Here is a 72,089-nt window from a genome sequence, read left to right as displayed (position 1 = left end):
TTCTTTTTTACTTTCTTTCTTTTCTTTTTTTTCTCCCCCTTTTTTTAGTTCCCTCTCACTCTCGCAAACATGTTTCAAGGCGAGAGGGACGCGGCAGCAACAAAGTTTGGAAATTCATGTCAGTATAACTCATCCCCTGATGAAGGGAAGACCCCTCCCGAAACTGTTGGGAAATAAATATATTTATCCTTGTTGAAAACGCTCCCGTTGTGCCATATCCCATATATATATATATATATATATATATATATATATATATATATATATATATATATATATATATATATATATCGAAACAGCCGCGAGTGCATCATGAGTGTGGCATGTAGTCATGTTGTCACATGACACGCAAGTCGTGATTACATGTTTGCATGTGTCATTTACCTACGCTGTCCGTTCGCATCGCGTAATACAGAGTTTGTACATGTGAAGCTAGCGAAACGGGCGCGAGCGTATCATGAGCGCAGCATATGTAGTCATGTTGTTAGATGACACACATCATGCTTATCATGTTTGCACCTGTCACGTACCTTCGTCAACCATTCACGTACCGTAATACCGAATTTGGTATATGTGACGCTAGCGAAACGGCCACGAGCGCTTCAGGAGCGTGGCATGTAGTCATGTTGTTACATGACACGCATGTCACAATTTTCATGTTTTGGTCTGTCACTTATGTTCGCCATGCGATCACGCTATACCATACCAGTATTGCAACATGCAATGTGAACAAAACGACCGCAAGAGCTCCAGGACAATAAAATGTAAATCATGACATTCATGACATACATATCATGAATTTCGTGTTATGAATAGTCAAATATGTTCTTCATAATGTCATGTTATGCCATACCAACTTTGGTATCAATACCACAATCGAAACGGCCAGGAGAGCTGAAAGTCGTAAGCGGTTAGATAGATAGAAACGCTCAAAGTCGCCGAAGTTCGCTAAGAAATGCTTCGCATTTAAAAACAAGTTCCAGCCAATCAAGTCTGGAGTCCTCATGATCTTCAAACTGCCTGGTGACTGGATAGTTCTGGTGCATATGCTGCTGGCAATTTCTGACGTCCATGAGAGTAAACCATCTGCTCACATTATTCATGAACTCAACAGTTGGACCGACGCTGGCGAACTTTGCCTCGCACGTGTGCCCGCCATGATATTTCGTGAAGAACAAAGCCGCTGTCACGGCTGGTGAAAACAACTGTGGCAGGCTAGACTCCCTTTTTTTTCTATATTAGACGGATAGATGCAATTTCTTGTGATAAAACGGACCGGCTTGATAATCGAGCCCCCCTGAATCTTGTAGGGGCCTTTTATACAGGTTGAACAAATTTCGCCATTTCTTCCCAATTCTCGTGCCATAAATTGCGATCGGATGTTTTTGAGGATGTGACTCTGATCGAATGCCAGAAACAAACTGAAGCTTGGGTCGGTGGGATGAGGCACTCGGGTTTTCGGTTGCCCAACTGATAATATTTCCATTGCAGCGACGTTTATTTTGTGGTTGTCCGTCACAACCTGAACTATATCGGATTCCATTTCTTCAGTTCTCTTGATGACGTGCTTGGTCGGTTCCGCAAGTAGTTCACCAGTACATGGTCTGGTAAAGAAGTATCCCAATGGGATCCGAAACGTAACGTGAAGGTCACAGATCAAAAGCAGAAAAGCTAGTTCGCTTCTTTCCGAATCTGACAACACTTGGTTGAGAGCGCCTTTGTCTATGTCTCCCAAGCAGGCGTCTCTTTCTTTGTGGTACTCAAGCCTTTGCTTTATTCTCATGTCTTCTATGATGAGGCTGCAAAGTTTAGCTTGCTCCGTCCCGAGGCAGTTGATTTCAGTGTTGAGCCTCTGCTTGACTAGCTCACTGAAGCCTACTTCTGCGACAGTTGTTGCCATGTATCTTAGTAGCGTAGTTCTGCACGGGAGTGCGAAGAGCCTGGTCCTGATGTACTCGTATGACTTCGTTGAGAGGCTTCTCAGGATCACGCGCTATCGTATAGTGGTTTCATACCACTTAGGTTTTTTAACCTTGTAGTTTAGGACTTGGTCCATTATCACTCTGGCTTTAGTGCAGCCCTGATCATAGTATCTGGTTCCTTGAAGAAATTTGCTTACGTTGCCCTCTTACTTCAATCTATGCAGGTCTTTCTTGCAGGCACTGTTGCCTGCAGCCAGTCATTTCGTTGCTTCCACGCCCTTCCTTGGTCGCGCCATTTTTTCCGCTCCAAGAAGGCTGTTGCGGAGCTTCTGCTGTCGGCTTGAGCACCAAATATCCTGAAGGCACGCGCACCTGCACCCTCTTCCACTGGCTTCGCATCAGTTGGCTCAGGAAAGTTTGCGGAACGACCGTAGTCAATAGCTGCTGCTACAAAAGACAAGTCTTGGACGTCGCTTGGAGCAACACTTTCTGGTTGTTGCCAACTACTGGGCTCAGTGGCTTCGGCAAGCGTGTTTGCGCGAACTTTTGGCGCTGTTGCAGGGCGCAAATCGATTTCTTGACTTGGCAGACTTGCTAACATATTCGTTGAGGAATCGCGCTTTCTTTTCTGAGTGCTGCTGCAGCTTTTCACCTTTGGTGGCTCCTTCCTCATGTAGGATGGGCAATGCGGAAACACACTGGGCACCGCATCAGGCTTTAGCATGCGTCTTTTGGTATTTTCCCTAAAGTCAGTTTCCACAAAATGGAGGCTGCACACGGCCTCGTAATTCGAAGTGGAATTCGGCACGCAGTTCTTCCACGCGATAACTTGTAGCCATCGTTCACGTAGCTCAGTGTTCACTGGAATTTAGTGAAATGACACACCTGCTTCTTTCTTTTGTTGGCTAGAAGTGCAGAACGGAACGCCGCAGCAGTGCGTGGTGGCCGATGAAAAAGCAGGATGACATCGCCGCTGAAGCAAACAGACGGACCTACATCTGCCACTGCGACCAAACGACAGGTTAAACTTATCGTCTGCAAGGTGACTGGGACGCAAGTTATCACTCCGGTAAGAGGCATACTGACAGTTTATTTAACCTTTATTATTTATTATGCGTGAATACTACTTCTTTTATTGTGATAGCGATAACTACGATCAAGGTTCGCGTTTCTCTAAGCAGACGACAAAAGAAGCGCAGAAAACCGGCACGCGAGCGACGGCGAGCGTCGTCTGCTAGAGGGCAATAGCCCAGAGCCGCAGAGCGGCGTCAAGGGGCAAAATTGAGAGAGTAAAGAGAGAGGGTATGGTGGGCGCGGCGGCGCTCACACGGCAGGCACGAAAAAATATAGGAGGCGCTGATTAGACTAAACCACATGGAATGCGCACATAGAAGATATAGATGGGTATACCGATCCGACAGGCAAAATGATCAAGGATATGTGTGAAAGGCTTGATTTGATCATTCGCAATAGTACCGAGAAGTGTGAAGGGCAAATAACATGATGGTAGGAAGGCTGCAGTCGACGATAGATTATGCACTGAAGTCACATAGGATATATAATAAGCTCAGGGGAATGCACATAGATGAAGGTGGCTCCAGAAGTCTGGGTAGTGATCAGAAATGTATCAAGCTAAGTTTTGGAAGAGCAGTGAAAGTGGGAAGGAGACAAGATGAGCAACTACAGGAAAATTTTTATCAAGAAAGGCAAAATGACAGACAAATGACTAAACAAATTGAGAAAGTAATCACAGAGGATAATAAGACAGTGTGGACATATACGAATCTAATTGGAATCTTTGAGCTAGAGCTTGCTAAGACGCGTGACAAGTCACCCCAGAAAACAAGACACAAACCCCAAAGTTGGTGGGATGAGGAAGTTAAGAGAGCCATAGCAAAACGTCAGGAAGCCTCTAGGGAACACAGACATGCTAAGCAGCGGGGTGAACCGACAGATGATGTTGAAAGAAAATGGGAAACCTTTCTAAGCTGTAGAAGGGATGCATCCCTTCTGATCAATGAAAAGATTAAAAGAAAGGGAGCTCAGTGGCTGGCATAAGTACATAAAAAAGATAGAAAGGCAGCTGCGAAATTTTGGAACCATCTAAACTCCATAAGAAATGAGACGAGCCTAGAGCTGAGTTTTATAAAGGCAGTGAGCAAAATAATAATCGATGGTGAAGTTCCCGATGGATGGAAACTTAGCAGGATGAAAATGATCTATAATGGAAAGGGGGACAAAGCTGACATAAACAACTACCGTCCTATAACAGTGACATCAGTGGTCTACAGGCTGGCGATGCAGATTATAAAGGAAAGACTGCAGGCATGGATAGATGATGAGGGGGTGCTGGAGGAACTGCTGAATGGGTTTCGGAAACACAGGAGGTTGGAAGACAATCTGTTCTCACTGACGCAGTGCATCGAAATGGCAGAAAAAGAACACAGGCCCCTGTGGCTAACATTTTTAGATATCAAGGGAGCGTACGATAGCATGGTTCAAGAAGAATTGTGGGGAAAACTGGACACACTAGGCGTGAAACATTTAGTCACTAATCTTTTAAAGGGTATCTATAAAGGTAACAAGGTAGTTATAAAGTGGGAAAAACAGGTGTCCAAGCCTGCAGAGGTAAAACGGGGGCTTAGGCAGGGGTGCCCCCTGTCACCCTTATTATTCATGATGTACCTACAAGGATTAGAGGCAAAAATAGAGGGAAGTGGACTGGGATTTAACCTCTCTTTAGTCAAACAAGGAAAACTTATTGATCAAGCACTACCAGCTTTAATGTACGCAGATGATATAGTGCTAATGGCCGACAACAAGGAAGATTTGCAGAGATTGATGGACATCTGTGGTAATGAGGGAGATAGGTTAGATTTCAGATTCAGTAAGGAAAAATCAGCAGTCATGATTTTCAATGATAACGAAGGTAGTGAGCTTAGAATACAGGAGGTCACGCTAGAGATAAGAGATAAATACAAATATCTGGGCGTAAGGATAAGCAATGGGACCGAGTACCTGAGGGAACACGAAATATACGTGACGACTAAAGGTAACAGGAATGCAGCAGTGATGAAAAATAGGGCACTGTGGAATTACAATAGGTATGATGTTGTGAGAGGAATATGGAAGGGGTCATGGTTCCTGGGCTGACGTTCGGCAATGCGGTCTTGTGCATGAGATCAGAAGTTCAAGCAAGATTAGAAATTAAGCAACGTGGAATAGGTACGCTTGCTTTAGGAGCTCACGGGGATACACCAAATCAGGGAGTACAAGGTTATATGGGATGGACATCATTTGAGGGCAAGGAAGCTAGCAGCAAGATAAAATTTGAGAAGCGATTGAGAGAAATGGGGGAGGAGCGTTGGGCTAGGAAGGTTTTTCAGCTACTTCTACATGAGGAATGTCGATACAAAATGGAGGAAGCGAACCAGGAAGTTGACTGGTATATACTCAGATAACAGCAGGTGGCCAAACCAAAAAGAACTATCGGTTAAGAAGAAAGTGAAGGAAACGGAGACCGATATCAGGAGAATTGGCATGATTAAGAAGTCCACACTAGAGATCTATGGAACTTTTAAGCAGGAAATGGCCAAGGAAAGGATCTATGATAATACTCGGGGTAGTTCTCTACTGTTTGAGGCCAGGACGGGAGCACTGCGACCCAAGACATATCGGGCCAAATACGAAGGGGTAGACACAGTATGCAGTGCGTGTGGAGAGGAAGAAGAAACTGCCGAACACTTGATAATGTTCTGTAAAGGGCTTCACCCTATAGTTCAGGATGATGGCGCAGAGTATTTCAAAGCACTGGGGTTTAGGGACCGGGAGGGCAAAATAGACTTTACGCGGGTAGACTGAACTAGAGTGAGGTTATCTGATTGGTGGCTAAAGTCAAGGCACGAGTGAAAATTAAACTCTTCACTGCAAAGTACGAATCCTCAAACTCACTTTTTAAGGAAAAAAATATAGTTTTTGGTTCATTGAGTATTACGGCTTAGTGGCGCTAGCCACCGCCCGATCTAAAGGGCACAGCCATATCCATCCATCCATCCATCCATCCTAGGAGGGTAGGCCGAGCCCAGCGCGACCGGAAAATACCTGCGCGCAGGGTCCTGCGAATGAAGTCCTTTCTCTCTCTCTCTCTCAGGCGTGCCACGGGGTTCAGCCACAGCAGACGACTGAAGTAGCAGGCAATTTTTTTGGGGGGGGGGGGGGGGAGGGGACTGAAAAGCGACGGAACGATGTTGTGAATGTTTTACTGTTTTATTTGAGTTTCTCCGCGGCTGTGACACCAAGAAGGTAAAGTTTATGTTCAAGAAGTGAAGATTTTACGCTGGAGCACCGAAATCAAGTATTTGCGAATGTAGTGAACTAAATGTGATTTGATAGTGCAGTAATTTTTGCTACGACTGTGTCACCGTACGCTTACTTTTTACGTTGTAGAAAATTTGTGAGTTCAAGTTGTACTTCTTGCACATATTGTATTCAATTACACGCGATAAAAGTTTATGATTGCATATCTGTCACCGTTTAAAGCAATATTAGAGCTGTGTGAATAGCGAAATTTTAGGCGCGAAGCGAATTCGAATAATGAAGTTTGAGTGCGAATCAAATATTTTTCGAATGACGTTGGAATGTTTTTCCAATGTTTTTCGATTACTTCGAGGTGATATTATAGAGTAGCAAGAGATCCATGAGCACATTATTATGAGATAGAAACATGGGATGGTTTTGTTTGGTGGTCGGGTTGGTGAAGCGGTGGAGGGATGGTTTTACCTAATTGTTTCATCAATGATGAGGCAATGTGGAGGCCAAATTGTATTTGTTTACTTGGTTGGTTGCTACCAGTGTGGTGTCACAATACTATACACGTGAAAGCAAAAGATGTCATTGCCTCAGCCTCTCCACTATTTTGAAATCTATGGCAGCCCAATTGTTATGGTGTACAAGAGCACACATTTTTTTGGTGTAGAGTTTCTAATGTGCCTCGTAGATGTGAATATGAAACAAAATCTGAAACTGAAGGTGCTAAAGATGATTGGTGTCGGTATTTTAATTTCTGCCCAAATTTCGGGTCCACGACGGCAATAATTGAACCCCACCTCTGCTAAGTCTATCGTCTTTGTACTGATGAAAACCATTTTTTTCTTGAGTGAACGTAATACCGTATTTGCTCGTGTGTAAGGCGCAGAAAATATATATGCAGCAAAAAAAGCGCCAATTTTTGTTTGTAACGCTGGCATCATAGCAGTAGTTTTCAGCTGTGCAAAAAAGGTAAAGTCTTGGTTAGAAAATTATCCACGAATGTTTGTAGAGGGTGCGGGTGATGAACGGACGGACGGACGGATGGATGGATGGATGGATGGATGGATGGATGGATGGATGGATGGATGGATGGATGGATGGATGGATGGATGGATGGATGGACGGACGGACGGACGGACGGACGGACGGACGGACGGACGGACGGACGGACGGACGGACAGACAGACGGACGGGCGGATGGATGGACGGACGGATGGATGGATGGATGGATGGATGGATGGATGGATGGATGGATGGATGGATGGATGGATGGATGGATGGATGGATGGATGGATGGATGGATGGATGGATGAACTTTAATGTGGCCCATCGGGACGCGCTCTAACTCGTTGCAGGCCACTCATACGTAGGAACAGAAAGACTAAGGCTCTCCGTTGCGTCGTGGGCCCGTTGGACTGCCTATAACTGCTCTTCGAGTCCGGAGCCGTAAATAACGCAAAAAATAAATAAATATGCGCGTTAATTTGAAAGACAGCTTTGCCGTTATGCAATAGCGTGAAACGGCGAAGCATACCAAAAGTTTGAAGGGACCACTGTTATTCGGGCATTGACCGTGTGTGTTTTCTGGAAGTTAAAATACTTTGAATAGTAAAATTCCAGGGGCATAGAACACACTATTTGAAAATTATTTGAAGTGTTCATTATTCGCACACCCCTAATTATTATGTGTCTTGTCGAAGTAATATGTTTTGCTTTCTAAAAGGGTACGGTTGATATATTCACAATACGCTAACAGTTACAATAAAAATGTCGTTCTATACGATTTTAAAAAGTGAGAGAGTCAAAACATCATTGTTCCTTTTTTCTCTCTCTCTTCACAGGAAGATGGCCTACTGTTGTGTGCCCAACTGCAAGCTGAATGCGAAAAAAAAAGGCACCAGGTGTATCATATCATAAAATCCCTGTCGACTTTACAGTGTGAAAACCAAGGCTTAGAGCAATCGACAGACATGGAAGGACCACACATGTGAATTATGAGAAGGTCTGCAGCAAACATTTCAAAAACAATGATTTCACAGTTGGCTAAAGGCGCTGTTTGAACAAGGGCACAGTACCGACGATCTTTCCATAGAGATCGCGAGAAGTTCCGCGTGTGTAACAAGCAGAAAAGGCACTTGAGCACATGCGACAGTCACAAGAGCAACCTGAAAAGACGAAGCAACGAAAAACTCAGCTAGTGAGACAGAGACGCCCATGGAACATGAAACGACCACCGAGGAAGAGTCATCAAGACCATTCTTTACTGCGTCACCAGAGCAACTGTGTGTACCTCAGACGAGGACTGTCGATGATCACTCAGACAACGAGTCTCGTATGCCTGTCGAAGAGACGAAGCTCGACGAAGATGAGGCATGCAGTTTGCAAGCGAAGGAGTGCGATGGCTAAGGAAAGAAAAGGAAATGAAAAGAAAAATCGACAGACTCCAGAAAACAGTTGATAAGTATAGGGCAGAATTATATAAGATCAAAGAAGACTGCAACTTTGCGGATATGTCGTACATAAGGCAGCAAGCCAAGCAGAAAGACACAAGAGCAATATTTCTTTGGAGTCAGATAATTAATTCCAGACGCAAAAAACCCACCTGGTCGGAAGGCGTTGTGCGTCACTGCATCAAACTGAGGCACCTGCTCAACAAAGCTTATGAACACGCCAGAAAAGATGTACTGCTTAAGATGGCTGGGAGAACAACCCACCAAGATATCATCGGAGGACAGAGTGGAGATACAGGCTTTCATTACTTGATTAGGCTGCGCTCAAAAGCACACAGCGAAATTCCAACCTCGCCTGCGTCAAGGCGAGGTTGGAATGGCTTCCTCATCATGTATCCTCATGTTCTCATATCATCATGTACCCTCATCATGTTCCTCATCATAAAACCAAAGTTACAATGCCAAAAACGGCAAGATTGTTTCGTAGGCCATGTTGACACATGCGCGGAAGACCCGGTGAATGAGCCTGTGTTGGCAAATTCGCTGTTGTGCTTCGTCATAAATGGCCTGTCACATTGTAGAGAATTGCAATGTCGTATTTTTTTACACAGCGCCTCACTGGTACTCAACTGGCGCAGGTGACCCGAACAGTTATCAAGAACGTGGAGGAATCAAGATTGAAGGTCGACAGAGTCGTGGCCGAACCCACAAGACAAATGTTAGTGCCATGAAAAAACTGTGTGGAGGATTTCTAACCTATAGAATCGAGCGCCTGGTTGAGCTTTAGAGATTGTTATTTTTGAGTTTCGACTGCTGCCACGTGCTGAAAAACATGTGGTCTTAATTTTTAGAAATAGAAATTGGCCCAAACGAAGAAATATCTTCCCGTTATTTGAAAAAATATCTGCGACCTGCAGGAAAATCTCATTGTTAAACCTGTAAGAAAACTAACTAGGAAGCACGTCTATCCAAACATATTGAAAAAATGCCTGTAGGGCGTGCATTGAAAGTTTTATCTCCCAGTGTAACGGCGGCCTTAGAGTTTTTGGGAGAGCAAATAGGGCACAACTGCAACGCTGCCTTCGCGTCAGCAGGACCTGCGATCGTTTTCATGCGAAATATTTATCGCTGTTTTGTGCTGTATGACACGAGCAACAACACCTCACAGTACATTCATCAGAACAACCCTAGCTGATGCGAGGCACTACGAAGACCCCGAGGACAGCCACCTCGAATGGCTCGAATTACCTTTTCCTATGTGTATGAAAGAAAAAAATAACACGTAACCTTCCACGCAAAAATTTTTTCACTGCATAAACGTACGAAGCGCTTCTCCTAACAACGTACTCAACGGTAGGTAAATTTCATGCAGCATTTGCTTTCGGAAAATGAGTTTTGCTTTGTGCTCACCAGGAAGTTTATTAGTGACCCTATGGAATCTCTGTTCGGTGCGTTGAAAAGATCACTGGGATCAAATGACACCCTAGACGTGCGGTCTGCAATGCCAGGCCTCGAGAAGCTGCTGAAAACGGGAATAGCCGCCGTGCCTGAAGGCAGCAACGTCCTACACGAGCAAGAGTCCGGACCAAGCAATGCACTCTTTGCTGTAACCCGAACACCCAGGAATCCATCTGAGCTTCCACGAGGCGCCACAGACGTTCTCAAGCGTTTCAAAGTATAAACTGTGCCAGCCATCTTGCCAACCCTGCAAGTTACGGCTAGCGTATATATGGGCGGTTACATCACGCGTGTTGTAAAGGAACACATCGATTGTGATTACGGCTGTAAAGTTCCCAGTGGCCTGCCGCTGCAACAGTTCACCAGGCAAAAGGGACGAGGTAGACTTCTGTACCCATCCAACGAACTTCTCTACGTCCTTGAGACTCTAAGAATGCTTGCTTGCCGTGCACTGACGGAGAGGCCTAATCTCCAAAAGCCCCTGACATCCTTGCTAAACGTAGCTGTGCCATCGCTAGTAGATTCAGCCCTTCTAAATGTACAATGGGCGGCGACCAGCATCGCCAAGACTTGGCTGAACTTGTGTGCTCCTGTTTCATTAAGCCCATACTTGTTAACTACGCCTCACCTGCAACCGACAGAAGCGATGCGGGCAAAAACTTCACTTGAAAACCTTTGTGGAGGAAGTACCTGAGGTTGTAATATGCCAGCACATTACTGATGCAGAGGATTACACATAGCGACAGTTCCTGAGAAGTCAGCTGACACGATGAACACGTCAGCCTACAGTGCTTTCATCGGTAATAATAAAGTGCTTTCATCGGCAATAACATCCCAAAACCACGATATGAGAGACGCCGTAGTGGAAACTTCGACCCTTATATAACGTGCGCCTGATTACAACCACACGGGCCTCAACAACTTCGCCGCCATCGCAAATGCAGCCGCCGCGCCCGGGATTCGATCCCGCGACCTTCGGGTCATCAGTCGAGTGCCATAACCACTAGGCCACCGTGGCGGGGATGTTATTAGAGAGTTTTAGTACTGCGTACGCTGCGTACGTGGCGGCGTTGCGTACGTAAGGACGCCACGTTCTGCGTAGTGCGCATGCGCAGACCGCAACGCGCACGTATCGCATTACGTACGCAGCCGCTACGTACGCACGCATGAGATGCGTGCGTGCGTACGTATGAGTTATCGCGCCGCTCTCGAACAAGTTCGCGACAGCGCGAGACTTCGTTTTGCAAAATGGCGGCATCGAAGGCAACACGAGGTCCGTTCGATTCACCTGCACCGGTCGGAACCGGTTCACGGCTGTGCACGCGAAGTTCAGAAATTGTGCAGCGTGAGTTCAGCGGTGCAGGCAGAGCACGACACTTGAAACAAATGACGATGTGCCGACAAGGTGTTGGCCTTATTTCTTTTCGGTTAATTTACGCCGTTCATCAGACACTGATTTATGGCGAAACGCACATGCGGACAGTTTATGAGGCGCAAAGATCTTGAAAATACACAGCGCGTTTGTAGAGGCAGGTACGGCGCCTAAGCCACCTACGTCTAAGTGCTGCGTCGTCTGCTCAGCTGCACGCGCGGCTACACCAAGCCGGCACCGTCAGCGAAGGAGGTGCAGGAAAATCGTGAACCGGTGCTGCACCTCTTCTGCACCTTTCGAAACGAATGGCAGGGTTCAGCGGTCGTCAATGCTGCACCGCTGAAACGAATGGCAAGGTGCAGCACCTCGTGAACTGGTTCACGTGGTGCAGGCGAATCGAACGGACCTACGGAGTGGAAAAAAAGGTGGAAGGCATGCACCGACCGGCTCTGTGGCTTAAAATATGCCCATAATCTGGCTATAACACTTGGATTGGCTCACATTGGCTGTCAACAACAAGTGCTTTTATTTTGATCTACCAGATGGCGCAACACGCTTCACGCTCGTGACGTCCGCGGGTACTACGGCGTACTAAAAGCCGATTAGTGGCAAACGACGCCACGTAACGCAAGGCGCTTGCGTGATGCGTACGTAGCACCATTCCGCAGTACTAAAACTCTCTATTGGTGATTCCATATGCCATAGAGCCACATCCGAAACCAGTCAGCGACATAGGAAAATGCTTTTACTGCTTCGTGAGGCCGTGTAGGCTGATACAGCCATCTCCAACAGCTCGCCCGGCATTCAGCGTGCCGAGCGTACCTCGCTTTTGAATACCACAGTCCTGACTCTCGTCGACATTAGAGCGTCTTCGTAGTGAAACACAACTGGTGACTTTCTTGCGACGTTGCGTCCACCTTGCGTCTGTAGCGAAAAGCAAAACGAAAAAATTGGGGGACCCTTAAGCTTCGCCTCTGACTGATGAACGCGATAGCGATTTCTCGCCCCCAGTGCACCCCCTACGTGAGTTCAACAGAATCCGCGCGCTGCGATGTTCGCTGTAGTGGGACGAACGAGTTAAACCAGGAGAAATGATAGGAGCTCGGCTTGAAACCACCAACTCTGAACGTTTGTAATGGGTGGGTCTTGAAAACACCCCCTCGTTTCGCAATTCGCATCTTTCGACGCCTGACGCGATTTCACGCTTCCGTCACGCAATTTTAAATGCACTGAATCACCGTGACTTTGTGGTATGTCACCTCCTTCCCACCCAGACGGCCCGGGTTCGGATCTCACTCGGACCAATCTTTTATTATTTATTTTATTTGCAGTTTTCGCAATTTTTCGGTAACGGATAATTTTTCACTAGCATCCAACGACGCCGTCATTAACGCCAACGGCGAATTTTCTGCGCTACAAGCTCTCGATCGCTATCGCGTAAGTAATTCTACTACATTACAAAAATCAACTCTTTCGTTCCCACACTCAAGTACTCAGCCGCTGCTTTTTTTGTCGTCGCTGCCTCCGCACACCAGCACGCGACAACGGCAGGGCTTCCGCACAGCTCCTCTTGCAGTCTTGTTTAGACCAGTGGAGCCTCTTTTACTTTGTTCGAGATGGCTTTGTGAAAGATGGCGGTTGAAGTAGAATGGTGGTACCATTTACAGAGGATGAATATACACAAATTTAAGTTGCTCGACTTGCGTGCGACAGTAGTATGCCTTATGGACTTTTGACACAAATGAAACAACGCACTTGAGTCCTCTGAAAGTTGCCTTGTTCTTTGGAACTCGTGTTTAAAGACCAAGGCATGCCTTCGTATAGCCTCTCATTCTGCTTGCCAAGATGTCATTGCGTGCCTCATCAGACTGCTCGTCCACCCACAATCTTCTTGCACCCTGAAAGCATGCGCTTACCTGAGGCTGTGAAATAGGATGGCATCATTCCGAAAAAGTTTAGGTGACGCCAGCTTGACCACACGGTTTCATCCCGGTTTCGCGCTGTGACCACATCGTTTCACCATTCGGGTCACGACCAAACATCATCACCGCTGCCTTGATCAATGAAAGCTTGCACACCATGATTTTCTTAGTTGGAGAAAACGAAAAAGAAGAGGTCACAAGAAGAATTCAACCAGCTGTCTAGTCGACTCCCAAAATCAAGTTGTAGCTATTAGTGTCTACTTTCTTGTTGATTCTTTTTCCTCACTATCTAAATCTTTGGTTTCTTTTTTTAACATACTGTCTTCACTATACACCTCCCCCCCTTTTTTTTCGTTGTAAGCAACATTGCAGTTATCGTCCATATGAGGCTATATGTTCTTTTGGCCAATCCACCAGAGTGGGTATGAGTCATGGATTAGAGGCTACAAACAAACAAACAAACAAACAAACAAACAAACGAACAAACAAATTCCTGTCGGCAACAAAAATCCAACCTACACATAACGAGGGTCTCACCGAAATCCCAAAAAGAACAAGGTGTGTTGAGTAGGGCGCTGACAGGTCGTGGTGCGTTGAGGAAAACACTGGCGGTGTCGATGTAGCGAGGGCTCGGGGTGTGGTGCAGCATGCATGGTCATTCTGGCGCTCGCGTCTGCCCGACTGGCAGAGCTACAGACTGATTCGACAATCGACTGCTCGGACGGACATTGTCGACGTTTTCAGGTCCTCGAACTCGCCCATTGGCTTGAGTCCGAAACCCAATGGCAAGCGTGCAGGCTCTTCGCCTATCCATTTGTTTTGCTGCCCTAGATATATAATACGTACTTACTTTGGCGGATATGCCGAAAATTCCACGTCATCATCATCATCATATCATCAGCCTGACTACGTCCACTGCAGGACAAAGGCCTCTCCCATGTTCCGCCAGTTAACCCGGTCCTGTGCTTGCTGCTGCCAATTTATACCCGCAAACTTCTTAATCTAATCTGCCCACCTAACCTACTGTCTCCCCCTAACCCGCTTCCCTTCTCTGGGAATCCAGTCGCTTACCCTTAATGACCAGCGGTTATCCTGTCTACGCGCTTCATGCACAGCCCATGTCCATTTCCTCTTCTTTATTTCAACTATGATATCCTTAACCCCCGTTTGTCCCCTAATCCACTCTGCTCTCTCTTGTCTCTTAAAGTTACACCTACCATTTTTCTTTCCATTGCTTGCTGCGTCGTCCTCAATTTAAGCTGAACCCTCTTTGTAAGTCTCCAGGTTTCTGCTCCGTAGCTAAGTACCGGCAAGATACAGCTGTTATATACCTTCCTCTTGAGAGATAGTGGCAATCTACCTGTCATAATTTGAGAGTGCTTGCCGAATGTGCTCCACCCCATTCTTATTCTTCTGGTTACTTCAATCTCGTGGTTAGGCTCTGCGGTTATTACCTGCCCTAAGTAGACATAGTCTTTTACAACTTCAAGTGCACTATTACCTATCTCGAAGCGCTGCTCCTTTCCGAGGTTGTTGTACATTACTTTCGTTTCCTTCAGATTAATTTTAAGACCTACCTTTCTGCTCTCCTTGTCTAACTCCGTAATCATGAGTTGTAATTCGTCCCCCGAGTTACTCAGCAATGCAATGTCATCGGCGAAGCGCAGGTTACTAAGGTATTCTCCATTAACTCTTATCCCTAACTGTGCCCATTCTAGGCTTCTGAAAACTTCCTGTAAGCACGCGGTAAATAGCATTGGGGAGATTGTGTCCCACTGCCTTACACCCTTCTTGATTGGTATTCTTTTGCTTTCTTTATGAAGTACTATGGTAGCAGTTGATCCCCTGTAGATTTCTTCCAGAATGTTTATATATACTTCATCTACGCCCTGATTCCGCAGTGTCTGCATGACGGCTGATATTTCTACTGAATCAAATGCCTTCTCGTAATTTATGAAGGCTATGTATAGTGGTTGGTTATACTCTGAGCATTTCTCTATTACCTGATTGATAGTATGAATGTGGTCAATTGTTGAGTAGCATGTTCGAAATCTTGCTTGTTCCTTTGGTTGATTGAATTCTAATGTTTTCTTTACTCTGTTAGCAATTACCTTTGTAAATAGCTTGTGTACTACAGAGAGCAAGCTGATCGGCCTGTAATTCTTGAAGTCTTTGTCATCTCCTTTCTTATGTAGTAAGATGATGTTAGCGTTCTTCCAAGACTCTGGTACCCTTCCCGTCAGGAGACACCTCGTAAACAGGGTGGCTAGTTTTTCTAACACAATCTGTCCTCCATCTTTCAGCAGATCTGATGTTACCTGATCCTCACCAGCAGTTTTGCCTCTTTGCATGCTCTCCAAAGCTTTTCTGACTTTTTCCATCATTACTGGTGGGGTGTCATCTGGGTTACTGCTAGTTTGAAGATTGTTTATTGTCTCTTTTTCATTTTCACCAAATACATGCATGAATGTCTGGATCCTTAGCCTATTGGCTAGTAATGGATCTATTAAAAACATAATACAAATGAATCAGGGGCTATGTATGTGCAATCACATGTTTGGGGGAAATGTAGTATATACAGGTGTTCAAAAAATTGTCCATAAAAAGCATGTGTATGAATAGGAAAGATACATTCAAAATTAATTACAGTGCTAAAAAAACAAACAAAGTTCTTATAGTATTAAGGTCGTGGTTGTTTCGGCTACTGTACAGATCTCTGTAAAACTCCTCCGCCATTTTAACTATCCTATCCATATTGGTAGTTATTTTGCCTTCTTTGTCCCTTAGTGCGTTTATCCGACTTTTGCCTATCCCAAGTTTCCTCTTCACTGCTTTGGCGCTTCCTTCATTTTTCAGAGCGTGTTCAATTCTCTCCATGTTATACCTTCTTACATCAAATACTTTACGTCTATTAATCAACTTCGAAAGCTCTGCCAGTTCTATTTAGTCTGTTGTACTTGACACTTTCATGATTTGACACTTCCTAATTAGGTTCTCCGTTTCCTGGGAAAGCTTGCCAGTGTCCTGTCTAACTACCCTGCCTCCAACTTCTACTACACACTCCGTAATGATACTCGTCAGATTATCATTCATTGTATCTACGCTAAGGTTGGTTTCCTCACTAAGAGCCAAGTACCTGTTCTGCAGCGACACTCTGAATTCCTGTACTTTCCCTCTCAGTGCTAGCTCATTGATTGGCTTCTTGCGTGTCAGTTTCTGTCGTTTCTTCTTCAAGTCTAGGCGAATTCGAGACCGTACCATTCTATGGTCACTGCATCGTACCTTGCCAACCCCTTCCGTGTCCTGCACGATTCCTGGGTGTGCAGTCATTATAAAGTCTATTTCGTTCTTTTTTACGCCATTAGGACTCCTCCAAGTCCACTTGCGGTTTTCTTGTTTTCGGTAGAAGGTATTCAAAATCCGCAAATTATTGCGTTCTGTGAATTCTACTAGCAGCTCTCCTCTGGCGTTTCTAGTGCCGATGCCATAATCTCCTACTGCCTGGAGAATGCCAAGTAGAGACTGTTAAATGTTATTTTAGGTAAGCTACCCCGTAAAACGATTTCCTTTTACGGCGCTTCCTTTTCCTCCAACTCTAATGAACATTTTTTTATTTTGGTTTGAAAAGATCTTCGGGCACAGCATCAACATTTCATCAACGACACACATCAAAAGTCCGTGAGTTCGCATGCACACTCTTTACCTATCCCTTTGCTTTGCTTCCCTAGATACATAACACGTACCCATTTTGGGGGATCGGCCAAGAATGCAACGTTGAGACTGTTAAATGTTATGTTAGGTAAGCTATCCAGTAAAACGATTTCCTTTTACAGCGCTTCTTTTCTCTCTAACTCTAATGAACTTTTTTGGTTCGAAAAGATCTTCGGACAAGACATCAACATTTCATCAACGACACACATCATAAGTCGGTGAGTTCCTGTGAATATTTCATCCCAGGAACTGAAAAACTGAAACCACTGATGTTATTGCTATAACAAAGCATTATTTGTTCAAGTACCTATCGCAGTTTATTCCTTCATCTCTATGACGAGCGATGCATGGTGACTTGACTTTGTTATCACTAACAATAGCACGTCTTTAAAAGCTTCAAGAGTGACGTCGCAATCGCATGGTGCATCGTTGAATGCATATTAGCCTGTAGTATTTCAGGTGCAAATAATTGCCCGCAGCTTCCCTCGGGAGAACACTGAGGAGGATGCAGAGCATATAATTGGTTAACGGGGTGTTAAAGTGCGACTTACTTGGGTCGATGGCTAAATTGGTTAACGTGGTTGTGAAATGGTGTGTTAAATTGCGACTTACTTGGGTCGATGGCTAAATTGGTTAACGTGGTTGTAGGAGGGGGTGTTAAATGAGTGAACACGTACACACGTATGCGAAAGGGCGGCGCTGGTCGAAGGGACGTCGATCATTGTGTTTGTGGATTCGTTGGCATTCATTTCACGGCGACTTCGGACGTCGACGCGCCGTACAAACCAACGGACGAGCGGCAACTGAGCGAGCGAGCGCCGACCTTGAGTATATATACAGCGCGGCGGCGCATGCGCTGTCAGCTGTCGAATGTTCTCGAAGGAGAAGCGCGCGCGCGGCACAGGTGGCGACGGCGCGACGGCGCATGCGCTGTCAGCTGTCGAATGTTCTCGAAGGAGAAGCGCGCGCGGCACAGATGGTGGGCGACGGCGCATGCGCGCGCGTCAGCTGTCGAATGTTTGAGAAGCGGTGCGGACGGCGCACTACAAGGCGCGAGTATAAGATGCTTCCGCATCTAAAACCACGACATGATCGTAAGAGTCGCTGTAGCGGCAGCTCCGCATTTTCACACATGGTGTCAGAGACGTAGGCAGAAACTTCTTTCAGGAGCGGAGGGCGCACGTCCTTGACATGGGGTCTGGGCAGGTATATGTGGTCGAGTATGTGTGATTTTGTGCAATGTATTTCATGGTAGAAACACACATTGAGACGAGGAGGAAGGGTATGACACGTTCCCGGTCTGCCACCCCCATAGCATGACGTTAGTTAGAGCGTGATAACAAAATGACGACACAGAGACAAGAAGGACATGAAGGACCTTCTTGTCTCTGTGTCGTCCTTTTGTTCCCACGCTATAACTATCGTCATGCCCTCCCAACTAGCCCAAGCTGTTGCACCCCCGTAGCCCCTTGTAGTGGCGTAGCAATGCTACTTCATTGTGTCCTCCACAATGCAGCTGAACTACGTTGTAAATTTAATGCCTGAAATTGAGTTCGTGCTTCCTTCTTTTTAAATATTTTCTGTAGCGCAAATACGCGATCTTTAGAAATACACCGGCTTTTTTTCTTTTGATGATCACATAATGACCGTCGAAAAGCTATAAACATTTCATCCAGATATGAAATGTCACTATAACCGACACTTCGTCAGTGATTGTGAACCCACAAGAGACTGTGGGATCCCAACTCATACCACTGCTCATACTAACGCATACTCGCAAACATTTAAAAAGCACGCCTTAGATATGATGATGTTAGGTGGCTGTTCCCGTTGAATTGGGTGGTCACAGATAGTGAAATATAGAACCATAGTAAGTACCACCCCATACCAAAAGGCCCGGCACCTTTTTAAATTCCTGAATTAACAATACAGTAAATCATAATTACGTTTACGACTTTTTAAAACTTTTTACCTTATTTTTGTAGCACAGAAGAAATGTAAAAAAATTATTTAAGAACGACCCAACTTAAATGGCACTCCTACCGCAGCTCCGACGACGGCCGTTTTCTAATGGTGCATTCAGATGACGAACCGAATCCGGATGTTACGAAGCTCTACTACATAAACTTGCGTGTTCGGTGTACGTGACCCCTGCCCCCCCCCCCGGGTGGCAAGAGAAAAAAACACAATCACACACACCCACAAACTAGGAAATACTTGGTGACTGACCCCCGGGAAAGCCTTTAATTTATTAGCGCTTCAGAGGTTTCAACTCCTGCCTTATTAATTATAAAAGCAAGCTCGAAACATGCAAAACCACTTATCTGCGCAGTTGATCGGGAGCACTCAAACAACACGTCCATCCACTGTGCCAGTCCGAACTGAACTTCGCTCTCAGCGCCCTCTATTTTTTCCATGCGCCACGCGTCAGAAGTTGAGCGGCGGCCGCGCCACTCAACTAATGTACTAGAAGAGGCTTCTAGTACACTGTAACTCAACCTTTCTAGTCACGGATTAAGGAAAGGTAGGAGAGGCCCTGACGTCACTCGTTGTGAAGCTGCGATGAAGCCGGAAGTCGGCCATATTGACTGGGCAAATTATTATTGATGATTGATTATTATATGGGGTTTAACATCCCAAAACCAAACTGGGCAAATTCTCCTCTCTTGTTTACATCCGAATGTAAAGCAGAAGTATAGAAGGCACGAATCTCTCCCTGGCTCGGAGTGCACGTGAGCTGCGCAGCGCGCGTGTCGTGACAATCCGAAACTAATGGAACGGGGTTCAACACTCTGGGCCAGCGCGACACCTTCGCCGAAATCATTTCGTCCGAGTATGAACAGGGAGTAACAGCTCACCGACAACGAAGCAAGTACAAGAAAACGCGCGCTAGATGCACTGACAACGGCGAGTGTTTTCACGTCATCAATTCAGCAACTGCGCCTTCTACCGTTGCATTCCGCCACGTGGCCGACGCAGAATCCGGCCACTGTGTCTGTGTTCCGCGTGAAACTCACCGGCGTCAGCATTCTGCGACCGTGGTTACTTTGAGCACGGTGCAAGTGACACTTGAACGGGGTTGCTGTTACGTTGAAATTACATGCAATGCTGAGGGAGAGTATACGAAGTGGAACAGAAAAGGTGTTTTAATGCAAGTTGTTACTGTACACACACAACCCGAAACTACGTATGTATGTGCACATGGTCCTCATCGCGTCTTGCTGGGCTCAACAGCGTCGTCCGTTGTCACAAGCAGGAGCACTGCCCAACCATCACTGACCTGCAAGGGGTTCGTCATCGTTCCGCTTCGACATGGTGCCCAACGCAATTTCGCTGAACACTAATTAGTTCACCCGCGTCATCCGCCGCACGACACATGGATATGCAATCGTTCTACGCACTTTTGTTACCCCGTGATGGACAAAATGATTTGTAAACGTTGCTAAGAGTACAGTAACTGCCAGGAGAACACTGCGTAACCAATAACGCGGCGCAGAGCACGGATATTGTCCGCCATGGCTCAGCACGAGACCTGGAGAGGCACAAACGCCGCCGCAAGCCGCGGTCGCTCCCTGCTAGACCAGCTCCATTGCACAATATGTAACCATAGTAACACCGCCATTGTGCCCAGTGAATATGGCCGCCATGATGTCATTTCCGCCACATTTTTAACGTAGCGCGCCGGCTGGGCATGCCCTCTCCTACCTTTCCTTCCCCCGTGTTTGTAGTACAGTCTACTAAATTGCAGGAGGGCAAAAGCTATTCCCGCAACGCCTGCAAGCGTTAATGCAAAACTCTATTAGCCGAGGACACGTGGCTAATGCAGTGGTAGAATTAACAAAGGTGTAAAAAACGCTAAAAGCGTTTTGGCGTTCCGGTCCAAAGAGTCCAGTAACGTTGTTCCTGTCGAAGGCACTGTCTGGGTACACTGCCTATATATACTTTGTAACTTGGCCTTGAGCGAAGCTTCGACCCGCGCTTTCCCGGTGGCTAGCGGCGCCGTACCATTCGTTCAAGTGTCCCAGGAAGATATACGCGAGTTCTTTCGACAGAAATAGATTTCGCTAGTTGTTTTAATGACGCGAAATTTCGGGAGATACAAGCATGTTCACCCTCCTTTGAGACTCGCACCTTTTACAGTTGTTGGGAAACCCTACCATTGGGTGTTCAGCCACTCCAGGCCGGTATGAGACTGCGCTACACCGTTGTTTACTGACCCCCACTCTCCTTATTTTTTCTGCCGTTCTTTAGAGCAAGAAAGAAAGGGTAAAAACAACTCAGTGCGAACCACAAACCACTCTCCCTCTTCCCGTTGCGGAAATCTTCCAGATTCAGAATCCTTGAACTTGGCAGGTGCAGATCAGCAAAGACCTGACAAACTCCCCATTCCCGAAACAGGTATTTGGCGTGAGTCGGTATGCATTCACTTTCCCAAACTCAACAGGAACTATAGTTTTACTCCATCAAACCAGGAACAAATGAAGTGAGACTCATTATGCTATTTGGTGCTGGCTGCTTCCCTATTGTGCGAGCTGTGAATCTAAGCCACGTTGCCGGGCTATAGTTGGTTGGGGTTCGTTATTTATACGGATATAGCGCGCCGAAATAAGGCTGTGTGTGTCTCTCTTTTGTGCCGTTGTTGTGGTGTGCTATAGCAATATGAATTAGGGAAGCTAAAGTGCAGACTATAGACATGTTTGTTACAATTGCAATGTGTGTATACTACTATATAAGTGCAATAAAACTAAGTCAATTTAGAAAATTTTGAAGTAAAAATATTTTACCATTACGTGCTACTTTTAGTTTTTGAAAAACCTGTGACACGTCCTGAAAATTCCTTGAATATCCTTGAAATTTCGCTTTGGAAATTTGTACGAACCCCGACATGTGGGGAGAGAAAAAAGAAAAACCAAAACAACAGGTAACATTGACACGGAACTACATTCTTCTTTGATTATTTTAGTCCTCTGAAAGTAATACTTTTTTTATTGCTTCGTGATTCCAAAATAAAGGAGATCTATAATTAAGGCATAGTCATTGAGAAGGCTAGGAGTTTTAACAGCAAGTTTTCGTTCCCCGTATTTTGTTGTAGTATGTGATATAGACACAAAACCATTTCTGAAATTATAGCCTGTTGTTTTCACGCTGAAATAACTCTGAAAGGAATGTTTGTGAGATTGAAATTGCCACACAATTTCAAGGAATAGCTTATATCTATGACGTTTGGGTACCTTCCATATATTACTTTTGGAATATGTTTTGGTGCTCACCATACCTCCAAAGTTTTCTATTGCACATAGCTCAGGGTCTTAAAGTATTCGAAGTGATCCTAAATTGTATTGTGTAGTAGTTGAGACGAGAGGATGCTCGGTCTCAAGCAGTGGAGCTTCAATCGGCCACCACTCATAGTGAGCTGAACTTCACCTGACAAGAGGTAATCAGCTCCCCAAACCGTGTCCACGTGCAAGTCCTCTAGGACAGGAACTCGCTACCGGCTTCAATGTATATCTGCAGATTTAGTGCACCAACAGGCCACATGGCCCCGATAATGCAACAGAAGAATGCATTGGACCAAATCGTGTAGTATTTGACTAAACTAGAATACAGTATGTTAAACTGGAATGTATAAGTGCGTTGTCCATATGGTGCATCACTCTAATGGGTAGCAAATATCGCAGCCTGTCTAATGCACCTACAGTGCGGGCATTACTACTTTTGAGAGAATCTATATGTGGTGACAGGACATGTTCTCATGGAATATAACTCCCAGGAATTTCACCGTGATTGACTGTAGAATATTTACTTTTTGACGGCAGCTAAAGATGACAAGTCGTGTTCACTGCTTTAGATTTAGAGCAAGTATTTTGTTTTACTTACGCTTAATTGAAGTTTATTTGCATCAAGCCCGTTATCTAATCATTGTAGCCAGCTGTTGGCTTGTTCGAAGATGTGCTATTCTCATCCTGAGAAGAACACAATAGTGTCATCGGCATATAGTATAATGTTTGAGTACTCCTGTACCTGTACAATATAACTTATTGAACACAATGCTTGACACCGGGGCCGATTGCTTCATCTTTCATTGCTTAACCATTTGTACGGAGTGCTTGGGCACTGATTTTTTTTGTTTTCAGCCAAGAAACTCGTTAGCAGATGCTGCTCGCGTTGACATTGTGAGGCGAGAGAAAGAGTGCACGAGAGGGAGAGGGCACACATGTGCAAGGGGGAGCATAAGAAATCATGGTTATTTTCAGCAACCATGTCACAAAGTTGCAATCAAACATGCGTTACAAGCCAAATATTATTTTAGGTCAAAACTGCCAGGTACACCTTCAGGTATAGTGCTAAGGAAAAGGGGGGAATGGGGTTCGATGCCGTGCCCAGGCCCCATAACACTGCCACACGAGCTGAAGGTTACCGACTCCTGGTCTACAGCATTTTGTGTAAAGACTACAGTGCTAGTTGCATCAGCAAAGGACAGGCAACTTTCAGTAATGACTCGAGCAGCACATGAATGATGTCAGAAACAAAAATGTTCTATCGAACGCACTGGCCGAACACACAGAGGCTATCCCACTAAATCCACTGTCATAGGGCAAAGATAACAGAAAAATGCCAAACTACACTTTGCCTTACCTTGAACTACAACGACCCAGACAATGACATGCACTGTTAATAAAATGGCAACTTACTTTACAAACATCCACATTGCATAGTTCATATCTTAACGGATGCATAACAGGACCATATGTACAATAATTTTTCATCGTGAACAAGCCTCCAGTGTGGGATTGAAACGTCTCATTTTTATGTGAGGGTCGGTGGTCAATGTCTATTTAAAGTATCAAAGGACCTGCTTCAAGTTCTATATGCACAGTTATGATTCTGAGTACCTGGGGCCGCTCATCCATTTTTAGGCAGAGTTAACACTAGCTGGTGCTCATTGGTACGAATATTCATGCAGTAGTGGTTTCAAATAAAAAATACAGATATTGCAGCGACCCATAAAACACATTCAGTGTTGTTGACCAAAAGGGTAATGGCAGTAAAAAAGTTAGGAAAAACAAGAATCCATCTCTGCATTAAACGAATGCCCAGAACACTGACTACCGGACTGCTATGCCTTTTCATCTCATTAGACAAACAGCAGCAGTGGCAATATAACTGAAAACCTCTAAGGTTCTATTTTTTCTTCCACTCCACTACCTCTGCATTGTGCCATTCTCCTTTTGAGAAATGGCGAACTAAGCAATTTTCTTAACCTTCCACCAAAGTTTAACTGTCAAAGTAGAATTCAAATTCTTTTGATGTTGTAAACCCAACTCTCCCCCTCGGCGCCCGAGACACATCACTCGAGGTGGTATAGCAAAGTGGGAGGAAGTGACGTACTGCCGCTATGCAAATAGCAGCGATTGACACGCTGGTCGCTTGAAGAGGAAGTAAAAACACTGAAGAAGTTTTCGTAGGGCTGAGAAAAATTTATATTTACAGACTGTACAGAGTATAGTACATAGTTACAGACATAAAAGTTATGAAAAAGAAAGAAAGCACTTTGGAAATGAAATGTCTGTAGGGTTACCCTATGGTATTCAGCAGAGCAGATGGTGCCTAACACCTTAAGCCCAATTCAGAAAGTCTGGCAGAACAGCGGGGCTGCTTCTTATTCTCTCGAAGCTCCGCCCTTACACAACTCTCGGCGAATCGTCGCCTGTTTGACCTGTGATAGGAAAGTACACTTGGCAAATAAAAAAAACTCGCCACAGGGACGCCACTTTCGTGCGTATGTGAGGGCTCAAGCCCTCGCCCCAAATACCAACAACAAGATATATTTAAACAAAATTAAACAATAGTCATAGAGGCAAAGGCAAACTCGGTGAGCATACAACTATCTAAACTTACAGCTATGTGTAGTGGGATTTGCAACCATAAGAAAGACATCCCTGGTGACACGCCAACTTAGTGCCGATGAGACAGAAATCCGCCTGTCCCCTGTGCGCTTTCAGTGGAACCGGTTGCTCTTCGGGCGTGGTTCTACGTACGAGCTCGTTTTAAAGGATTAGCGCGGAAATGGCCGAAGGTGTGTCAATGCGACAGATTTCATTGAAGATGCAGTTTGGGCACCCGCTTACCCTGACGTAAGCCACGTTTTCGCGTGCCACACGCCCACCCGCTTTCGAGAGCTACCAGAAGCAAGCCTGACAGTGACGAAAGGTCGCGGGCAATCCCACCGTTTCACAATGCACGCCGGGGTGCAGCAGGCACTTCGCAGAGTTATGTGTGGGCACTGCAGTGTCTGTAAAGTCAAGGCTGATCCGGTTGTACACTTCGACTGAGTGTTATAAAAGCAATGCTGCGTGCCGGAGCAAATGCAGCAACGTGGCTAACATGCCTTTTCCAGCTTAACGCACAAAATAAATAAAACTAAATCTGCTGCTCTACCACTTCTTATCACGGTCCTACAGTCCCCTCACCTTTAACTCAAAACTTTATCTGACACCTTTGCTCCACCATTGTGCTCTAGTTGTTGTGGCATTCAACTGCTACACCCAAGGTCACGGCTGGAGCGGCTCCATCTTCAATGAAGGCGAAAATGTTGGAGTCCTGTGTGCTCAGATTTTGGTGCATGTTAAAGAACCTCCAGGTGGTCGAAATTTCCAGAGCCCTCCGCTACAACGTCTCTCATATACATATGGTGGTTTCGGGACGAGAAGCCCCAGATATCATTATTAACTGTTAATTGTCAGCTTTAACTGCCACTCTGCATTCTGCTGCAACTGCCCTTTGCTTCTCCCATATTTACGGCTTCTATGAACGTGGCCAGGACATGTGCTATGTGAGGTGGTGTTTTTCTGAAAGATATGCATTGCAACAGACACAAGAGTAGGGACGCTACCATGTGTGAGCGCGGATGTGTTTCACAAGGCTTGTTCTATACAAAAGAGACACATTGCAGTGCACGCAGCAAAACAGACGCTCTTTTGTGTGGTTGCGGATGTTCATCATGAAGTTCTCTTGCCGCAAAAAAATACACTGTAGTGAACACGAGAAGTGGCGCTCTGTGTACGAGGACGCATGTGTTCAGCGAGGAAGTGTTTTTGCTAACCATGCATTGCAGTGAAATGCTATTTTGCGTGAGTTCGGAGGTGTGTCTTGAGATGAGTTTTTCTCAAAAAACATGCATTGCAGTGGACACATGAAAAGGGGCGCTCTCCTGTATGATTGCGTGTATGCTCATTAAGGTGACTTTTAGTCATAAATGATGCGTTGCAGTGAACGCAGGTAAAGGGACGCTCTCCTGTGTGAATGCGGATGTGTTCCACAAGGTTGGATTTCCGTGTAAAGAATGCATTGCAGTGGACACAAGAGAAGGGGCGCTCTCCTGTGTGAATGCGAATGTGCTGTATGAGGGAATATTTGCGCGAAAAAGATGCATTGCAGCGGACACAGGTAAAGGCACCTGTGTGAATGCGAATGTGCTCATTGAATTCGCGTTTGAACATAAACGATTTATTGCAGTGGGAACAAGTAAAGGGACGCTCTCCTGTGTGAATGCGGATGTGTTCCACAAGGTTGGAATTGCGCGGAAAAGATGCATTGCAGTGGACACAGGTAAAGGGACGCTCTCCTGTGTGAGTGCGGATGTGTTTCACAAGGCAAGATTTCTGTGTAAAGAGTGCATTGCAGTAGACACAGCAGAAGGAACCCTCTCCTGTGTGAAGGCGCATGTGCTCATTGAGTTTGCGTTTGAACATAAACGATTCATTGCAGTGGAGACAGGAAAAGGGACGCTCTCCTGTGTGAATGCGAATGTGCACCGTGAGGGAATATTTGTGCTTAAAAGATTCATTGCAGTGGACACAGCGAAATGGCTCTCCTGTGTGAATGCGTATGTGCCCATTAAATTCGCGTTTGAACATAAACGATTCATTGCAGTGGGGACAAGTAAAGGGACGCTCTCCTGTGTGAATGCGAATGTGCTCCATAAGGGTATATTTGCGCGTAAAAGATGCATTGCAGTGAACACAGCAAAACGGACGCTCTCCTGTGTGAGAGCGCATGTGCACAGTGAGGTGGGTTTTATCCGTAAACGATGCACTGCAGTGTGCACAGGAATATGGACGCTCTCCTGTGTGAGTGCGGCGGTGTTTCACGAGGTGAGCTCTCTGCCTAAATGATGCATTGCAGTGGTCACAACAGAAAGGTCGCTCTCCTGTGTGACAGCGGACATGCGCAATGAGGATGGCTTTCTTCATAAATGATGCACTGCAGTGGTCACAATGAAACGGACGCTTTCCTGTGTGAGTGAGCATGTGGTCACTGAGAGTACTTTTCTGGGAAAAGTCTGCATTACAGTGGCCAGAGAAAGAGGGGCGCCATTGTTTGTGTGTGAGCACGTGCAATTCAAACTCGGAATTGCGAGTGAATGTGCCTGGACACAGGTGGCACTCAAAGAAGGGCTTGCTATTATGGTTCTGAAGGTGTATGTTCATAGCTGACTTGTCCAGGGTCACATAGGTGCACTGTTGGCAGGAATGAAGTTGACCTCGTACAAATGCAAATGGAGAAGACTGCTTCAGAGATGCAGATGACAAGGATGCTGTAAAAAATTGAGATAATACAAAGGTTATTCAGTGTGTGTCGTACACTACATGAAACTGGAGTGAAGCAGATCATCACATTGCCTCAACAGAATCAAAGCTCCTCTTACAACCACAGCACCCCAATCCAGCACATTTCAAAAAAATTGCAACTGTGATGCCTATGAATACTATACGAGGTGCACAAAAAATTAAATCTGCTTTAAATGACATTCCGACGCCGTATAAAAAGTGTGCTTTTGATGGTGTACAATTGAACACTAACACATGAAATTACTTATTGTAATTTATTTTGCATAGAAGTATCTATAGGCACACCATGCATATCTAAACATCTCATTAGGAAAAATAAATAGAAAATTTCTTAAGAATTGAACCTGATAACATAAAAAAGTGGAGAAAATGATAGCGCTTACATAGGCATCATGTTTTTTATAGTTAGAACAAGGAACTTAATGTTTATCACAATACCGAAAATTTATTTACATTACTGCAAATTTTACAGAATTTCCACTATGTTTCCATACTGCTTTAATGAAGATCATCATGATAACAGGGAATACAATGACACAGATGCAACAGATGTTAAAGCCACTTGCATGGTCATTTATGAATAATTATTTATATATTGCTAATTACAATGTTAAAGTTCTAGTACTGAGCACTGCGGCAATTTATCTGCAGAACTCTTTTCTCTGCAGGAATATATATGTAGCAACAAGACAATGCATTATTAAATACATAGTCTGAACTTGTGCTTTGTAAGCAATGCCAAATTTGTGGAAATTCATGATTAAAATTTAAAGGTGACAACGAAATTCTTTAGTTCTTACAAGATACAAAAGACTAAAAGTGCAAGAAGAGCTAGTTAATTTTATGTTTCAATACATAAAATCCAATGTAGCGGCCTCTACATGGCCACATCACCATTGTAAGTTCCCAAAGTATAAGGTTGTAACACAGGGGTAAGTTATTAAAAAATTTGTCTGAATGGCATGTTGCAATGCTCTCCTGACAATATTCAAAGCATGCAATTTTTTATAACTAAATAGGAGGCAAGAAGGACACATTTGCAACAACACAAAGGGCATTTTAAAGCCAGTACAAACAACAGAGCACCCTCAATCCCTTCTTATACCCTTTATTAAATATTCAATAAATTACAACATTTAGTACGGTGAACATCTTCGACAGATATCTGTGTGAATGCATGAACTTTCATACTAATAACATAAACTCTCCAGTAAAGTTAGAGTCCAAAAACAATACTTAAAGACTGTGAACTGACCCAACATTTCGGGACCGATTCGGTGCCTTCTTCAGGGCTGACAGCTTTGTCGGCTCTGAATTTCGCAATTTTTCTTCGCGGTGTCGCCCTCTCCGTTGTCCTTTTTTTCGCCGTTGTTGCTGAGGAGTTTTTTCAGCTGGTTCTGCAGACCGTGCACATATACACTGGGTAAGGTTCCAGTTGAGCGGTTAACACTTCTAGGTATTGTTTAAATGTGCCAGGACTCTAAGAACTGTCTTTTGGTGTGGCTACTCGCAGTGTTGATGACCCGGGCACCATCAAAAGTAATGCAGTGGTCAATCTTTTCACGGTGTTCAGGGAGGGCATTTTGTGCGGCATTGAGGTTATGCACATTGTTTTGATGTTGTGGTATCCTTTAAGGGAAGCTTTTGTCTCACCGATGTATGTGGTGGGAGACAGTCTGTGCAAGGGATTTCGTAGGCCAGTCCGGGGAACCTTTCTTTCGGCAGTTGGTGTTTTGGTCGTTGTAAGAATCGTTCGATTGTAGAGATGGGTTTGTGCGCAACCTGAAGGCCCGCTTTCCCCAGCTCCCTGGACAGTTGCTCGCTGATTCTCAATATGTATGGGACAGTAATGTGGTTGGAATGTTTGGGATAGGTCTCTTTGTTAGGGTCATCTTTTGCAGATGGCAGGTGGGGGGCAGTTTCTCGGTCGCCAAGTAACTGGTGTACTCGAGGAATAATTCATTTCGGGTATCCATTGTCCAACATCGGAAATGATCGCTTCTTTTTTTTCGCATTTTTTTTTAGCTGCAGATGGCCCTTGTGTGATTAAGGAGTGTCTTGACTATCGATGTTTTGTGGTACGGTCGGGTGGTCAGAAGTTGACTGCATATACCATCCGGTATGCGTGGGTTTCAATACATAGAGAAACTCAATTGTCCACCACTACCCTCTGCTTTTTGCCCTTTCACTAGCAACACCAGGAAAGTAACAACGTTGTTCTTTCCACATTCCATAGTGACTTGAATTGCCGGCTCAGTCGAATTTAAGTGTGCTGTTAGAATCCTTAATCACACAAAAAACATCATCCACATATTTCAAAAATAATTTTGGTTGCTCGGGGAACGTGTCCGAAGCGTGTATGTCGATGTGCATCATTGTCGAATTTGCCACTGTAGCTGAAATGGTGGCTCCCATGGGAATTCCACTTGTTTGTTAGCAGAAAGCGCCATGGACAATAAAATATGTCACATTGAGGCAGAATTCCATCAAGCATCAAACAGTGCTGATGTTCGTCCTCTTGCTTAGGTTCTCATCCGTTTCCAGGGTGGTCCAGGCAACTGAGACCGTGAAGGGTATGGGAAGACTCGTGAACAGAGAAACCACATAAAAAGACATGAGCCTCTTGACGCTGCCGATTGTCATTTCCCACATACTCTGAACGAAATGGGTGGCATTTCTAACTTGTGTGGCTGTCTTCCCCACTAGTGATGACAGGGTTCAGTGTAGATGTTCAGACAGCATGCGAAGTGGTGATGTTCGAAAGTCAACTATCGGTCGTAGCGGTATTCGCGGTTAGTAAATCTTAGGAAGGCCATAGAATCCCGGCACAAAACCGTTTCTGCATATGAGGCGCAAGAAAAGTATTTTCGATGAACTTTTCCAGTGACTTTAGTGAAGCGGAAAAAACCTTTTTCGATAAGATACGACAACATCGAAGTGTTGTGTGCAACCTCAACGCTGCACGAAACACTCTCACTAAACACAGCAAAAAGATGGACTACTGCATCAATTTCAATGACTCCTGGGTCATGAAAACGGAGGGTAGCTACATAAAAAGACACTTCTGAAAATTCTGGCACATCTAAACAGGAGCTGCAAATGTCAACCGCTCAACTGGAACCTAACCCAGTGTATACGAGCACAATCTACAGAACCACTTGAAAAAACACTGCAGTACAACACTGGCGGAAATAAAAACGATGGAGAGGGTGACATTGCCAAGAAAAATTGCGAGCTTCAGAGCCGGTTCAGCAGACACGCCTGAAGAAGGGACTGAATCGGTCCGGAAACATTGGGTCAGTTCACAGTCTTTAAGTTTTATCTTTGCAATATTTAGTACAGTAATTAGGCAACTATGATTTATTTACTAATTTTAAGAAACAAGGCTATTTTTTTCCATATCGATCTCGCTATGCCATAAGCACAATACAAAAACATGAACAGGTAAAATTCACAGTAACTATAGAATTGAACAGCTGGGTAGTAGTGTGATGCACCAGCATATTGGATACGAATGTCTAGAGAACCAAAGCAATCTCTCAGTCTTGGGGCAAAGCACCTTGGGGGCTCGTCTTGTCAGTCTAAATGTTGTCATTATACATGTCATTGGCTATGCACTACAAATCACCAACAGTCTTCCAACAATGAGGAAGGCAACAACATTTAGCCCAACAAATGGCCGACGGCATTCCTGGAGCTGAAACACCATTCGCTACATTCCATAGGAAACCAAAGCCTGTGATGTAGGAAGATGGAGCACCATGTGATAGACTGCTTACAAATGCACTTTTCTTACTTTTCCATTAGTAGAGCGAAAACACCCCTTTCTGCGCACCCGGTCTCAGGGTTGGCCACACTAGTGCCCCATCAAAGGAATCTCTTTAGAACACGTTGCATTTTTTACCGCTTGGAGCTGAAACCTAACCCGCTCATGTTTTGCTTATCCGTCGTTTTTTCCTCTGATGCACTAAATATTTTGATTTTTCAAATTCCTCAACATCACTACATTACTAAAACCATTCATTCGAGTACACAAATAAATGAGCACAAATCATGATAGTGATTGTATGAAGTAAGGAATTTAGACGACCGACGTTATTATCATAAAGCATTAAAGATGAAAGCCTAATTGCCCGAGGGAACGCAAGAATTGACTGACGTGTCTTGCTTCTTCAAATAAACTTGAAGTGACATCGTCGATAGAGCGTCCATGACGTACACACAAATTATATAAAAAAAAAAGATTATCGTCACACGATGACGTCATAGCGACGTCACTCAATGACGTCATCACAGAACATCACTGCTTGGTCAAAGCTGGGTCGATTCCAGAGGCAACACAAAACAAGGTGCGGTGTAGAAAGGTTTCGATGGCTCCGACCCTGCATGCAGGCATCGCAAAACCCATAGTAATAAGCAGAAAACTGAAATACCTTTTTTTAGGTGCGTGTCTCTCCTCCCGTTTTTTGTACCATTGATCATTTTTTTTCATTCTATCACATCATATAGGAGTAAACTACAGTACAGTCTTGATACAAAACTTGTAAAGTCAGAAACAACATTCGTGTGAGTGGAAATTCATAAATTGGTATGCCAACTAGATGTGCTGCCAATATACCTAATAAGCTATATTGATAATGTACCTTTCTTTGAGAAGATAAAAAAAAGAAGCCGTCGAGAAGAACGCATGAGCTCTCAGGAAAGAAGAGAAGGGAAAAAGTGTCTGCCGTGAACTATGTTCAAACCATTATGTGTAAATAATGTAAATATAGTTTTGTCTCTTTGTATGCCGTGACCAATGATTTTACAAAGTGGTGCCGAAACGCCCGGAGAGTACTCACTGGGACAATACATGCTTGCAGTGCTAATAGAGAACTTTCCATAAAACACAGCACATAGCGAGGCCAGTGGCAGCCTTAGAAGAGAGCCAGGCAGGACATCCTGAATGGACGTAGGCCATTGCTTTTTGCCGTGACAGCATAACTGATCAGTGGACTGAGGTGAGTAGGGTCACGCATTGTTGAAGCACAAGATGAATCGTGTCAAAGCACTGAAAGAGAAGCGAGCGGAGCAACTACAGATGAATATGCATCTGATAAATAAAGCCAATGCAGTGTTTGAAAGTGCTGACCATGCGAATATTTCATCTTTGGTTGAATGGATACAAGGAAACAATGCAGATTTAGATAAGGTTAACTCTGAGCTGAAAGAGCTTACTCCAGAAGACGAGTGTACCACAGAGTTTGAAGCTGTGTTGACGTATCAAGATGCTGTGCTAGAAATGCTAGGACAGCTGAAGGCTCGACAGTGTCAATTCCGTCAAAACCACTGTTCTAGGAACACCCAGCCTCTAGCTGCAAGGCCATCCCAGACGCCCGAGGATCACGCACTGCGCAAGGCAATCAAGCTTCCCACACTCCAGGTGCAGACGTTTGATGGAAAGCTCTGCCATAGGTCTTCGCTATGGAAGCAGCTTAGGGCCTCTGTTGATGAAAATGAAAACCTGACAAAAAGAGAAAATTTTTATTATGTAAAGACTTTTTTGAGAGGGGACATAACCTCTGCGGTTTCTGGTCTACAAGCGAGTGCGAAGTGCTACGATGACGATGATGATATATGACGTTTCTCGGCGCAAGGGTCACGTGATGGCTAAAGAGCGCCAGTACATAAGACAAAACATTTGGGTATGATGACTGGCTGTAAAGCAGCCTAATATTTCTTGCTGTAAAGGCAGATAAAACATATAGGTAATAAATGTATGAGAGCGACATAAAATGTGTACAGTGACAATTAGTGGTCAATGGTTCTGATGATAAAGCTAAGAAAAGATTATAGAGCGAGAATGCCTCTTCAGCATCCTTGCCTCCAAGAGCCGCGAAACATGTGCTTTGTAATCAGCATACTGCAGCAACGACTTGTTATGATAGGTCGTGCTACATATTACAAGGGTAGATCACATGAACATTATGAACATCTTTTAAAAATAGAAATAATGATTGATGTTTGAAAAGTGGATCGCTACCGATGAACATTGCTGGGTGAAAAGGTACTTGTTCTCGGTAAGGTGTTGCGAAACGCTCTTTTCTGATAGAATCTAATTCAATGCATTGTATCAAAAAATAAAAAATAGTAAGGGGTTCACCGTGTACGCTGCCAGTCATCCGTCAGTTTTTTCTCAGGAAGGGTTTCAAGTCCACTGCGGGGACAGCTACAGATGACTGCGAAGCATTTGCATAGACTGATGTTGCCAAGCTTATCTGCTAGTACGTTTTCCTCAATTTCACGGTGTCCTGGGGCCCAGCATACTACTACATGCTGTTTCAATGTGTAAACGGCACAAAGAAGAGAGTATAACGAATCACTTTTTTCTGATAGGATCTAACTCATTGCATTGTATCAAAATATAAAAAATAGTAAGGGGTTCACCGTGTACGCTGCCAGTAATCCGTCAGTTTTTTCTCAGGAAGGGTTTCAAGACCATTGCGGGGACAGCTACAGATGACTGCGAAGCATTTGCATAGACTGATGTTGCCAAGCTTATCTGCTAGTACGTTTGCCTCAATTTCACGGTGTCCTAGAACCCAGCATACTACTACATGCTGTTTCGTTGTGTAAACGGCACAAAGAAGAGAGTATAGCGAAACAACGGCAGGATTTTTGTACTTTAAGATGGTTTTTAAAGTTTTTACTATTCCTAATGAATCCTTGTATATGACTGCATTACTTATTTCTGATCATTTAATGTGTTTTGCTGCTGCCAGTATTGTATAAGCCTCATCTGTGAAAATGCTTGTGTGAGGGTGTAGAATACCGATATCCGGAAAAGATGGGCCCATCACTGGATAGGACACAACCGCATGGGTCTGATGCATCAGTAAATCTGTATGTGTAGAAGTGGGGCATGCTTTGCAACATTCATGAAAGATGTGTCACAATTTATAGCCTGGCATTGCCATGAAGTAGGAGCCATTACATCGTGTTCGAGCAGCAGGACGCCCGTGTCCTCAGCTAGTGCTCCTACACGCAGCGAAAAGGGCTGTTTCAATGCGAGTCGGTTCTGAAAAAGCTGAGAGCTGGATGCGTCATTTACAGCAGGATATGTGGGATGGTCGGTGCTTGCGGTTATTTTCAAGATATACGTAAAAAACGGGTACACTCTTTGTACACGAAGGGACCATTTGTCTTATCCGCGTAAAGGCTTTTCAGGGAGTTTGTACGAAAAGCACCTGTGGAAAGGCTAATGCCTAGATGGTGGACAGGGTCCAGCATTTTCAAGGCGGTTGGTGTTGTGGACTCGTAAACTATTTTTCCATAGTCTAAACGCTTGCATATAAGGCTTTTGCAGAAGCCCATCAAACATTTTCTGTCCCTGCCTCAACTTATACGGCACAGCACCTATAAGATGTTCATTGTCTTCATCCATTTTTTCTTAATGCACTTAATGTGTGGCACAAATGTGAGCTTCATGTCCAGAATTATGCCTAAAAATTTCTGTTCCCTCATGACAGCTCCGTGCTCACCCTGCTACACTACATCGTGATCGGGGTAGAGGCCTCTCTCCCTAGAGAACAGAACACAGGAGCTTTTTGTGGATTCAGACAGAAACCGTTCTTGTCTGCCCATATACAGACCTTGTTCACACAAAGCTGAACCTGTCGCCCGCACGCCAAGAGATTACAGGATTTAAAACTTATCTGTGAAACATCAACGTATGTTGAATAAAAGATGTTACGCGGGATGCACCATTCCAGGGAGTTTTTATGACAATAAAGAGAGTACAAATCAGAACACCGCCCTGCGGCACTCCAGTTTCTTGCACGAACAGTCATGACAATGCATTGCCCACTTGTACACTGAATTGTACAGATAATTTTCAATTACACTTAGCATATTACTTCGTATACATAAGTGCGAGAGGTCTCTAGAGATTCCTAAACGCCGCCTTGTATCGTGTGCCTCGTCTATGTCAAGGAGGAGAGATAGAAAAAAGTGCTTATGAATTAAAGCTTTGCGGATTCGCGCCTTTATGCGGATGAGATGGTCCGAGGTGAACCAACCCTTTCGGAATCTGCACTGATATGTGTCGAGGAGTTTGATTCCAGGAAATATAGTAATCAGCAATTTATCATTTTTTCAAATAATTTGCAGAGGCAGCGAGTCAGAGCAATAGGTCTGTAACTCGATATGGCAGATGAATCCTTGCCCTCTTTAAGAATAGGTATTGCAATGGCCTCTATCTACGCAGCGGAAATCTCGCCGGAAGACCATACAGAGTTGCAAAAACCGAGGAGAGTTTTATGTGTTTCATGAGGTAAGTGCTTCAGCATGTCATATACCTGTGTCACATGGGCGCGCAAAAAGTCTTTTAGGTAAGCGGTCTTTTTACGAAGTTGAAAGACTTTTAACAAAGAGGTGTTGCGGCGCAGACACACGGCAGCAACGATCTCCTTTTAGTGTTTTCGTTCGAAGACGCTAGCGAAAGCGTGGCGCTAGCAGTTAAAAGAGAAGCAATGAAAATTAAACGATGTATCACGATGTACAAATTAAAGACTTGTTGCACTGCTCGTTTCTTCAAATAAATTTAAAAACAAGAGATGAAGAAACACCAATGTGAAAGTTCGTTGCACTAGTTAAGAAAGCATTCCCATAACTAGCGACGTGCACAAGTCCGTCTGGTACCACTGGGCTTTTATTTACCGTATTTGTTTTTCGCTGCTCTCGTTATGCTGCTCTCGCTGCTCATGTTATGGGTGACCGTACGGAAGAAAAAGCGAGGATCGCAAGTCTCAAGGCCTGCCTTCTCGCTCCGGAAAGCGAGGCAGACGCTGCAAAAGCCGCCAAGGAGAGGATCAAGCAGCAACTGCTGTTCAGCAATTCCTTGCTGTGTGCACTGGAGCTGTCGGAGAAGGCCTGCGATCGATCGATCTGGGCCTTCAGACGAAACGAGAGGTGGTTCGAGGGAACTGTACCTCACCTCGGTGAGCAGAACTTCAAGCAATCTTTTCGAGTGTACCCGTCCACCTTTCGTTTCATTGTGGAGAGCTTGCGCAGTGAGCTCGAAAGACAGTGCACCAGCGTGCGTGAAACCATCACTCCTGAGAAGCGAGTTGGCATTGCCTTATACAAGCTTGACCACTTGAATGATGGGCAAACGCACGACTTCCACGCTTTCCTCACTTGTGCAAAATGGCGCGGCGCGAGACCGAGCGTCCCCACGTGATATTGTTGACGCGTTGTAGCTGCTTACGGGAGTAGAAAAGAAAATAACCATTAAAAGAGTTCATTACACCTTCTGCAGGATATGAAATTTGTTTTTACAGAGTTTTGGTGACAGAAAAATAAGCATTTGCTCTTTTTTTCCCCACCACTGGAAAATTGCTGGCGCCCACTGGTTTCAAGGCTACTCATTCAGAGCCGTAAAAGAGATCGACGAACTCTGTTTATGAAAAAGACCGCTTCTGAAAAGCAGTTCATTCTGTGCCGTGTGTCTGCTGTCAGGAACTCCTTTTCGGAAACAGGCCGCTTACTAAATGACTTTTAAGTGCCCGTGTGACAGGGGCATTATACCCTAAATATGCAACTCGAATATATTGCGACGACTCAAAGAAAGGAAAAAAATGCCGCCTTTGCCCCGGGTGAGGATTGAACTCACGACCTTCAGATTATGAGACTGACGTGCTGCCTACTGCGCTACCGAGGCGGATGTTCGGGACATGGACCCACACCGCCTCTATCACGGTGGCTAAAAAAAGCGACTATACCAGGAGGCACGTGTTGCATGGTAAGGTTATTATTACAGAATTGAAGTAACTTAATACCCTAAATGGGCAACATGAATATATTGCGACGACCCAAAGAAAGGAAAAAAAATGCCGCCTTTGCCCCGGGTGAGAATTGAACTCACGACCTTCAGATTATGAGACTTACGAGCTGCCTACTGCGCTACCAAGGCGGCCATTCGGGACATGGGCACACACCGCCTCTGTCAGGGTGGCTAAAAAAAGTGACTATATCAGGATGCACGAGTTGCATGATAAGAGGTTGAGGATGTTGTAGGTAGCCGGCGGATTTAATTTGCAGGCAGTTGCCCCACCGGTTTTCTCTTTGCTAATTGTAGCTAATGTCCTTTGATTTTTACCAAAGCACGATCAGGCTTTCAAGTAAATATCGTGCATAGCGTGACGTATCGCTGCATAAGACGGCAGTCTTTTTGCTATAACACTTGCAATATTGTTGCGGTACTCTATCTCGCTGCACTATACTCCAAACACAATTGTCACTTATCACCAGTCACATGCTCTGTAGCAATCAAAAATTTCAAGAGAAGTCGCGACACCGGTTTCCTGAAGATCGAGGAACCACGCGGAACTACAATATCAGTCACGCTTTCACATGGCGAGCCTAACTGTTGCAGTTCCTCAAATAAACCTAGTTAAGTGCTTCAGCATGCCATATATAACATGGTCAGAGCCTAGGGCAGATTTGCTGCAGCAGTTTACTCAAGCAAAATGGTGTGTTGTATGGCTTGTTTTTTTTCCACAGTTCGGTTCAAGTTTTTGTCTTTCTATTCTCTCTTTGTACTGTTTCAATGTATCTGAATAATGCTATAGGCTGGCCACGTGTTCCAAGTATGTGCCCATGTCACATGGCCTCCAAGATTCACAACGCGCGCTCGCCATTTTGGAGGCGATAAGGAGTCTCCAATGCCTTACATATGGCAGCACAGTATCTAACGTTTGCTGTTTGCTTGATCGACCCCTCCGGAAAGACATGATATGTTTTCCAAAAGATGGACATAGTTGTCCATTTTTAGAGTTAAAAAATCCTGTGTGTTTTTAGCGGCGATGTCTGCACTATCCCGGCCTTTTCGACATAGTTTAATGGCCACCCAAACGCACCTACAAATCGCCAAATGGCTCGTTTTCATCGTGACACCTGTCGAAAAAAATACGTTAAGGAGACTCCTTTCACATCATGGCATTTATGTAGTGTTTTTTTCCCAAAGCAGCTGCAAGTAACTTTGTGGCTTTATGGTAATACACCTGCTTGCCACGTGAACGGCCCGGGTTCAATCCTAGGTGAAACCGAAAATTTTATTCTTCATTATATTAGTTTCCTTCTCCGTTTTTCGCTCATGGCCAATTTTTCGCTCATAACCAACAGTGCCGACAGCGACGACAGAATTTCTGCGACTCGAGCCCTAGTGCTATCGTGTTAAAAAGACATGCTTAGGAGTCAGCCTTTGCACATTCAGAGGAACAAGAGTTTGGGTTTTAAAGCACTAAGATTGCTAAAAATAAAACACAAAATCAAGCAGCCGGACCTGCCACTAAAACTGCCACCACTGAGGCAGTGATACGAGTCGCGTAATGGTTCAGTCGTTGATGATGATGATGTTTGATGTTTCGTGGCGCAAGGGCAATTTCACGCCCAAAGAGCGCTAGTTCGTCTTACTAAAAATATGGACAATGATTGTGATAAGCGGTTGTATAAGGGCCATAAAGTTCCTCGCGGTAAGGTGAGTAAAAACATATAAGTAATAAAATCATGACCATGCCGTGAGAAAGGTGTCTGTGGTGTGAATAGATGACAAAAGTTGGTAATAATAAAAAACGATGGTGGACATGTATGGCATTAGCACAAGTGCCTCACTCGTTCATACCCTTGCGTCCAAGGGCCGTGAGGCAAGGGCTTTCTTGTGTAGCCACCGCAGCAAAAACCTCTCTGCAGAGGTCGTGCTATGGAATGCCCGGGTATATGATATGAAAACTATGAATTTCTTTTAAGAACGCTAACAATGATTTATGACTAAGAAGTGGTTCCCTCCCGACAAACATTGCAGGTTGTAAAGGTATATGTTGTCGGTAGGGTAATGGAAAATGTTGTTTTCTTAGAGTTTCTGTTTGCACAGGATTAACACGTGAAGGACCGTTAATGCTTCACCACATCTGTCGCACAATGGTGGATCGCCACGGGACAAAAGATATGTGTGTGTGTCGTGTATGTGTGTCCTATCCTTAGCCTCGTTAGTATTACCTTTGTATGACGCAATTTTAATACTGACAGCCAATGACCAAGGTGTGGCTTAATAATGTGTAGTTTGTTTTGTGTTTATCCCACTTGCTCTGCTAGTAGTCCCTGAGGTTTCGTTTGAGAGATGGCTTAAGATCAAGGGCCGGGATTGATATGGACATAGGGGCAGTGCTTTTGTGGACGGATGCAGCGAGCTGATCCGCCCTCACGTTGCCTTGGATCTGACAGTGCCCTGGCACCCAGCACACTACAACATGTTGTTTGAGTGTGTAGAGTATGCATAAAATGGAGTAAAGTGAGACAAGGACTGGGTTTTTTTGTTTTTTAAGAGTGTGCAGAGTCATTACCACAATGAGGGAGTCCGTATAAATTACTGCTTTTTGTATTTGTAATTGCTTGATGTGTTTAGCCGCCACAAGTATCGCATAAGCTTTCGCTGTGAAGATACTTGTGCCTGGATGTAGAGGGCCAGCATCCGAAAAAAATGGGCCAACAGCAGCGTAGGACACAGAGGAGTTAGACTTGGGGGCATCTGTAAACAACTCAGAACATGTGTATTTGTGTTGAAGTTCCAGGAAGTATGTTCGGATATGGGCCATAGGCGCATATTTTGTAACTTCTAGAAAAGACACATCGCAGTCTAAAGTCTGCCACTGCCACGGTGGCGGGTATGCTACAGGAGCCATTAAACTGTGTTAGAGTGACACTCCAGTTTCCTCAGCTAGACCCTTCAGGCGAACTGAGAAGGGCTGCCTCATCGAAGGCCTGTTTTGAAACAGAATGAAGCTAGACAAATCATTATTAGTAGAGTATGAGGGGTGCTTCTTGTCTGCTTTCACCTTAAGGAAATAAACAAAGGACATGTAAGTTCTCTGCAGATGAAGCGACCACTCATTTGACTCAATGTAAAGGCTTTTTACGGGGCTGGTGCGAAAAGCACCCAAAGAAATGCGGGTGCCCAAATGGTGCACGGGGTCCAGCGTCTTCAAAGCACTTTGAGTCGCAGACTGATAAACAACGGCCCCATAATCTAAGCGGGTGCGAATGAGGCTTCTATACAAATTCATGAGACATTGCCTGTCCCTACCCTACGTAGTACGTGCCAGTACATTCATGCCTTTTAAATATTTTGTTTTTAAATACCTGATGTGCGGTACGAAGGTCAACTTGTTGTCCAAGATTAAGCCTAAGAATTTATGCTCCGCATTAACAGAAAGACATTGACCGTTCAGTTCATTGTCGGGTTCTGAGTGCATGCCTCTCTGTCGGGAGAACAAGACACACATGCTTTTTTGAGGGGGTCAGTCGGAATCAGTTTTCCTCTGCCCATTTCGAGGCCTTGTTTAAACCTAACTGAACCTGCCGCTCACACATTGCCAGATTGCAAGATCGGAAGCCAAGCTGGACATGATCGACATATGTACAATAAAACATATTGCGAGGGATGGACAAGTGCAAGGAATTCATTTTAATGAGAAAAAGCGTGCAGCTAAGTACACCACCTTGTGGCACGCCTGTTTCCTGGAAAAATGTTTGGGAAAAAACCGTGCCCACTTGGACATGGAATGTCCGGTTTGACAGGTAACTTTCGATTATGTGAAACATTCTTCCGCGTACACCAAGGTGGGACAGGTCTCTGAGAATTCCAAATCGTCATGTTGTATCATAAGCCTTTTCGATATCGAGGAACACAGAGAGAAAATATTGTTTATGGACGAAGACGTCTCTGATCTGTACCTCAATACAAACAAGGTGGTCTGTGGTGAATCTACTCTCTCGAAACCCGCACTGAAATGGGTCGAGTATTTTGTTTGTTTCAAGGAAAGGTAGAAGTCGGCAGTTTATTATTTTTTCAAAGACTTTGCACAAGCAGCTTGTAAGTGCAATGGGCCTATAACTCGAAGCTAAAGAAGGGTCCTTGCCCCTCTTCCAAAATGGGAATAATAATAGCCTCTTTCCAAGAGGTACGGATAGTGCCAGAAAACCAGATAGCATTGTACAAACAAAGTAAGGTTTTTCGTGTTTCAGCTGGCAGGTTTTTTAACATTTCATACACCACACGGTCAGAACCTGGGGCAGATGTACTGAAGGAGTTTAGAGATGTTACGAGCTCAGCTATACTGAAAGCTGGGTTATATGCCTCGTATCTAGTGCAATTGTGTTCGAGTTTCTGCTTTTCTATTCTTGTTCTGTAATTTTGGAAAGTGTCAGTATAGTGGGACAAGCTGGACACCTGTTCAAAGTGTGCACCGAGGAAGTTTGCCTGATCTTCCAAGATATCACCCTGAGTGTTTACGAGTGAAAGTGCGTGTACTTGTTTTCCTGCTATGCTACCGACCATGTTCCATACATTAGCCTCCTGTGAGTATGAATTGATCCATGACAAAAACTTCTGCCAGCTTTCTTTTCTGGCCTGCCGACGCGTTCTCCTGCCTTGAGACTTTATTTTCTTGAAGGTGTCAAGATTTTCGGCTGTTGGTGAGTTTCGAAGAAACCTCCATGCCCTGTTCTGTTCGTTTCGCGCATTACGACACTCTGTGTTCCACCATGGGACGTGTCGTTTGCCGGGCATTCCAGACGTTTGCGGTATGCACTTGGCTGCTATGTCACTTAGAAAAGCTGTGAAGTACTGCACAGCTTCATCTATGTTTAACCTTCATATGTCTGTCCAACTTAAACGTGCAGTGTTATGAAACTGTTCCCAGTCTGCTTTGTTTATCAGCCATTTGGGAACATGTAGAGGACATTCATATGTTATTTGTGAACTCAACACTACAGGAAAATGGTCACTTCCATATGGATTATTTATGATTTTCCGTTTCAGTAGGGGTAGAAGTGAAGGTGATACGATGCTGAGGTCTATAGACGAGTAAGTTTTGTTGGCAACGTTATAGTAGGTTGGCTCTTTCCTATTCAACAGACAGGCACCGAAAGAGAAGAGAAATGGTTCAATGAGACGACCACCTCGTGAATCACAGCGAGAATCGCCCCACAGTCCACTATGTGCATTTCGGTCCCCAAGAAGCAAATAGAGTGCAGGCAGTTCGTCTATCAAAGACTGGAATTCACGTCTTTCAAGATGGCGGTGGGGAGGTTTGTACAAAGAGCAGATGGTGACGAGTTTGTTTAAAAGTACCGCTCGAACAGCCACCGCCTCAAGGGATGTCTGGAGTGGTAAATGTGTACACGCTACTCCTTGATTAATGATAATGGCTACACCACCGTATGACGCCACAGCATCATCTTTCGGTATATGACGTAAGCACGTAAAAAATTTGTATTGGAGGATTTTAGGTGTGTTTCCTGTACACACAGCACTTGAGCTGAGTGTTTCTATGAAAGCTCTTGAACGTCGTCGAGGTTTTTAAGCAGTCCTCTGACGTTCCAATGTATAATTTGTGTTTCCATATTGAAAGTAAAGTAGTGCTGTGTGTACATTAAGGGAGTGACTTGTTTAAGCTGAAAGGTCGAGGTCAAGTAACAGGACTATCATCAGGACCTGTTAACAGCTTATTAGTTCTTGGCGCGCTCCAGAGAGCCGCGCCGCTCTTTTGGCACCAGGGGTGCCCCCGTATCCATTGCCTCCTCGGAAACACTGGATGCCCCCTCATGCGAGCTGGTTTTTCGAAGCTTGGGCCTCGCCTGGCGAGGTGAGGCCTTGAGACCCGAGGACCCTGGAGTCTCTGGTCTCTGTTCAATAGTAGGCGGAGTAGACTCAACTACTGCCGCCTTGGGGGCAGGCGCCACAGCCAATGGCTCGCTCTGCGCAAGCCGAAGGAGTGGCGAAGGCTGGTGCGACGCTTCCTTCTGGCGCGCCGCATCAGCATATGTGGGGCCATAAAATGGCGAGACTCTCCTTCTTGCTTCTTTAAATGTAATGTTTTCTTTTATTTTTAAAGTGATGATCTGTTTTTCTTTTTTCCAGAAAGAACAGGAACGTGAGTACGCGGCATGATTACCGCCACAGTTCACACAGTGTGAACGTGCTTCGCAGTTGTCGGACGCATGGCCCACGACTCCACACCGAGCACAAGTTTTCTGGCCACGACAGCTTTGCGAGCCGTGGCCATATCTCTGACATTGCAAGCAACGGCGGGGGTTGGGAATATATGGCCTCACGGATGTCTTTGTATACCCAGTTTGAATGGTTTCCGGCAAATCGCTCGAAGCAAAGGTCAGTACTAAGTGTTTGGTTGGTATTTCCTTTTGATCTCTTCTTATCTTAATACGCTGTACGCTTGTCACATTCTGGCTCTTCCATCCTTCCAGAAGTTCAGCTTCGGTCAAGTCAAGCGAATCTGCGTCCGATACTACCCCGCGAGATGAGTTCATGGACCTGTGCGGCGTAATACTGATAGGTGTGTCTCAAAACATTGTGAGGGTGTTCAGTTTTTCGAATTGGTCCTTGTCACGTATCTCAGGAGTAGATCTCTGCTGGCCATTTTGGTAACCTTGTACCCGGCACCGAGAGTTTCGGTTAAGCACCTAGCCACTACGAAGGGAGATACAGTTATGGCTTGCTTGTTAGTTTTCTCGCAGTGTATAACGTGGAAATGAGGATATATTTGTCGTGGCCGGATGAAAAAATTGATATCTTCGGTGTGTACCCGCTTTGAGAAGACACGATCACTAAGTAAAGGGAATGCTGTATGCATGCTAATTGTATGTTGATCAGCAGCGTTGGCGGCCACCCACTACGGAGCCCAACGAGTGGACGCTGCAAGTTTGCGGATGCTGAAAGCTTGCAGACGTCAGTCGTACAACTCTGCCATAACCCAATACGCCTAGGCCAAGGTAGGCTATTTGCACGGGGTTAACCCTTGCCGCCGAGAAAATTGGAAGTAAGCAGAAGAGAGAAATAGACAGAAAGCTAGAAAAGTAAGAAAGACAAAGATGTAGGGAGAGAGAGATAGGAAAAGGCGACGGCCGATTTCCCTGGGTGGGTGAGCCCAGGGGAGTCGTGTACGTGAAGCAGGGCCCAAAAGGGGTGCGTTGCCTCCGCCGGAGGGATCTTCAGGTCCAATCACCCACCGTCGGCTCAACCCCCAGGATTCCTTTTTCCCCGGACACGGCAAAGCCACGCACGACTAGGCGTGGGAGGGAGCCAAAACTCCCCCGTTAGCTCGGGTCCCTGGTGTCGCTACACAGCAAACGCCTGCTTGCGCAGGCCCCCCTGCAGGGAATGATTGAGTCGTCCTCGCTGTCAACACCATAAAGCATCTCATACTTGGTACCAACCCATTTCCTAAATGCATTGATGACTATGGCTGATGGAACCACATACCGCGCGTCCTTCAGCCACGCAGAGAAGTATTGCAGAGAGGCGCGCTTCATCTTGTTGCTTGGCTTGAAATCGTGTCGTGCATTCATCAGCCAGTTGGTATGCAGTGCCTATATCTTGTCCTTCACCGGCTTGTTCAGGCAGACATTAGGCAGTTGATGTTGTGATGTCATGCCGCCAGGTATGATGACAAGGTCTGTATGTCACATGGCGAGCTTAACTTTGATCTGTTGGTCCAGATGGCACCTGAGCGCGTTGAGGACAAGGATCACTCGCAGGCCAAACCAGCGCTGTGCTGCCTTCGCCACACGTAATTGATCCAATCCGCGACCAGGTCCATTGTGATTACACCATTTTCGTTGGCTCACACGATCACACCACTCGGGAAAACGACTCTTTCTGGGAGCATCTTCCGTTTGAATATCAGGTGCGAAAGAAGCTTGAGCCCATCTGACGTGCAACAGAGCATTGCCGTCACTTTTGTTTTCTGATGGTTGGATGTCAGCACACACAATTGCTTGCCCTCTTCTTAACAGTTGTGGTGCTAGGCACGTCGAAGTAAAAAGGTGTCTTATCGGCATTCCTGATTCGCCAAGCTGGTATCCCTTGCTGTGGCGCAAGTTTAAGATGAAGCTCTGAAAACTGAGAAGCTTTTCTGCATACTCATCCGGCAACTTCTGGCATATGTCGGTGTGCCTTCATAGGGCAAAGCCTTTCCTCTTCATACAGTTTGTCAGCCAGCACCTGCTCGCTTTAAACCCACTCACGTTAGACCTTTTTCTAAAGCTAACTGCATAGCCCAGATTTGCAGCAGATCTGCCTTCACAGGCCGCTCTGTCGCTCACTACTCAAGCACAAACTCAGTGAGCAGCTCTTCGATTTTCGGAAACCGGCCCTGCAGTGATCCACTAAAGCCTTTTCGTGAAAAGTTGCTGTCAACAACCTGCTGCTTGTTTCCGCCAGTCTCACGCATATTTCAGGAACTCGGAATGGCCACGATGCAGCCCGATTTCTATCTACCTCTGCCACACATGATGATTTCTCTCTTAAGCTGCATCGTGGTACACTCGTCGAGTCTTCAGAGTCTGTACTTCCATGCTGTCGATGTGAACACACAAGCCCTCAGCGCACATACGAAGTGCCGCACATAGAAGACACAATGGCCAAAATTTCAAAAGAACATAAAAGGTGGCCATCTTTTAAATGCCAATGCCAATAAAATAATCGTTTATCTTTCTTTTGTACTCGATTCTCACATGCATGTCGTTTAGGGGCCCACTATACTATAAAAAAGGTGCGCGCAATATTCAAGTAAAAACGTAAAGAAATAATCGAGCCACATCCATGAAGTGAATGATGTTAGAAAAGCTTGCTCCGGTATGATCAAATATCCCACGAGTCCTCCGTACACATCTGCTATCATATATAGAGTGACATTGTCGTTATATATCCATTACTTACACAATTTTTATTTATTTACAATTGAATGCACTATATACATTTTGATGCACTACATACATTTTATATACACAACCCGCAGCTCTGGGTTTCAAAGCAAGCTAGCCCTTGTCACAATGGCCTCTCACGCTGTCACCCCAGGGCCTCAGCGACGAGCCCGAGCTGCAGCTGCGTTGGGAGCCCACTGCGCTCCTGCCTTGGCTTGTGGGTTGTACAGGCGGCCGAGCAATCATCAAGTGTGCTCACTGCGTGAGCTCCTGAGAAAGACAGAATACAGACGTGCCAAAGCGATGTGCGCCGCCAATGAGCGATGACGCACCACCTAGTGAGCATTGTTATATTCACTGGAAAACCTATGCTTTGGAAGGTGGCATGTGTTCGCGCACGACTGAGCCAAACACCACTGACACCTTCCTCTTTTCCTCTCTCACATTTCTCTCCCCCACTATCCATCCGTGTGGCGTTGTTGAGGTGACCTCCTACGAGAACAGTTACCAGGACACACTTTTCTCTTCACTTCCCTTTCTTTCAAATCCACTTCAAGGAGGGGAGCGCATGGGCCATCGAAAACTGACGCCCTTTATTTTCGCTAGAATTAACTTAGTGGCGCCATTCGTGTCTGCATGCAGGCTTCTCTTCTCCCTCATGTCTGGTAGCCTTGCTAATGCCAGCGCCACCTTGTCTGTCCTTGGTTGCATGTTGTTTTTTTTTTTTTTGCTTCCACGATGAGATTGGCGAGGAGGCGGCGCTGCACTAGCTTACCTCCCTGTGCTCCCGGAAAGAGTACGCTTCTGTCTGTAGTTTCTTGCTGTACGCTGTAGGGGCGCTGCTGCAGCTGCTGAGAGAGGAAGCACAGGTGAGGGACATGGTTGGCGCCAATTTTGTTTTTTTGGGGGGACTTTACCATTTTGGGGGGCGGCACGCCATTTAGTAAACATTGTTGGAATCATGGGAGAGGCGATCTTGAGCACGACCACAAGAGTGTACAGGCAAAACTGGTGTACACGCTGCCGACAAAGAATAAGCAGCAAACAGAAGGAGCAAGCTCCTTAACTAAAAAGTGGTCTCGTGGTCAATTAAAACGTGTGCCTGAAGAAACAAAATCGTGCTTCACTGCAGAACACAGGTGACACGCGGGAAGCACATCGCCTGCTCCTCCCAACGTCAGCTACCATATGGTCATTCTTTATCGTAAAATAAATATTTATTAACGACCAGAGTGACGATATTTACGTTTTTGTCCTGAAAAAACGACCAGAGTGACGATATTCACAACAATTTTTCGCCTGGAAAACATTATTTCTTTTTTTTTTAAGTTCTCGAACTAACTCTTTGAAGTAGGCATTGAAGGCAAGAACTACGCCAGCAGTGTAAGTGTGAAAATTGTTGGAGCAACCGCCAATCCGGGGTTCGCATACACTGCGAATAGTGTTCAGCTGACTTATAATAATTTACTTGTATTCTCAGAGGGAATGAGTAAGTGATGATTTCTTTGTACGCTGCAGGTTCTTGCTTCACTTTTTGTGTCGCAATTTTCGGAGCATGGCTGTGCTTTGGATCCTTTACCGCTTCCCTCGTCCAGAGTTGTCGACTGCAGAGCATCAACGGAGGCTTATCAAGTGGCCTGCGACCGGTGTGAAGCGGAGGAATTCATCGTGCCGGTTGCGGTATCTTCTGCGCCGGCGCCTGCCTCAGGAACGGACTACCACGTGGTCCTACCAGCTCGTATAAATTGCCTCACGTCAGCCATCCCCTCCAGTGGGCTCGGCAGCAGCACGACGGGCAAGATGCTCAACAATCCATTTCTTTGTACGCTGCAGGTTAGTCCCTATTCTTATGGAAAATGTTATCGTAGCGATGACCGTTTTTTGTTTCTGCTGCCGTGCCCACTGTGTGTTCTCAATTTACATTTCGATGTGTGCACTTTTGCTAAGAACTTGTTGATTTGCGGAGACGTTGAATCAAACCCTGGCCCCGGCGAGAAGGAAATGTTGGCTAAACTTCTTTCTGGTCAAACTGCTATGACAGCATCTATCAATGAAATTCTGAGTAAGCAAACGAAACTTGAGGCAGATATCACGTCAGTTACAGAGCGTTTAAATGGCCTTGAAGTTCAGCTGTCTGCAATAAGTGCTTTGAAAACAGATACGTGTGCACTAAAGGATACTGTAGTGAGACTAGAAAAAAACGTGTCGTATCTTTTGGGAAAGGTTGACGATTTAGAAAATAGGAGTAGAAAAAATAACTTGATTCTGCACGGTATCGATGAAGACCCGTCTGAAACACCCGAAGAACTTGTCGAGAAGATAAAAACGAATATTTTCGAAGAGAAGCTTAAAATCTCGGCGAGCAGTATCGAAAGGTGCCACAGACTTGGAAAAAAGAACGAGAAAGCTCGCCCGGTTATAATTAGGCTCCTAGATTATCGTGACAAGGTGAAGATTTTGAAGTCGTGTCCAAAATTAAAAGGAACCCCGTTTTCGGTCTCGGAAGATTTTTCTAAGAGAGTGCGGGAAATTCGGAAAAAGCTCTGGCAGAGTTCTGCAGAAGAAAGAGAAGCTGGTAGTAAGGTCAAAATGATTTTTGATAAGCTAAGCATCGACAAGAAAATATACAGATGGGACGAAAAAAAAGGCAAGCGTTATAAGGTTTCTGGAAATTCCGAATGACTTCATAACAAAACGAAATCGCCTTTTATTATCTTAAACGTAAATTGCCGTAGCATTGTCAACAAATCAGTCCAGCTTGAGGGTCTCATACTGTCGCACAATGTCGATGTAGCCGTACTTACTGAAACGTGGTTAAGCAGTGAAATTTTTGATAGCGAATTTGTCCCAAAAGGCTATAACGTGTTCCGCAAGGACCGCGACCGAAGAGGAGGAGGAGTTGCGATACTTTTCAAGAACTCATTACATCCGCAACAATTGCCTGATATATTAGAAGTTGAGGGCATATTTGGCAAAGTCTATATAGGCAAAGTTCGTTATGTTATAGGTGCGGTTTATCGTCCCCCGAACTCTTCTGATAGTGTTCTGGATAAGCTTAGAACCTACCTGCGGAAAATATAAAGCCACATGACAAACTCATCTTGTCAGGAGATTTTAGCTTGCCTAATATTGACTGGGAAAATTTTTCTTCTCATTCTACTAGCAATGGTAATCACGAAATGCTAGATATTGTTTTTTCGTTCGATTTACTGCAGGTTGTTAAAGAATACACTAGAGAACTAAATGGTTCAAAATCGATCTTGGACTTATTTTTTTTGAGTGGCTCAATCCAAAACACGGCAATATGTGAAGTTATCAGTGGTATTTCGGATCACAGGGCAGTTTTGCTAACTATTTTAGATATGTGTGTTGACCGCTGCTGTACAAAAACTTCCTTTCCGAATTTTTCCCGAGCTGACGATGAATCCATTCTAGATATCCTTGATTTTCATTACGATGATTTTAAACACTCGGGTAGCAGTGTGAATGATTTGTGGCTTACTTTTAAAGATATTGTCTTTGAATGCGTGGAGCGTTTCATACCGAAAATCGTTAAAAAAACTGAATGCCGGAACCCCTGGATTACAAGAGAAACGCTACATTTACAGCGAAAACTTAAACGAATAAAAAGCAAAAGAGCGAAATCCCATGATAAAGCTGCTTATACACCGCTGATAGCTAACCTGTCGGGCGAACTAAAACTGCAAATTGCGCGCGACAAGGAATGATATCACGAAACATCGCTTCCAACTTTTATCAAAGCATCACCCGAGAAATTTTGGAGGCTGATCACGCCAACATCTCGCTCGATTGACTCATTCACGATAAGCGGCCAAAGAACATGCAATGAAGAAATAGTTTGTTCCGCCTTCAACAGCCACTTCAAGTCTGTTTTTACTTGTGATAACGGCATCCTTCCTGATTTTTCAATATCGCTCCCACGTATTCCAGACTTAGTCATTTCCGAGAATGGCATTTTAGACTTACTGCTGAATCTGGATGTTAAAAAATCAACCGGGCCAGATGGCATTCCAAATGCCTTCTTGAAGCGCTACGCAGAATGGTGTTCTCGCTATTTGTTTATTTTGTATACCCATTCGTTGAATGAGGGCCAACTGCCAGATGACTGGAAGATCGCCAAAATTAAGCCTTTACACAAAGCGGGAGACAAGTCATCTATTCCGAATTACCGACCGATTTCCCTTATATCAACATCATGTAAAATTCTAGAACACATTATTCATAAACATATAATTACCTTCCTTAATTCTCATAAAATATTAACAAATGTTCAACATGGGTTCAGGCGGGGCTTTTCAACGAATACTCAATTAGTGGAAATTACGCATGACTTTGCTCAAGCAATTAACGAAGGGAAGCAGACGGATGCCATATTTATGGATTTTCAAAAAGCCTTCGATAAAGTTTCGCATGCTAAATTACTTCACAAATTAACTTGTATTCTACAAAACAAAAAGATCCTTGACTGGATAACAGCATATCTAACAAACAGGCGTCAATTTGTTACGGTAAAAAATACATCTTCTAAACAAGCTCCTGTAAACTCAGGCGTTCCTCAAGGATCCGTCCTTGGGCCTTTTTTTTTCTGTTATATATAAATGATATTGTCACTGACCTTTCTGTTCACATTAGGTTGTACGCCGACGACTGTGTCTTATATGAAAAGATCACCTCAGTTGACGATCAAATTAAACTAAATCGGAACTTTCTAAAAGTAATTTCGTGGTGTGACAAATGGCAGATGCCTGTTAATTTCGCTAAAACAGTTTTTATGAGAATTACCCTTAAAAAAGAACCTCTTTTGTTCCAGTACTCCACCAACAATGCAATTCTGTCAAAAGTAACTCAAAACAAGTACCTTGGTCTCTGGATTACAAAAAATCTATCCTGGTCAAAGCACATAGATTTTGTAGTAGCTAAATCTCTCCGTAAACTTTTTTTCCTAAGGCGTTCTTTAAAATCAACCACACCAAGTATTCGTCTCCTCGCTTACAATGCCATTATCCGTCCTATACTGGAGTATGCTGTGGTCATATGGGACCCGTTCACTCAGACTGATATCCAAAAACTTGAAAGGGTGCAAAAAAAGGTTGTTAGGTTCACATTTAACTCGTACGGTCCCACTTCAATTACAAAACTTCTCTTGGAAAGCGAATTTCCAAACATTCCGGACCAAAATCGAATATTGCGCTTAAAATTTCTTTTCCAGTTAATAAAAGGTCACTATGCAGTTGACACATCACATATCATTCACTTTTCATCGGGTTACGGAACAAGACAGAGACACAATCTTACTATCTCTCCATTGATGCAACGAACAAATTGTTTCAAATATTCTTTTTTTCCGAGGACTATCGTGGATTGGAACAGTCTACATAACGATGTTGTTACTCTAAATACGTTGTCTGCATTTGAAGAGTCACTGCAGAAATGATTGTTATCTATGTTTGTACCTTGCTTTTTGTTGATTCTCTTGTCTAGAAGAATCACTGCAGCTATCAGTTACATAAGTTTGTATTACATTTGTTTTTGATTGTTTGTTTGCCTGTTTCCACTGATGTTTATGTTTATGTTTTGTACCACCCCTGCTATGATCTTGTAAAAGATCGCAGTATCAATAAATAAATAAAAAAAAATGATCGATGCGCCGACGTTCGGAGAAGCATACGACATGCTGCCTGCGTGCCCTATTGTATTGCAGTAAAGCATGTCTTTTTTGCAGGCACACCTGTTTCATTTCATTTTTGTGCTGGCAGAAGCGAGGCTTGGGTGGTTCACCTGTCACTGATTAGTATCAGTCCACTGCGTCGCCTTGAGCCTCCTAAGGGCGGTTGTTTCGGCGGATTTGCAGCGTAATCGAAACTGGGAATTGGCACATGGCACCCAAAGTTTTCGAATTAACCGGCCTGGCTCCAGTTGACACTTCACATTATCCACTCAAACTTACATTACAAAATAGAGGACCATGGAAATCGTTTGAAATAAGTGACATTTTATTTATTAAGTGAGAATTAGGTGAGAGCTTCACCAGTGCGAAACAACACTGTAACACAACTTTCCGAAAACCATCAAACATCCTTTTTCCGCATGCTACATATGAAACCCATTCCAGGGATGATGCCCAAGGGGGAGACAATGCTGAAACACACTCTGTGACAGAAATGAAGGATGCCTTAGACATAACGAAAACACGCCGCGTGCCGGGTGCAGGGCATTGACGAAAGTTTGGTAACGTCATCGGTAGCGAAAACTTGCCATAAGGAAACAGGGAAAGTCATCCGGTATAGCCAAGTGTTGAGCAGTGCTCCACACAGCAGCCGATACGCACAATGCCTGCCACGTGGAGCCCTACCCAGTAGAGCTCCTCACGGCTGCCACCGCATCCAGAGGACTGCGATAATTGAATGCGTCCTACGCCACTTGTTCTGCAGAAACGACAGATAAGTGAAAACCCCAACCACAAATTAGTTCAAATCCATTCCCTGGTGAATCTTGCTATTTTGCATTCCTTTCAGTGACAACTGTTTTCCCTTACGAGCTACAGCAGGCACTTCTACTGCTGTACTTTATTCACAATGAACACCTCAAAGAAGAGTACTGGAACTTTCATCTGAGCTGCCTGCTCACTTTCCTTCATTGCATTCACCACTAACAATCACAGCTATGCTAATTGATCAAAGGGTTTTCTTCGAATTCAGAAGGCACCAAGAATAACCACTGCCTATAGCAGCTCACCAGGTTTTATGATGGAGAGTTGTCATGTTCCTGGTGCTCGTTAGTGCAAATGTTCATGTAGTAGTGGTTTAGAAATGAGAATACATATTTCTGCAGCCTATGGGGGAGCACAGCTCAGCATAGTTGGTGAAAGAGGAAACTGGAGTGAAAGAAGTTGGAGAAAAGTAGAATCAACCCTCTCTATAAAGAAGTATGTTCCCGACACCGAGCTAGTGAGCACCTTATCGGCCGATTAGAAAAACGATGGCACTGGGAATAGAAACCAGCGAGAAGCTTGCCTCCTTATTCCACTTTTCCTTTGACCACTCCTGCCTCCTCGCAAACGCTGCTGTCATCGTTAGTTGCAATCGCCAAACTAAGCATCTTTCGTAACGTTAAAGGGGCAATAAAGTTAAGGAAAATAATTATAACCAGGTACGGTAGTGCACATCGGATAAAAAAGTGCATAGCAAAAGCCTCACTGCAGTAAAAAATCACTCTTCTCGTAGATATAAGACTTCAGAGAAAGGTGGAAGCCAAGCCGATTCTAAGTCTAACAAATCGCCCTTACTGCCAGAGTAACTTCCAACTCGAGACAAGTTCGAAGGTGACTTGAAGATGAAAGCTGTCTTCTTCTCAGTAGATATTTAAGGGAGCAGGGAACACCAGCCATGGTTTCTTGTGGCACTGCCAAGTGCAATCTTCATTTTCTTTTTGTTAAGGTACCGCTCCCCCGTTTGGCAAGACACCCAAAAGAGGGTGCTAGAACAGCTTTGCGTGGCCTTACGTTACATGACGTCATGCTCAAATTAGTGATGTCATAATAATGTTACAAATTTCTGCTAATTGTAGCACCCTGATGATGTCATACGGTGACGTCATCACGTGATAGTGAATTTTTGCGTCACTTGTCCCCGACACTGCGCGGGATGGTCACAGGCAATGATCATGTTTACCATTTCTTGTGGCACCTAAGACTTTCCCCCCAAAGAGGCATGGTCAATGGAAGGTTAATATAGAGCTTAGACGAAAACTGCCTTCTACCAGACACCCAATACGAATTCATACTTGTAATTTCCAATTAGTATATTCCTTCTGTCTTTATGCATTCGTATAGTGTATACACCAACAAGGCCTTCCTCTCCCCCTGTATCAACCATGCAAGCAACACAAGAAACACAAAGCAAGGGCAAAGTGTACCACTTTAGCGTCACATTTCTGGAAGGCTAAATGCTTAGGAAATGATTTAGCCACTTTGAAATGATTGATTTGTGGGGTTTAACGTCCCAAAACCATCATATGATTATGAGAGACGCCGTAGTGAAGGGCTCCGGAAATTTCAACCACCTGGGGTTCTTTAACGTGCACCCAAATCTGAGCACACGGGCCTACAACATTTCCGCCTCCATCGGAAATGCAGCTGCCGCAGCCGGGAATCGAACCCGCGACCTGCGGGTCAGCAGCCGAGTACCTTAGCCACTAGACCACCGCGGCGGGGCCACTTTGAAATAAAATTGGTGACTCATGTAGCACTGAGGTAGCTTTCAGCCCAGTGACAGTTATCTAAGCAAGCACATAGGATTTACATAGTCGGTAATCACAGCTCTTGCACTTTATAACAGAAGCTGTTTCCTTACATGCTTTCATTTATGGTGTGTTTAACGGCGCGTGAACGCACCAAATGCTCGTATTGATGTCTTTAAAGAAAGAAGTCATTGGAGATAACGATAAATCGCAAAATAAATGCCCAAGGCTACTTGCACATGAAAGGCCAGTGTAAAGTGGATATCAGTGGTGTTATCAAAAATGAAAACTCATCGCAACGGTGGTGCTTCAACGCAGTCAGCTCAGTGTCATCTGCAGACTGTTCGCAAGCTTGCTTTTGGCCGTCATCTAAACACGATACTCGAGAAAAAAATGCCTTTAGAACCTAGTGGCAATTTACTTTGTGGCGGCGCAGTGTTTTGCATGCAGTATGATCAGAAATGGAACAAGCATATATCATGGTTTGTCTAGCAGTAATCTATTCGGGTGGCCTGAGCCCAAGCTGGCAACCTTGCAGGTGCTTTATCAACAAAGTTTTTCAATGCATCTATCCATCTATCAGTCAACCTTTCGTAACAGGTCTTGAGCTGTGCCTACGACAGTCGGATATACTCCAATGTCAAGTGTCTTCTTCTTTTTCTTTCATTTTGCTACTCAATGTAACTCTTGCATACACAGAATCGCAATTCCTTTTTTTATTTTCTTGGACATAATGAAATGTCACCTCTTGTGTTACAATCGTGGTCATGTTACAATCGATCAAACACTGTGTGTGTAATATACGGTGCGATGCTTACAAAACCCAAGTTTTCATGTCCTTTCTTTCAAAGAAAGGGAAAAAAAGTTGTGATTTTCTCCATAGTGCCAACCCATGCGCATTGTTGGAAAGTGAGGCTGAAGAGAGTCAACTATTGCTTCGTATTACTAAAATCTTCTTTTAGTTGTGGAACTCCTGTATGCAACAGTAATGACAATCTTGTAGCTTTTGGTTAGATCCTTGTCCACAGCAGCATAGTTTATGTTAATAGCCACTTGTAGTGCTTGAATGCGGAGATGTTTACAGCCAGCACACACATGCCTGCGGAAACTCCAGAACTATTGCCTGTAGGGACTGTCAAGTGGCTGCGAAAGTGCTATAGTTAACCAGCCAAGGGGACCTCTCCCCAAATCCCCTCATTTCATATCCTAAATCCTGGAGGCCTCGAAACCTTTGACAATGATGTCTAGAGCCACTGAAACACTCAGGTGGGCATAAAACAATTCATCTGGGACTGCCAGCTAAATTGTGACCCCAGACAATAGGCCACTACCTCAAAGCCACAGAATAGTGAGCATCCTTTTTAGGATCGCGTACTGCACAGGTCCAAAATTGTCCCGATTGCCAACGAACTATGATTGCTGCTGCACGAGTACCTCGATTTCCCCAAGGATCCAGCCAGCTGCACTAGTCTTTATCTGGAGCTCGACAGCAAGAGCAGCAGCTCTTGAAACTCACAATAAATATTGTTCCTCCCAAGTTTACTGTGGCTCAGAGTTTTCCTTCCAAATCCATTCCCTGACCCCCAAGGAAGTAAACCATGCATGGAGACATGTTGAAAACAGCCCCTAATGACAGCGGTCAGCAGATTGAAGAAAGATTGATTATTAAAGAACTAGGCTTATAGCCTAATAGCCTAACATGATGGAACATGTAGATTTACTTCTATAGAAATAATTCCTTCACTCTTGCAGCGCAACACATACATTTTTTTTAACTTACGAAAGTGCGTAGACATACCTGCAGAAATATCTTGTGACTCTGTTTGCGTAGCACTTGTTGACAGAATTTTTTTTTGATCTGCTTGTGATGCCTCTTCATGGGTTAGTAGCTGCACTTGAACAGATTTAACTGGGACATCATCCAGCTCATAAGCCGGACTCTGTGCTGCCTGGTGTACTGACTCAGCTGCCATCTCATCCTGAAACAAATCAGCTTGTGTTGTTCCGAATGACAATGCCAAAGACTACAGCCAGAAAAAGAAGCCCTCTTACGTGATCCATTTCGCTGAAATCACTTTGTCTTGGTGGGTGCCCCATGCTGGAGTCTTTAGAGAGCAGTGGCCCAAGAATCTGCAACAGTGTATGAAAGAATTGATTATTGACACACAACAAAACAGTTACTTATGGTAACTATTCAATGAATACTTTTCAGGCATGTTTAAAAGGATGTTGTAAATCACTTATACTGTTACATAATTACTTATGTTTTCATTCCTCCATCTTCTGTTTGTAACTACAGCATTTTTGTAATTGACACCAATGTTGCCTACAAAATCGAATCTTCTATATATTTATTATGGAGTTTGACTTGGGATGGATGGTAGAATAACATTAGATACAGAATGATATATGTGTTATTCTCCTTCATTAAAGGGGCAGTGACGCCAAATCTTGAACTCAAGATGTGGCATTCATTCGATTAGCTTGGTACACAAAAGGTTTTTTTTGGCGAAGTATCATTCACGTCCGTTACGTAGAAGTTATTCTATTTCAAGAGCCAGGAGCGTCCCAAGGCACATCGACACGTTCTCGGCCATAAGAGATCGACAGTATTTTGATGTGTTCAGCTAACTCCTAGGCCACACCTCATGATCCGAGTGATGATGAGCGAGCAGCATTAATGCCGACAATTTTGTGTTGTCCTTGTGGTGTTTACGTCTGGTGGCGGTACCTGGCTGCCTAGCAACGGCTCCACTTGCTTTATTTCGCTTGCTTCACACAGCGCGTTTGTGCGAGTCCAGCATTTTCTTTATGCCGCTTCGATTGATTTCTCATGTAGTCGTGATTATGAATGTGATAATATGAAGCTACTGTCATTGCAAACAACTACCACGCACACAGCGTTCGTATGTCTAAACAGCCAGCGTTGCCCAAGCGTGTGTCCCCAGCTGCCTCGTCGCTGCTCTGTCCTGCTTCGATTTCAGAATCACTGCTCAGTAAAGGAACCAATCGATAATAATTTACCAAGCTACAGATCACCGCGATGCCATATTACATGGTGTTTTCACCATCACTTGTGGACACTGATGACGGCGGCGACAACAATGGGGGTGGCGAAGACATGTCTATACACGTGCGTGCCGAGCAGACGAAATGTCAACCGAAGATCACATCATCATTTCATGTGGCCATGTGATCAGATGGGGTGGGACCAAGAGACGTGACCGCATGGAAGTGCTGAAAATTGGCAGGCTTTGCACCAGTTTTGAAATGCCTTTGATACTGGTGACACTAATTGATATCAGGTATAATAATTCGCCGCTCTGTGACATTATTAGTACGGAATCGATACTATGTAATTGAAAACTGCACACTGACGCGAAAAACATGACATGCACAAAGTTGGCATCACTGCTTCTTTAATATTGAAAATAAACTTGAATAGACAAGAAATCTGCTTCTCCCGAGTTAGAAATTACTGAAAAAATCCTAGCGAAAGGAAGGAGGAAGAAATGGTGAAGCATCTTCCCCTGTAAGCCCTATTTGGGGTTGTGCTCTGCCGGCGTTCAGGTCATGAGTAGTTGGCAACATATGATCGAATAGCATCTAGTGGAGTTCTAGAGTGTTTCTGCTAAGTTTTCACTAGCCGTTTGCTGCTGAAAAAGCTCTCTCGGTACGAACTTCCCTGCCTTATTCTGTTCTGCTTGCCCCCCTGCTTGCCCTCTAGCCTAATGACGAGTGGTATTTAATGGCGCAAGGGCCAATTGATAGCCAAAGAGCGCATCTTCGAAAGACTAGAGATATGAACAATGATATGATGCGTGGCTGTAAAGGTGTCTTAAAAGTCCTCTTACTAACGCGGGTAAAAACATGGAAGTAATAAAATCGTGACAGTGACGTGAGATATGTGCAGTGAAAGTGGATGGCAAAATGTCATGATAATAAAACTATGATGTAGATGCAGCCACGACCACAATACAGAGGTCGTGCTACAGATCACCTCGAAATATGATGTGAAAGCCATGAGAATGTATTAAAACGTGAAAAGTGATAGCAGTTTAAGAAGCTGATCCTTACCGATGAGCACCCCAGGGTGTAGTGGGAGCTGCTGTCGGTAGGGCAATAAAAAGTGCTTTTTTCTTAGAGCATCTAGCTCATTGCACTGGACGAGAATGTGGAGAACCATAAGTGGTTCTTCAAATATATCACACGATGGTGGATTGCCGGTAGATAGAAGATATGAGTGTGTAGAGAGTGTATGTCCTGTTCTAAGCCTTGTTAGTGTTGCTTCTGTGTGTCGTTATTTCAATAGTGGCAGCCATTTACTTATGTGCGGCTTAATATCATGGAGTTTATTGTCTGGGTGTCTATCCCACGTGCTCTGCCAATACCTTCTGAGCTTTCGTTTTGGAAACGGTTTCAAGTCAAGTGCAGAAATTGGTATTGGTGCATAGGAAGAAGTGTCTTTGGCGGAAGCAGCCATCTTGTTGGTGAAAACGTTCCCTTGTATCTCACGGTGCCCTGGCGCCCAGCAGACAACTACATGCTGTTTTGATGTGTACAGTGTGCACAGAAGTGAGTAAAGTGACACCAACACGGGGTTCTTGTCTTTTTTAGTTTTCAGTGCTTTGACCACACTTAGGGAATCTGTGTATATTACCACCTTCTTTAATTTCATCTGTGTGATGTGTTTTACGACCGCCAGTATTGTGTAAGCTTCTCCAGTGAAAATGCTTGCATCAGGATGAAGAACGCCAGCCTCGGAAAAGGATTGGCCTACCGCTGCATATGACACAGAAGAATTAGACTTTGAGGTATCGGTAAAGAACTCAGGGCATGTGTATTTATGTTGTAGTTCTAGGAAGTATGTATGTATGTGTGCAAGTCGTGCGTGTTTTGTGACTTCCACAAAAGAGACATCACAGTCTCTAAGCTGCCAATGCCACGGTGGCAGATATGCAGAAGGAGCCATCAAACTGTGTTTGGCCAGGCCCTTACACAGAGCGAATAGGGCTGCCTCAACGAAGGACGGTTCTCAAAGAAGCCAGAGCAGGACTAATCATTAATTGTGAAATCAGAGGGGTGTTGCTTGTCTGCCTTTACCTTCAGAAAGTACACAAAAGACACGTATCATCTCTGTAGGTGGAGCGACCTTTCATTCGACTCCACGTACAGGCTTTCCACGGGGCTAGTTCGAAAAGCACCCATAGAGAGGCGAATACTTAGATGGTGGACAGGGTCGAGAATCTTTAAGGCTGATGGTAGTGCCAAATGATAGATTATATCACCGCAATCTAGGCTTCAGCGTACGAGGCTTTTATATAATTTCATCAGACATTTCCTGTGACTACCCCACGTAGTGCGTGACAACACTTTAAGAATATTGTTTTTAAGCACTTTTCTCTTAAATACTTGATGTGTAGGATGAGGGTTAGTTTAGTGTCTAATATTTGTCCAAGAAACTTGTGCTCCGTCTTCACTGACAGAGGTTGACCATGCAGGTCAATGTCGGGGTCAGGATGGAGGCCTCTCTTTCGGCTAAACAAGACGCAAGAGCTCTTTTGCGCGTTGAGTATAAAACCATTTTCATCAGCCCATCGTGATACTTTGTTCAACATTAGTTGAACCTGACGTTGGCACATTGAGATGTAGCACGATTTGAAACCGATGTGTACATCATCGACATATATGCAGTAAAAAATATTACGTGGGAGAGAAAGGTGCAGGGAATTCATTTTAACTATGAAGAGTGTGCAGCTCAATACACCTCCTTGTGGCACTCCTGTTTCTTGGACAAATATTCGAGATAACACAGTGCCAACTCTGACACGGAATGTCCGGTTGGACAGGTAGCTTTAGATTATTGTCAGCATTCTGCCCCGCACACCTAAATGTGACAGGTCTCTCAATATTCCAAAGCGCCATGTTGTGTCATATGCCTTTTTCATATCGAGGAACACAGAAAGAAAAAATTCCTTATGAACAAAAGCGTCTCGAATTTGTGCTTCGATACGGACAAGGCGGTCGGTGGTGGACCGAGAAAACTGTTTTGTGTATCGACTGATCTACTAGCCAAACTGACGGCACCCCCGAGCAGCATTAGAGCATTGCAGATCTTTTCAGTGCGACAAAAAATATTCCGGATCGTTCATGGCTTTCGTAGCTTGACATCGTCACAGTTGGCAAAAAAATAAATAAAGCAGACATTGCACGGTGAGGTGCTTTCTTCAACAGAGCAGTACAAAAATGCCTGCATGCCGCTGTTGACCTGTGTGGAGCGTGGAACCGGATGCCGGCATATTCCATCGTTCCCTGCGATTGCCCATTTTACCGGTCACCGATTATTACTTGTCCTAAGGGGACGTATACCTTTAAACTTCCCGTTTGTCACTAACCATAGCAAAGCGCTATTTTCTACCGAGATTGCTGTGCATTGCTTTCGTGCATATCAATATTTAGACCTACTTTTCTGCTTTCCTTGTACAGTTCAGTAATCACAAGTTGTGATTCGTCCCCTCAGTAATTTATTAATTCAATGTTATCAGTGAACCACAGGTTACAAATTAAGGTACTATCCATCAACTATAAATCATTGCTCTTCCGAATCTAAGGCCCTTTTTTGAAAACATCCTGTAAGGACGCGGTGAAAAGTATTGGGGAGATCATGTCTCCCTGCCTTACACTGTTCTTTACTGAGATGCTGTCGCTTTTTTTTTTTTTTGCAAGAACACACGCCCTCCGTAAGCTCCAATATTCAAAATCTTACCTCATCTTCTGGCCTCTTCAAGAATGCTGCTCTCGGTATCTCCGACGCATTGTTTTCATTAACAAAAACTGATGGCACCCCACCAGGCCTTAATCGAGCAGACTTTACCGGAGTTGCCATTACACGCATTAACGATAAACACTGGTTGAAGTTACTATCACGAGCCTGTTTCGAACAGTAGCTCTGGGAGACTTGAAATCACTTCCTTTCACCGTAGCAATTCACTGAGCCCTCTGTTTTTTCTCACGTTGGAAGTTGCGGCGCGGTAGACGGTTTTGATTGCAGATGCTTTTTCAGCCGTACACTGCGCAAAAGTCCGGCACGGTGACAAGATTCTCCGTCCAGTAGCAACTCCTTGACGCGTGAGCAATGAACGAGGAGCGGGCAGGTCGAGTACTCCAGGATAAGACGGGCAACTAAAGCGGCAAACCTGCACACAGTGACGGTGCGAGCATTCGTGACACGACTTCTTAACAGTCGCTCAGCATAATACCCCGATTTGCGTTTCGTACGTGGGCACTGCACAGAACACCTGGGCACTGGGCGCTGCCATCTCCACAAATTCTCTCAATCCGATGGTCTGTTCGATTCGCCTGCACCACGTGAACCCGTTCATAAGGTGCTGCATTTTGCCATTCGTTTTAAAAGGTGCAGAGAAGGTGCAGCGCTGGTTCACGATTTTCCTGCACCTTCTACGTTGACAATAAAGTTCTGCGTATCAATAAAGTTCTGCATCTACACGGAGGAAGGAAAGGTAGGACAGGGCATGCCCAATCGGCGTGCTACGTGAAAAGTGTTGAGGAGATGACATCATCACTGGGCACAATGGCGGCGTTGTTGTTGTCAATGCCTCCTAGATTTCTTGTGCCAGCCGGATTATCGGTGGTCACTTGGGAAGCGGCGGTCGTTGGAACTACAATAGTGCGCCACTCAAGTAGGGGGGTATGTCCCCTTGTCCCCTTGTCTAAAGATGTCCCCTTGTCTAAAGGACTTCAGGGTGCCCGTGTGTCAGGGGCACGGGCAACTAAAGCGGCAAACCTGCACACAGTGACGGTTCGAGCATTCGTGACACGACAGTCGCTCAGCATAATACCCCGATTTGCGTTTCGTACGTGGGCAAATTCCAACTCCGGACGGAGGCGGTCTGTCGGTGACGTCAAAAAGTGGGCGGTGCGCAGTGGTCGCGAGGACCATGACCTACTACACTCCTGACCTGCCCAGAGAGCACCTCTTCCAGCGCCCACGTTCTAGTTCATACCTTCTGCCGCTAGGGCCGTAACCTACGAGCGGCGTGGCGCTAGGCAGCACCTGCTCGCTGACGTCATCTTCACTCTTTGTGGTCAAATTTTGACCAACAAAGCACTCGTAGTGCGTATTTATGATCCAAAATTTAGAATTATTCAGAAATAATAATACTAAAAGACATTCAGAATTTTTTTGCAATAAAATGCACGCGACCACGCATAGGCTGCCCTACATCGTGTAAATCTACGGGTTCCCACGTTTGTCAACCAGTGTGCTATAAATACTCAAGCGCTCTGAACACCTTGCTTAACCAGCAATGTATGGGAAGAAATAGTCACATATATGCCGCCAGTTCACTACAGAATGCAGGCATTCTTATACCAGCGCCTACAAAACAACCGTAAAGAAACAGACGAACAGGTTATAGGTAGCGCCACCTACGGCGAGCGATTGAACGAGAGCGGGGACACGCGCTCCCATAGGAACCCCGCTATCTGAACAGGTCAGGAGTGTAGTAGGTCATGGCGAGGACCACGGAGGTGGCGAGGACGAAGAAAAGTGAACAGCCAATGAGCGAAATTGAGCCTTGCGTCATCATTTTGACGTGGACTTGGGGACCGTTTAGCAAAGTAAAAGGTGTTTGTAACGTGTTGAAAAATGTTTACCTACTTTAATCATTATCAAAACGTGTTGGCACAAGTTTTTAAACGTTTATTAAGGAATACGGCACAATATAAACGTAATTTTTTTGTTACTGTGTTGAAATAAAACTAAATTTAGCGGGACAGTACGTAGTGGCGCGAAATACAACCCCGTTTCAAGCAGTTATTGTTTTCATATCTCCACCGCTATACAAACCTAAACGGCGCAACTTTCAAAGTTGTTGGCTCAGTCGAGCGCAATCGTGGCGGAGGTCAACTGTACCAGTAGTCAACAGTAGTAGCGGCTCATCGGCGTTATCCGAGGCTCAGCGCGCCCTGGTGCTCGCCTTTATGGACGAACAACCCCAGATCGTGGCGAATGCCATCGAGCTGCGGCACGGCGTCACCATCACCGACCGGTGGCGGCTGTGGCAAGAGCTCAGCGACGCGCTGAACCATGAAGTGCCTGCGCAGGAATGGCAGGCTTGGTGGCGCAGGCCAGTGCACGAGGCCCGCCGTGACACCGCCGCCATTAGAGACGCACAAACGTGAGTGACCGTCGAATGGCACGGGCAATTTGTTCTGTGACATTAGTGTATATTGTCAGGGGAACTGGAGGGGGTTGGCTGCCTGGCTTCCGCGGCCGGGTTCTACAGTTGACTGGGATGACACGCTTCAGTGGCGTCTCTGGTCTCACCTATCAACAAGTAAGCACTCTGCCGCCGCAGTATCACGGGTTCCTGAGTGGTCCCGTGACAGAGTTTGATATCTGAAGGGGTGCCTTTAGCGGAACCTTGTTAAACGGGAATATAGCACAGGAGAAAGAATTCAAAAGTGGGTAGGTTTATTAACTAAAAGCTCAGTTTGCAGCCCTTGCAGTACAAGGGGTATTAGTTTATCATAAAACACACAATGCCTGCGTGCAAGTGCATGCACTAAAATGGTAATACATGATATCAATGACCACTGAATAGCTGTAGGACATTTCCGCAGATGTTTAGTACCTAAGGTTGTAAAATAGCCAGAGTAACGAATACCCACTTTCTGAAAGATCATGCTTACGACACTTTCCAGCAGGCGGATGTTCCCACTGCTACGGTGGAATTGGAGGTGGGAGCCACTGAAGCGGCTGCAGATGCAAGTGACACAGTAACACGCAAGCATCTGAGAACTTAGTGCTTTATTGAGCGCAAGACCGGAGCCTTGAGCAGGGCGACAAGCAGCTCAAGGAAAGTAGACCCTTTGTTTACATTTCATATAAGGGGCGTTAGCATGCTCCATGCTCTATTATGATGACTTAAATCAACTTGGGCTGTAAATAAGAACCATGCTTTGTAATAAGGGCATGGTATCGGATATCTGCAATGATAAACTGCCAGGAAAAAGGTTGGTTAGCCCTGAAAAGTGCTGTTTGGTGGTGACAGATGCATTTGAGGACATTGATAAAGAGTAGTTAGTTTCAACAAATGTTTGTTGGTCCGCACGAGCAAGGCATAGCTTGTACACAAAGCTTCACACTTTCAAAAGATGCCATCAGGCCAGTTGATCTTCAACTGAGGGGAAATTGTTGTGCCCGTTTCAATTCTTGGCAGCAGCAGCAGCTTCCAGCCACGAGATGGTTAAGGGTTTGCCGGCAGCTTACTTAAACATTTACACCATGATGATTCATTGCAGGTGCGGCGGGAGATGAAAAACCAACCACCCGCATAGCTTCTGCAGCACGGCGTGTGGCAGCGGCATAGGAGAAGGCGGCAGCGGTGCAGGAGGGCACTGGCCATGGCTGAGGGCTTTCTGCGAGAAAGGGATACGTAGTTTAGTTTAATTTTTCGTCCTGTGTTCAATGTTTTTTCTTGTCATCATTCATTAATGATTTGTCGGTTTCAATGTGTTTAGGTGCTGCTGTTCACGTTCAATTTTATACGCTTCGAGAGACATTAACATAGTTTAGTTTGTTTTTCGCCATGTTTTAAACTTTTTATCATTCATAATACGTTTAGTGTTTTTGATATGTTTACTGCTGTTCATGTTCTATTTTATACGTTTCTTGTTTGCATTTAGTACATATTACTAGATTTAGGTTAGCATTTACTTTGTACAAGGAGTACAGCATTTTTTATGTTCGATATATGTATTTCTCAATGTATGTTCGAGCTGTTCCAGTGGCAGTGTTTTTCCCCACATTTCAAAGGTGTCTAGTCATTCACACGGAGACCACGAGTGTATAGTTGACATTTTCTGTTAATGTTTCTGTGATATTTGTATTGTCCCACTGTGTTTTCTAGCTCACTGTGCTTATTATGCAGCATTACCACATAGTGTAGTAATGTGATATCTTTTTGCATCACACTGTTTTGCAGTTCACTGTGATATTTTCATTTCAGCACAATGAGGCTAAGGTGCAACAACTACATTCTGAATCTTGTTTGAGAGCGCTAAGCTAGTAAGTGGTCATCTCGCACAGTTTCACAAATGAAAATGGTCATCATCACAGCCACATGCCAGCGATTGATTTCACCTAGTTTTCATTGTAAACGACTCGTTGCGGGAATAAATTTTGAACGTGGTATGGTTTGGGAGCCGCGATATGGCTGAGCGAATTATTCATGCTGTATGTTATCAAAACAACTCGCCTGTTGTTTGCCATCTTGATTTGCGTATTTTTTAGCATTGCAGCATGACTGCAGTCGAGAATTAAAATCAAATGTTATTTTAACATTCATGCAATGTTTAGGACAATGAGCAAAAAACCAGCACAACTTGACGAGCACGATTACTCGTCAAGCCTGGCGTGCACAATTGAATGCTTGTAGTCAGTCACTATGAGAAGATATGGACTTATGTATCATGTGTTCATGCAACATGTTACCAATGGAATCGCGATATTTATGCGTTCTGGAGAAAGAAATTTTGAGACGTTGCTGCATTGTTCGCACAATTTTGTGATAGCAACATTCAGCACAGAGTGCCGCTCATATATGCTTGCTCCAATCTAGTCTGTTGTGACTGTGATCACTGATATGGAAAAGGGTGTTTCTGTTGCATATTTCATGTGCCATTTAGAGAAAATACAGCATTTTGACATTGCCACCTTGCTTCATATTGAAGCACGAGTAAGTACTTTGTGGATTAAAATTTGGCAAACACAGCCCTGTCATGTCTAGATGCACTAGAATCAGTGTAAATAAATTATGTGTGGGATATGAAAACATGAAAACTCACCGTTCCTGTGTACTTCAAAAAAGGTCCAAGACAGCGCAGCACTGCTGCCGTCTCTGAGCAGCACGTTGCGTGGTGTGAGCATATGGCTCCCCCTTGGCTCCCCATCGTCATCCTCAGCTGGTGGCATGTCCACGACATACTCGTCCAAAGTCCAATCGCCTGCATGTAACGCAATGTTGTGGAGAGCAACGCATGCATATATGATTTGTGCTGCCCGATCGGGGTTGTAGAGCATCGTTCGAAAGTGTTGCAAGCAGCGGTACTTGCTCTTCAACACGGCGATACATCTTTACACAACATTGTGCATGGATGCATGCTCCTGGTATCGGCCTTCGGAAGTGTTGCACGGTTGACTGCCACGGACTGGAATTAGCAGCCATGGCTTGAGGGGATAGCCTGCGTCTCCTGCAATATAAGCATAAAAGCTGAGTGCTCTGCCCAGATAGTACACATTATTACTTACCAAGCAGATATTCGCCAGGCTGCAGATGTGCAGCTAGGCGTGCACGCAGTGGGTTGTGTTCCCACACCCAGGAGTCGTGGCACGAATCTGGGAATCATGGGTCCATGACAAGGATGCGCAGCCACGCTTTGCACACCTGCGATGAGGAGCGATATAAAATAGTACTGCACTTATACTCAGAATAAATCCTTTTTTTGTGCATATGCAGAAAACAATGCGTACTAGTACATTCATTGGTATAAGAAGCTTCACTTATAAGAAAACACATGGTGTAGCACACTGAGGAGGCGAAAGGGGGCAATGACCCCTCCTTTGCTGTACATATGGCTACGACTTCCTCTGAATGATCGATAAGTCAAAACCTATGCATTGCTCTAGGGAAAGAACACTCGTAAATGCCAAAGCCAGCTCGTGCAATTGTGATTGTAAGCACTTTCGTGTTAGGAATACTTCCCTGTCGTGTATATATTTGTGCTATGTTTGCGGCCCATATTACTGATTACCTCCAAAATGCACAACTCAATTGCGCATGCACGCCAGTACAAAAACGGCAACTGGCTCACGCACAAAACACGTGCCACTTATTATTACCGAGGCCTTGCGAGCCACCAACTAGCTCGCACCCAGTTCCCTGCAGGTTCTTTTTTATTCGTTTGATTATTCATTTTTCCGGCTTGGGCGTCACACCTGAACAATTGCTCCGATGGGCGAGTAAGAAAGGATCCTAACGGTACTTACGATCATGACGTTCAGGACATAATAGCCCTTTCTGGACATGAAGCTCGCCGTGTCGGCCAGGCTGTATCCCTCTGGCTTGCGAATGGCGACCAACGTGCCGTCGACACACGCCAGCACGCCTGGGATGCAACCACGTCGTGCAAACTCCGCCTTAGCCTCATCCTTGGCAACTGTGGTCAGTGGGAAGTCCGCCACCCTTTTTCTAGCAGCCACGGTAATGATCGCCTCCGTCACCTCGTGGATGGTGTTGCTCACCGCCGGCTGAGACATGCCGATGTGTTCCTCGCGACCAATGCTCAGCTGGAAGCTACCGGTGGCGAAAAATCGCAGCGCGCACAACACATTGCTCTCTGTGGAAAGACCACTGGCTCGCTGGCATCCGATGATAGGGTCAAGTTCGTCGCACAAGCTCCGCACTGTTCGTTTGGACAGACAAAAACATTGCCGGAACTCTTCTTCGCTGAACTCTTCAAATGCATCTTTTACCTAGCGTCGTCGCCTCTGCTCGGTTAAAGCTACCGCACAGGCAAGACGAAGTACCGTGTCAGTGGGAAACGACATGTTGTCTAAGTGCCCCGATGCCGAAAAGTTGCGAATCTCTTCTATTTCAATCTAATCCAGGCCACCTTGCAGCCATTTCAATCCATCCGGTTGCTTCCGGACAGTCTCTCCGACCGTTCCTTCGCCTTTCTCCGAAAAACAAAAAAAAAACAGTCACCTGACACTTCAGCTCACGTCCCTCAAAACGTCACAACCCTCATCACAACTTGTATGGGCCAATCGCGTGCGACTCAATAGAACGCCTTTGTCCGGATTTAGAACTTGTATATAATTGCACCATTGGGCGCTGCCATCTCCACAAATTTTCTCAATCCGATGGTCTGTTCGATCGCCTGCACCACGTGAACCAGTTCACAAGGTGCTGCACCTTGCCATTCGTTTCCAAAGGTGCAGAGAAGGTGCAGCGCTGGTTCACGATTCTCCTGCACCTCCTACATTGAGAATAAAGTTCTGTGGCTAAATAAATAAAGTTCTGCGTCTCAATAAATTTCTGCTTCTCAATAAAGTTTTGCATCTATACGGAGGAAGGAAAGGAAGGAGAGGGCATGCCAGCCGGCGCACTACGTGAGAAGTGTGGAGGAAATGACATCATCACTAGGCACAATGGCGGCGTTGTTGTGCCTAGCTTCCGGGGGTGACGGGTCAACGCCTCCTAGTTTTCCTGTGTCTGCCGGATTATCGGTGGTCAGTTGGGAAGCGGTGGTCGTTGGAACTACAATAGTGCCGCCACTCAAGTAGGGGGTTGTCTTCAAATAAGTTTTTACGTTTTTGGAACTCACATGCAACAAATATAACGTAAAAATTTTGAAAATGCGTAAAAAGAACTTTAGTTAACGCTACGCAAGTGACGCCGTCATTCAGCAACTTTTTAATGCAAGGCATCCTCTGAAATTAGTAGCAAACGACAAATTTGCCGATCTTAAAGGCCATATACAAAGACTCTTACCTCCACGTAGGCAGCGCCGCCGTAGATGACCGGTGTTTCGCACTCATCCAGCAGGCACGAGAAATCTAGGAGGTAGTGTTGTGGTTCACGACCTTTCAGACATAGGGTATATTTCAGACATAGGGTATATTAACATGCAGGGTGGTAGGAACAGGCTGAAGTGGGAAGAGATAGAAGAACAGCTAAGGGAAGAGAGGCCGATGGTATACGGTTTTGTAGAAGCCTATATCAGTGACATGGAACAACCTCCGAAAAATCCGGACTACGCGTGAGAATATTGTAATAGAACAGAAGGCAGCAGAAAGGGGGGTGGTATTGGGGCATTCATTCATAAAAGTACAGACTGGCTAAGGGTCAAGCAGGAGTGCAAGGAACATTTATGGCTAAAAGGGAAAGTGGCAGGTCAAATGACACTCCTTGGGTCGTGTACTCGTGGACGGGAGCAAAGGCCAGAGAGGAAAACCAGGTAATGGTAGAGTGCATATCAAAGGACAATCACGAGTTAGGAAGACAGTGCGAGATAATTATACTAGGAGACATTAATTGATTGATTGATTTGTCGGGTTTAACGTCCCAAAACCACCATATGATCATGAGAGACGCCGTAGTGGAGGCCTCCGGAAATTTTGACCACCTTGGGTTATTTAACGTGCACCCAAATCTGAGCACACGGGCCTACGACATTTCCGCCTCCTTCGAAAATGCAGCCGCCGAAGCCGGGATTTGAACCCGCGACGTGCGGGTCAGCAGCTGAGTACCTTAGCCACTAGAACACTGCGGTGGGGCGGAGACAGGAATGCGCACATAGAAGATACAGATGGGTATACCGACCCGACAGGCAAAATGATCATGGATATGTGTGAAAGGCTTGATTTACTCATTTGCAACAGTACCGAGAAGTGTGAAGGGCAAATAACATGGGAGGTAGGAAGGCTGCAGTCAGCGATAGATCATGCACTGATGTCATATAGGATGTATGATAAGCTAAGGGGAATGCACATAGATGAAGGTGGCTCCAGAAGTCTGGGTAGTGATCACAAACGTATCAAGCTAAGTTTTAGAAGAGCAGTGAAAGTGGGAAGGAGACAAGATGAGCAACTACAGGAAAAGTTTTATCCAGAAAGGCAAATTGAAATAGCCACCAAACAAATTGAGAAAGTAATCACGGAAAATAATAAAACAGTGTGGACATACACGTATCTAATTTGATTGTTTGAGCTGGAGCTTGCCAAGAAGCGTGACAAGTCCCCCTGGAAAAGAAGACAAAAATCCAAAAGTTGGTGGGATGAGGAATTAAAGAGAGCCATATCGAAACGGCAGGAAGCCTCTAGGGAACACAGACATGCTAAGCAGCGGGGTGAACCGATTGATGATGTTGAAAGAAAATGGGGAACATTTCTAAGCTGTAGATGGGATGCATCCCTTCTGATCAACGAAAAGATTAGAAGAAAGGGAGCTCAGTGGCTGGCAGAAGTACACAAAAAAGATAAAAAGGCAGCTGCGAAATTTGGGAACCATCTAAACTACCTAAGAAATGAGACAAGCCTAGAGCGGAGGTTCATAACTACAGCCCAAGGTGCTAGGCTAGAAGGAGACGAGACTATTGAATATATAAGAATAAGGGTGACAGAAAATTTTCAACAAAGAAGTGCTTTATGCACCACAATAGACAAAGATGAATCAAATGGCACAAGGGCTCCATTATCACAACGAGAGTGGCAAAGGGCTGAGAAAAGGGTTACTAGTAGTACATCAAGAGACCTAGATGGCATTCCAATTATGCTGATAAAGACATTAGGTCCGAAGTCTAAGCAGGCATTGAAAGAGGCAGTGAGCAAACTAATAATCGATGGTGAAGTTCCCGATGAGTGGAAACATAGCAGGATGAGCATGATCTATAAAGGAAAGGGGCACAAAGCTGAAATAAACAACTACCGTCCTATAACAGTGACGTCAGTGGTCTACAAGCTGGCGATGCAGATTATAAAGGAAAGACTGCAGGTATGGATAGAGGATGAGGGGGTGGTGGGGGAACTGCAGAATGGGTTTCGGAAACACAGGAGGTTGGAAGACAATCTGTTCTTACTAACGCAGTGCATCGAAATAGCAGAAAAGGAACACAGGCCCCTGTGGCTAGCATTTTTGGATATCAAGAAAGCGTACGATAGCGTGGTTCAAGAGGAGTTGTGGGGAATACTGGACATATTAAGCGTGGAACATGTAGTCACTAATCTTTTGAAGGATATCTATAACGGTAAAAAGGTAGTTATAAAGTGGGAAAAACAGGTATCCAAGCCTGCAGAGGTAAAACGGGGGCTTAGGCAGGGGTGTCCACTGTTACCATTGTTATTCATGATGTACCTACAAGGATTAGAGGCCAAATTAGAGTGAAGTGGACTGGGCGTCAACCTCTCTTTAGTCAAACAAGGAAAACTCAGTGATCAGGCACCACCAGCATTAATGTACGCAGATGATATATCGCTAATGGCCGACAACAAGGAAGATTTGCAGAGATTGTTGGACATCAGCGGTATATAGGGAGATAGGTTAGATTTCAGATTCAGTAAGGAAAAATCAGCAGTCATGATTTTCAATGATAACGAATGTAGTGAGCTTAGAATACAGGAGGTCACGCTAGAGATAACAGATAAATACATCTGGGCGTATGGATAAGATAAGATATCTGGGCGTATGGATAAGCAATGGGACCGAGTACCT

At 44.9% G+C, this 72,089-nt stretch overlaps 1 protein-coding gene and 1 non-coding gene across 5 annotated transcripts; both read right to left on the bottom strand.

Annotated features, from left to right (window-relative positions):
• Positions 1-24,600: 24,600 nt before the first annotated feature.
• On the bottom strand, positions 24,601-62,622 carry LOC142804055 (uncharacterized). Of its 4 annotated transcripts, none has more exons than XM_075890571.1 (4): positions 61,806-62,622; positions 56,845-56,922; positions 56,591-56,771; positions 24,601-27,740 (listed from the first exon to the last, which is right to left on the bottom strand). In XM_075890571.1, the coding sequence occupies exons 2-4, from the start codon at positions 56,887-56,889 to the stop codon at positions 26,266-26,268; spliced, it is 1,701 nt and encodes a 566-aa protein (XP_075746686.1). In that variant the 5' UTR covers positions 56,890-56,922; positions 61,806-62,622; the 3' UTR covers positions 24,601-26,265. The 4 variants fall into 4 exon arrangements, with proteins under 4 accessions (XP_075746686.1, XP_075746685.1, XP_075746687.1 ...); XM_075890570.1 differs by having other exon boundaries at positions 61,559-62,619; XM_075890572.1 differs by having other exon boundaries at positions 24,601-24,860; positions 61,559-62,612.
• Positions 37,402-37,474, bottom strand: TRNAM-CAU (transfer RNA methionine (anticodon CAU)). The gene has a single exon. It is a non-coding gene; the product is annotated as a tRNA-Met (tRNA).
• Positions 62,623-72,089: the final 9,467 nt, after the last annotated feature.

The sequence above is a fragment of the Rhipicephalus microplus genome, chromosome 3, assembly GCF_043290135.1.
Source record: "Rhipicephalus microplus isolate Deutch F79 chromosome 3, USDA_Rmic, whole genome shotgun sequence".
NCBI lineage: Eukaryota > Metazoa > Arthropoda > Arachnida > Ixodida > Ixodidae > Rhipicephalus > Rhipicephalus microplus.
The sequence above is the reverse complement of the archived record's forward strand: the minus strand, read 5'-3'. Positions and strand labels throughout refer to the sequence as shown.

What these genes read in the sequence shown, in the direction of transcription:
- LOC142804055 (XM_075890570.1), bottom strand. Translation starts at nt 61,687, where the DNA reads ATGCGTGTAATGGCAACTCCGGTAAAGTCTGCTCGATTAAGGCCTGGT. An exon ending in TGAAGAGGCCAGAAGATGAG is followed by an intron (nt 56,923 to 61,558) that starts GTAAGATTTTGA and finishes ACACTGTTGCAG; the next exon opens with ATTCTTGGGCCACTGCTCTC. An exon ending in ATTTCAGCGAAATGGATCAC is followed by an intron (nt 56,772 to 56,844) that starts GTAAGAGGGCTT and finishes GATTTGTTTCAG; the next exon opens with GATGAGATGGCAGCTGAGTC.